General features: G+C 38.7%; 5 protein-coding genes and 1 long non-coding RNA gene across 10 annotated transcripts; 4 read left to right on the top strand and 2 right to left on the bottom strand.

Annotated features, from left to right (window-relative positions):
• Positions 1-2,445: 2,445 nt before the first annotated feature.
• fbxo11b (F-box protein 11b) lies at positions 2,446-19,866 on the top strand. Of its 4 annotated transcripts, none has more exons than XM_042507663.1 (22): positions 2,446-2,766; positions 3,902-4,065; positions 4,273-4,333; positions 4,627-4,768; positions 4,870-4,999; positions 7,718-7,801; positions 7,971-8,103; positions 8,223-8,329; positions 10,623-10,734; positions 13,446-13,552; positions 14,147-14,284; positions 14,371-14,588; positions 15,361-15,541; positions 15,657-15,779; positions 16,192-16,277; positions 16,447-16,523; positions 16,611-16,754; positions 16,891-17,001; positions 17,098-17,205; positions 17,298-17,406; positions 18,068-18,166; positions 18,401-19,866. In XM_042507663.1, exons 1-22 carry the CDS (start codon positions 2,679-2,681, stop codon positions 18,528-18,530), a joined length of 2,652 nt encoding a protein of 883 aa, XP_042363597.1. In that variant the 5' UTR covers positions 2,446-2,678; the 3' UTR covers positions 18,531-19,866. The 4 variants fall into 4 exon arrangements, with proteins under 4 accessions (XP_042363597.1, XP_042363596.1, XP_042363595.1 ...); XM_042507662.1 differs by having other exon boundaries at positions 4,624-4,768; XM_042507661.1 differs by having other exon boundaries at positions 4,273-4,354.
• An 801-nt stretch (positions 19,867-20,667) lies between these two features.
• Positions 20,668-33,732, bottom strand: msh2 (mutS homolog 2 (E. coli)). Its single transcript, XM_042507659.1, has 16 exons — positions 33,381-33,732; positions 33,037-33,185; positions 31,566-31,850; positions 30,659-30,805; positions 30,046-30,195; positions 29,067-29,200; positions 28,406-28,605; positions 27,489-27,598; positions 26,304-26,427; positions 24,667-24,817; positions 24,464-24,561; positions 23,880-24,125; positions 22,743-22,947; positions 22,413-22,660; positions 21,122-21,297; positions 20,668-20,947 (listed from the first exon to the last, which is right to left on the bottom strand). Exons 1-16 carry the CDS (start codon positions 33,586-33,588, stop codon positions 20,774-20,776), a joined length of 2,805 nt encoding a protein of 934 aa, XP_042363593.1. The 5' UTR covers positions 33,589-33,732; the 3' UTR covers positions 20,668-20,773.
• Positions 22,896-26,390, top strand: LOC121958620. Its single transcript, XR_006106860.1, has 3 exons — positions 22,896-22,968; positions 24,751-24,859; positions 26,308-26,390. It is a non-coding gene; the product is annotated as an uncharacterized LOC121958620 (long non-coding RNA).
• On the top strand, positions 31,790-42,110 carry gch2 (GTP cyclohydrolase 2). The gene is made up of 8 exons (XM_042507664.1): positions 31,790-31,961; positions 32,691-32,780; positions 37,920-38,348; positions 39,567-39,676; positions 39,828-39,883; positions 40,428-40,459; positions 40,580-40,664; positions 41,600-42,110. The coding sequence occupies exons 3-8, from the start codon at positions 38,054-38,056 to the stop codon at positions 41,727-41,729; spliced, it is 708 nt and encodes a 235-aa protein (XP_042363598.1). The 5' UTR covers positions 31,790-31,961; positions 32,691-32,780; positions 37,920-38,053; the 3' UTR covers positions 41,730-42,110.
• cript (cysteine-rich PDZ-binding protein) lies at positions 40,277-47,014 on the bottom strand. Of its 2 annotated transcripts, XM_042507667.1 has the most exons (6): positions 46,882-47,014; positions 46,645-46,710; positions 46,010-46,064; positions 45,604-45,707; positions 44,276-44,373; positions 40,277-40,347 (listed from the first exon to the last, which is right to left on the bottom strand). In XM_042507667.1, exons 1-5 carry the CDS (start codon positions 46,895-46,897, stop codon positions 44,309-44,311), a joined length of 306 nt encoding a protein of 101 aa, XP_042363601.1. In that variant the 5' UTR covers positions 46,898-47,014; the 3' UTR covers positions 40,277-40,347; positions 44,276-44,308. The 2 variants fall into 2 exon arrangements, with proteins under 2 accessions (XP_042363601.1, XP_042363600.1); XM_042507666.1 differs by lacking the exon at positions 40,277-40,347 and having other exon boundaries at positions 43,922-44,373.
• Positions 47,015-48,978: 1,964 nt separating this feature from the next.
• pigf (phosphatidylinositol glycan anchor biosynthesis, class F) lies at positions 48,979-53,354 on the top strand. Its single transcript, XM_042507665.1, is given in 6 exon segments — positions 48,979-49,344; positions 50,441-50,532; positions 51,194-51,310; positions 51,423-51,531; positions 53,017-53,082; positions 53,085-53,354. Coding segments are annotated over 6 exon segments (660 nt in total). The 5' UTR covers positions 48,979-49,116; the 3' UTR covers positions 53,133-53,354.
• Positions 53,355-60,948: the final 7,594 nt, after the last annotated feature.

Genomic DNA, 60,948 nt, shown 5'->3' with positions numbered 1-60,948 from the left:
TAAGAATATTTTCGCCGCTTTATCTCGCTGCAGACTGCCCTCTCAAAGTGAAGCCGTTAATGGTTTCAGTGCTTTAAGAAAGTGAGAACAGCTGTTACTAAAAAAGGAGTCAGTTTTACTAACATAAGATGGATGTTAAGGTAAACTGTATTGCCTCACTGTACAGCAGGGAGTTGCGCAGTTACATATATTTCTGTGCGTGCAGGTTATGGGCTGATTGATTTGCTTTAAAGATCTACTGATGTGACACTGACTGTGAAATAGTTGACGCTGTCTCTTGCTTTTGCTTTTTTAATTTTGTTTGAAGATGCAAATTATGTATGATGTGGTAGTTTAATATGTCTTGTTTTTACATTTTGCGTGGACCCCAGGAAGAATAGTCGTTACTGTGGCAACAACTGATCTTGAATAAAGTATAAAGTTGATTGATGCTCTTGCCAAAGCCACCAGACTCAATCGACAAAACCAGTGATTTTAGGTCGCTGAATCCAACCAGCAGAATGTTAAAATTGTTTTTTTCAAGAGTACAGATAAATGACTAATTGTTGCTTTTGTTGACTATTAAAAGGTTTGGTAAAGGGTCCTACATATAGATCAGACATAAAAACAATGTGACAACAGAAAATAATTAACTCCAGGTATAAACTTTGTAAAAATGTGACAAAGCAGTCTCTGTAATGCTGATTCCTTAACTACTGTGAGATCATAGTCTCATCGTTTGCAGACAAACAATGCCATCTGGTGGTCCACTTATGTGATATGATACTAATTGATCAAACATGTTCATTAAGCCTTTAATACGATGGGGAAAATGTCCAGAAAACATAGATACAACTATCACAATTACACAGTTAAATTTATGTTACACCATTAGTGTAATTTTTATGCACTTGTTTCAGTCATTTCCTTTTCTTTCTTCCTTGCCTTTTTTTTCTAATTTCCATCTTATTTTCTTTTCCTTTTCTCCCCCTTATTCTTCTAATTTTGGGTCATTTCTTCTTAAATTGTTCTTTGTCATCTTCCCATTTTTTAAAAAAAAAATATCAGCAAATCAAATTAACTCTGGTTTCAAAGGGTTAAAGGGTTATATGCCACCCAAAATCTTAGATTTGATACTCAAACATGCACCTCCTGGCATAAAAAGTGTCTGTAAAAAGATTATTTACATTCATGTGTGTTAAACTGATTAGATTTGTATCGCCACTTAAATTGTTATATGCTTTTTAGTGTTTAATTGTAGCAGGTTAATCTAATTCTAAATCATAAATTAATTAATTAAATGTGCCTTAAAATGATTTTTTAAAAATAGTGACAAAAGATCATTTTATTATCTTGTTAATTATTTTGTTCAAATGTGTAAGTGATTGTTTGATTTTCAAATGAAGTATAATTGTCAAAATAATTTTGAAAGGGCTTTTAAATTTTTACTTTACTCTGCCTGCCTTCAATCTACAGACTCACAATTCATATCCTGCTTTGTGAGGGTGAGGGGTTATTATTTCAGTTTGAGTTTATTTACGTTCATGCTCACAGTTAACGACTGAATATATGCCAAATTTTACACTAAAAAAGTAGAACAATATCTATATATTAATTATATGTAGGCTGATAAAAGGTAAAAGGAATATATAACATCATATATGAAAGCTACATATCTGAGTACACACGTGCACCTATATTCATGCACACCAGATATAAATAAATAAATAGAAAATAAAATAGTTACAAGGATGAACACACACGGAGGTTTACTGAAATTAGTTATCAAAATGTAAAATTTCCGTCAGTTGATAGTTTTGTGTTACATGTTTGTTTGTTTTTTTTACAGTAATATATAGTTCTAACCTCTATGTATCAATGACAACGGGGAGTGGGGCTATAAAATGTAGCCTAAATGTATCGCGTCTATACTTATTTGTTTGTTTGTATTTTTTTGCTTGTTTTGTTTTATGTTTGTTTGTTTATTCATTCACTGGTCAATACATTCAATTTGTAAATATAATGTGGCAAACTGTGAACAAAATTTACAAAAGAAAATATTGAGACAAGTAGGTACAAACAAGACAGACGAATAAAATAAAATAACCAACTAAATAAATACATTTAAAAAATAAAATAAAATAGACACAAGAATGAACACACACAGAGGGCCACCTTATTAGTTGTAAAATTTGCAGAAATTAATAGTTTTGTTTGTAGTTTTAGTTACCTGTTTTAAAATTTTATATTGGCGTACGGATCAATATAATTTATTGCTAATGCATCGATAAAGTCGCCGCTTGACCGATCCCGAACCCCAACAGAAAGGTTTGTCAACCCGTTTGAAACGAAGCTCCTGATTGGCCGATGTATGGAGAGCTCATAAAACGGCGAATCTGATTGGTCGAGCGAACACTGTGCTATTTTTTTTCTCGCGATTGTTTCCCGTGTGGGTTAATGGCTCCTCCTGCTACAGATTGAGACGGAGCTGGCACCGAGCAGCGATACGGGGGGAGCTGTAACACCACGGAGGGGGGAAAAAAAGCGATTACACCCCAAATACCAGCGGGTTTTTGATCGCAATTGTTTGGGTGTAGCTGGAAAAAAGGGCTGCGAGGGTGGTAGTTCGGGTCGAGGGCTAAATTTAGACGCGGGCGGTCGAGGATAGCAGGCTATTTTTCCAACAACCAACTCCCCAGATGAACTCCGTCAGAGCCACCAACAGGAGACCCAGGCGAGTGTCGAGGCCGCGCCCGGTGCAGCCCGAACGGAACAACGGGGATAGAGGTAAGCTAGTCGGCTAATGGTTTAACACAAAGCAGGCGGTAACCGTTCAAACGACGCTCGTTTTTTTCGCTGCTGGCCCGTTCTCCACTCCTAGACGCGGCGGGTCAAAGCAGGAAAACCCGAGGCTTCTCGCTCTTAGGCCAGGCCGCGCTTTGTTTGGCTTGAGTGATTGGGGCTAGCTAACACCGCTAGCTAGCTTACCAGGTTATGTGGAGGTTGGGGGTTGTCTTCGTAATGCGTATGTAGCTAAAACATTAATAGATCATATTCAGGTAACCACAGCTGAAAGCAAACGGATCGCAGAGTCCGACCACAATCTGCGTGTCTCCCCGGCCGCCGCATTCCCAGCTGTCACTAACGATTCCGAGGGTGTAAATCTGCGGCGTCTTTGGACTGCCATTTTTGGGGTGTAACGTTAACAAAAACATTAGCAGCGAATCGGGGCAATGCTAGCTAGCTGCCCTCAGCTTCAAGAGGCCACACAGGATCAGCTGTGATAGATGATACGGTGTGGTTTTGGATGAAATCACCGAGTCCATTTTCTGAGCTCGGGACTGTAGTTTGGAGCTACAGATTGAACCCACATCCCCTTCCTTGTTCTCGGAGCCTGCTAGCCGTGGCTCGATTTGTTTACACCGCGGATTTGCCAGCTACGCAGTTCAGTTTCTAGCCATTAGCCGCACGTCTGATCGACCTCATCTTCGGCCCTTAATTTGACAGCACCATAAAAGATGAGTGTGATTCTGCACATGCATGACCCAGGGACACAAATTCTGCCTGATATCAATGGGTAGACATGAAGGACTGGTAGTGTGGCTGCAGGGGGTGCATCTGCCGTTATCAATCACTAACCTTTGTCTGCCTTACCAACTATTACCATGTCTGTCAGCCTGCGCAGTGTGCATACAGCATGTGAGCTGAATGCACAGTATTGTGTCATTAGGAATATAAGAGTGGTCAAAGTGTTTGCTGCAATTGCTGAAGATTTTTTTGCGGTGTGTTTGAGCAAAACAGAGATATACACAATGCTTATTGTTAATTTCACGGCTTTGGTCTATACTGCAGCTTTGTGCATTGAAGTGCTTCTTGAGAAAGTGGTGTATGTATAGGAAATCTGTTTTTCTTTTTCATCCAGATGAGGAGGCTCCTGCAGCTGCTGCAGCAGAGATGGCTATTGAGGAGTCCGGTCCAGGAGCTCAGAACAGTCCCTACCAGCTTCGACGCAAGACCCTGCTTCCCAAGAGAACCGCTGCTGCCTCTGCCACCGCCTCTGCCTGCCCCAGCAAGGGCCCAATGGAGGTTAGACTGATACATTAAAGTGCATTTTTTAAGACTGCAGTGTGTAAGTCTACAGACTTCGGTGCGTGAACGAGAGGGAAATGCAGATTGATTGTGTCTTCCTTTGAAACAACAATGATTTTGTGACACAGCAGTCTATTTTCCAGTTGATTACTTAGTGCTTGAATCTTGGCATGAAGCTAATATCCTATTTCCTCTCTTTTACAGGGAGCTTCCACTTCATCAACAGAGGCCTTTGGCCATAGAGCCAAGCGGGCACGAGTGTCCGGTAAGAGCCACGACCTGCCAGGTGTGTGTTAAATCTCCGCAGCTGGGGCAAGGAGAGTGTTAGCTTTTTAGTCTTTTTAAAAGAAAATCTTTATTGATTTTGTGTGTGTGTATGTGTGTGTGTGTGTGTGTGTGTGTGTGTGTGTGTGTGTGCTGGCATATCGTGTTCCTTTGCAGTCCATTAAATGGCATGACTCCATAGTGAAATGTGCTTTTAGTGTCAAAATGTTTTCTTGAAGCTTACATTGTGAATGTGTGTGTGTGTGTGTGTGTGTGTGTGTGTGTTTTCAGCAGCCCCAGCAGAGCAATATCTGCAGCAGAAGCTTCCAGATGAGGTTGTTCTGAAGATCTTCTCCTACTTACTGGAACAGGACCTCTGTCAGGCTGCTTGTGTCTGCAAGAGATTCAGCCAGCTCGCCAATGACCCCATCCTATGGTCAGTACTGCTGACATGGAAACGTGTTTTTTTTCTGTTTCGAATATTAGTCATTAAAATTAGCAAGTGAAATTTGTTTTTTGTTGTGTTTATTATTACAGGAAGCGTCTATACATGGAGGTGTTTGAGTACACACGTCCCATGATGCACCCTGAGCCAGGGAGGTTTTACCAAGTCAGCCCCGAGGAGCATGAACACCCAAACCCCTGGAAGGAGAGCTTCCAACAGCTGGTAAGTCTGCCCTCATAGTCTTTATATATATATTTGTTATTATAGAAAAGAAAGTGTTCCCTGAAGAGCATCGTTTTTTTTTTGCACAGACTTGGTTTAAATAATTTCAGTCCCTTTCCATTTTCTCTTTTATATATTAAAAATAAACAACACGTAGCTTTGAAAATTCATAAATGGCCTTCTAATAAAATCTATGCCTCTTAGAAGAGCTATAATTTTGGACTTGGGGAAAAGAGTGCCTGTAAAGTTAAAACACTTTGCACACACACACACACACACACACACACACACACACACAAATCAATGTCTGTATGTGTATTCATATACATTTATATAATATCTCAATATGTACAGGGCCGAATGGAAGCATTGCTATCACAATAAAACATTGATAAGCACTTGTGGAAATGTCCTTGATTAATCAACTGTAAGCAGTTAAAAGAAAAAAAACAACAGTCAAAAAAATGTATCTTTAAAAGTGTTCTTACTTAAGTACTTGTATTCATCTGGGACCGCACTGATTGTGAAATTCTGTGCTGATACAGTCTTTAAAATAACAATTTGGTTTAAAGATATTATGTTTTAGTTGCTGTTGTTAATTCGTTTTTATTATTTAGTGCCAGGGAAACAAAGAAGTCTTCATTATGGAAAAAAAATGTTTTTAAGACATTGAGCACTTCATAACATGATCTATGAACGAGCACAATACAATCTTAAATGTCTATGAAGCAATTTCCTATCTAACCTTCTTTTATGTGAATTTTTATTTTGAAAATAACTGCTTCAAAAGCCTCTTTGCTATAAATAATATATCATAAATTCCTCTCTAATATCTCTTTTATGTTGCTGTGAAAACAGACAAATTTCTCCTTCAAACACCTGTATTTATTCAACTTCCTCAGCAAAAACTTTATTTCACAAGATTACATTCGAACAAATCATGTAGCATTATAATTTACCTTTGCCAGTACTCATTTTTACAAAAGCGAGTACTTGAGCGCCTCACAATGTAACTCGATGCAACCTCCAGCAGCAGTTAGTTCCCGCCAGCAGCTTTTCACGAATAACGTTAACTTGCTCTCCTGCCGATTTCAACAGCGAATTTGTGTTCACAAAGTAGCACTAACTGAGGAAAAATAGGGTGCATCTTGTGATGTGTCAGCAGTAAATTCACTGCAAACTTATGTACCAAAAGAGTCTCAGGGAAGATTTTTGGTCGTCCCCTAACATGTTATCTATTTTCCACTGTATGTCGTCAGTCTTGAGCCCTAAATTTTTAGCAATTCAAAACTGGTGTGACACAACAGAAAAACGTTGGCCGCTTCCATCGGTGAATGTCATTTTATTTGCAGATATTTGCAAATATCAGCTAAAACTGATGTGTGGACGATAAATTGGTGCATCCCTAGAATTTGTGTCTGTGTGTTTTGGTTTTTTTTTTATATATCTCAGTATGCACAGGCAGAAATGGAAGCATAGCTATCATTATATATTACGTGGATAAGCATGTAGGAAAATGCGTTCGATTAAGCAACTGTAAGCATTGAAGGAAAAAACAAGTCAGATAAATTTGACATTAAAAGTGCTTTGATCTCATATTATTATTTACTGGAAATGCCAACAAGTTCCAGTGTATTTGGACTGGGGAAATTTAGGTCAACGATTTACGACTAGGAGCTGTAAAAAAAAAAAATTCTGCATGTGTATTATTTTTCTGAAGTTCAGTCTCACAATGAATGCTTTCAGTTCATTCACAGATAGATCAGCGTAACATGATCACATTTTTTCTGTCTGTTCTATATTAATGGCATGTGTAAATCATTCTCTAATTCTGCCTGTCCAGGGCTTCTTTCAGACGAAAAGTCATCTAAGGTCCTCGGGCTGATGGGACGCAAACATGTTTGATTTATGTAACAGGAGAATTCAAAGTGAAAGTCACATAAATAGCAGTTTGTTTCGGAACAGGAGTCCTCCTCCTTACTTAAACCTATCCAGAAATTAAAGAATGCATTGTCTCGCTGTTGCATCTGTTGTGATCTATCTTTGCATACAGTTTCGTTCTGCTGGTGCTGGTGGTTCCTAATTTGGGTTTCAGGTGTTGCAAGACAGCAAAAGGAGCAGTAATCAGGAAAAACATATCTCCTAGACAAAAGCTAAATTATTTTTCCAATGATTATTGGAGAATTCTCCTCTTTGCAGTGTTTTCTGCTACCCTCATGTGAAGCACATACAGTTTGCACTCTGTTCTTTTAATTCAAAAACATCACACACCAAAGTTTAGTGATATCTAGTAGAGCTGCACAATAACTCAGAATATTATTGAAATTGCAATAAGGCCAAGAGCAATGTCCAGGTAGCAGGAACTGCAGTTTTTTGACATTGGAAAATGTGTTACAACATACCATTATAAATGAATCAATGTGAGGCTAAAGAAATGTCCTGGCCTACAAATCATTTTCAAGATGTGAGAGAACATGATTTGGTCCAGACTCCAAAATAAAATCATTTAATTGTCGTCTTTTTCCCCCCACTGAAAATGAATTGAAAAAAATACAATTTGCTATAAAATTGTGACTCACAATTGCAATATCTGTCAAAAAAACTGCAATAAGATTTTTTGCATATTGTACAGCCCTGATATCTAGGTTTAATTAGCACCATGTTAATATCATGGTCACAAGCAACATATTTTGACTTTTTGTGTTTTCTTTGTTGCAGTACAAAGGTGCTCATGTAAAACCAGGCTTTGCTGAGCATTTCTACAGTAACCCCGGCAGATACAAAGGCAGAGAGAATATGCTGGTAAGTCGTAGCTAAAAGAAAAAAAAGCTTGTGGATTTATTTCACTGGCCACTGACATTTATGCGAAGCACAGCTAATGTAAACACCTGCTTGCTTTTCCAAACTGCCTTGTGATAAATTGTGGGCGTGTATATTCTGCCTGTAAGTGTTTGTACCTTTTCTCCTGCAGTATTATGACACCATCGAGGATGCGCTGGGCGGAGTACAAGAGGCCCACTTTGACGGTCTAATCTTTGTCCACTCTGGCATCTATACAGACGAGTGGATTTATATAGAGTCCCCCATCACAATGATCGGTGCAGGTAAGCATATTTCTTGCACTGAAAAGTACTTAAGACATTTTCCTTAATGCCTGTGCCGCATGCAATCAATATCTCTCTTAGGATGAGACATACTTTGTGTTTATGTCCATATGTATCAGCTCCCGGTAAAGTAGCAGACAAGGTGGTGATAGAGAACACAAGAGACTCAACGTTTGTCTTCATGGAGGGCTCAGAGGACGCCTATGTGGGATACATGACCATCAAGGTAAACAGATCTCACTTTTTCCCTTTATTTGACCCTTTTTTTAATAACTGGGCTGTAGATGAAAAACCCTGTTTCACTGTCTCATCACAGACTGTTAAGTCACAGTGGGGAAGTCCAGTTTAGTCTCTAATTTATTATTTATTCATGGTTGAGGATGAAATTATTATTATTTCCCAAATGGAGACTCCTGGGTTGCTGTAAGTAAGAACCACAAATGAGGCAAATAACAATCGTGGGCCTTGTGATGATGCTCTTGGGCTCCTGATCATAAACCCAAATTGTGTGGCTAGCAAGAAAAAAAATGTCTCTGCAGTTTTAGTATTTCGAAAAAGACTCTTTGATCAACCTATAAAAGATGTTTTCCTGTACAGAATATTTAAAAGATAAAAGCCTGATATTTGTCAAGGTCTAACCTTATCGTACACCAGAAGACTTTAAATACTTACCCTCTCACATCTAAGGACAATGTGAGTTTTCAGTCACTCACTGTAAGATTTTGCAAAAACAGCATTTTGCAGGATCACTATTTGCAAGACTACAACTAGATTTCAACTTTTATATATCAATGTTTTATTGAAACAAGAGTGTTTTTTTTCCCAAAACTTGATTAATTTTTGTATAATTTCCCATCCTGCTCCTGGTTAAAAATATTACGCCAAACTCCCTTTAAGAAATATGACATTAACAGTTCTGTACGTGTCTGCAAAAAAGCACAATTCTAAAAAGACAAAATAAAAGGCCTCATATGTCGACTATATTCTTATCAATTTGGCATCAGTTTAATCCATAAATATAAACTATCAACTTGCTACCTGCCTCCTATTCAAATTCAATTTGTATGTTTGTTTGCCAAACTGTTAATAGTTGTTTTTTTTGTTTTGTGTCTATTCCCTGACCTAGTAGCAATGTATAATATAATTCAAATTTGATCAAAAATTTCAGTGTCTCTCAAATAAGCGCCGGTTGGTGGATCAAATACAGGCTGAATTAAATAACGGATCTAATTTATCCCACAACTCCTCCAGTTTCTCCTCCTTTTCCACAATAAAAGAGAACAGACGCCTTAACAAGTCAATGAATTTCAGTATTTGCATGAGCCAAGACTAAAAACTTCAAATAACACTTAATATATTTGATTTTGTTGGAATGTCAAGATGAGAAAAAAACTGACTTTAAGACAGCCCAGACTGACCTTACACCAAACAATCAAGATCAAGGAAGTGTGCAGCAACCGACTTCAAATTCTCATGATTTATAACTTTGGAAATTTTTGTGTGACAGTTAAATTGCTTGTTTGTGTCCAGCATAAGCTGCCTCGCCGTCACATTTTCTGTTTCAGATCGGATTTTTTAAAAATGCAAGCTAGAAGGATATATGTTTAGTATGAAACATGTTACGTTTTAGATGAGCTGAGGAAGCATGGTTCCCAGGGATCTTTTTAAAAAGTCTTAAAATGCACTGGATTCATACATCAATTCATTAAGTTAAAAACAAGGCCTTCATTGGCATTAAAATGTCTTAAACCCAAAGTCTTAAAAATGCTTTGAAATTTGAGGTGGGATTTATATTAATCTTTTCTTCTCACATTGCATTGAAAAAGTCCCAAATAATTTGCCAAAAATTTTTTTACAGAATGCAATTTGCATTAACATCACCGAAGAGTCATGTTTTATGTTACAATAAATATTTTAAAAAAATAAAATAAAATTCCCCTCAGCCGTAAGAAGTTAGCACGTTTTCCTCCCTCAATACTGACTACTGAAAAATGGACTTAAATTTATTTCCAGTTGGGATAAAAAAGTCTTAAAAAGGCTTAAATCCCACTTGACTTAAGATGTGGGAACCCTGTGAGGAGTGGACCTGAATGTAATCAGACTGATTTGTCAGAGTTTAATCAATGTCATACAATGCATATTACACAGGAGACATCACCAAATTAGGGTTGATGTTTGACTGTTGTGTGTAGGTTGTTGTTTCTTGTATGTTGAGTTAAAACAGCTGTAACAATATGCGAGTTATTAGATAAATTTATTGAAGAATGTAAAGGTTTCCTGTCTGTTGCAAATTTCTTCGGTTACACCAAAAACACTCTTTACGTGACAGGTATTGATTATTCTGTGTCTCTTCACTGTGGTGTAAGATATCGCTGTTTCCTGTCTTCAGCTACAAGTATTAGCGGCACTAATGCCTCCAGTAGGGAGAGTCCAGTGTGGATGTGGTGGGTGGACAGAAGCTTGATGTGTTGTCAGTAAGCGCAGCCACTGTCTGACCTCTGCTGCTCTTCTCTCCTCAGTTTAATCCAGATGATAAGTCAGCGCAGCACCACAACGCCCACCACTGTCTGGAGATCACGGTCAACTGCAGCCCTAACATCGACCACTGCATCATCCGCTCCACATGCACAGGTAACACACACACACACACACACACACACACACACACACACACACACACACACACACACACACACACCCCGACCATTTGTTACTATGGGAGGACACAATGACATTAATACAGTTCAACCTTAAAAACACAGTCTGCTGATTCAACTTAAGCTTCACAAAAGTAGTGTCACTAATTTTGCATTATTTCTTACTGATCAGTGAAGGCATTGTGTCCCAGGATGAGAGGCTAAATTTGTCATTTGGGTCTTGGACTAAAAAAAACCCCAAAACCCTGGAGCAGTATATTTTTTTGGCAACTACTTTTTGTTCTTTCTCATGAAACATTTTGGCATCTTGGGCAGCAATATAAAATCTGGAGAGAAAAGAATCTGTGCCAGTGTTGCACGGCATAACTCAACACCTCGTGTATTGACGCTTAGTTTCCGTCAGCGTTGGTCTTGTGACTTTGTGTCTTTATATTTATCGTCTGATTAAGACCATGTAGCATGAAATCACGGCACATTTAGCACCAATAGACCGTATGTCTTGGGAGTGATTCATAGTGTGTGGAATCTACTCTGAACATTTTTAAATATCAGCTTAATTTTTTTTTTAAATTTTGACTTTAGGTTAATGTCAATTCCATATTTTTTTCGTTTTTACTGGCCTCTATTTCTTTTACCTCCACTTAAGACCTTAATTAGCACTGAAGAGTTGGTGCAGGAAGGAGGGCCGTGCCATTTTTTGTCCACAAGGAGGAGCTCAAAAGGCCTTAATGCTGCCCTGTTGAACAGCAATAATTTAAGTGTTTTTAAAAATACTGATCTTTTGCTTGATCCAGCTTCTTGTGTGTAATGTTTTGCTTGCTTTCATCTCTTCATGTCAGTGGCGATTTAAAAGGGAACACCACCTGTTACAATCTTGTTTCAAGGGAAGCAACATAGAGGAAGAAACGAGGTTGAATTAACCAAACTTTAAGTTATTTTTTAGACAATCAAAAGCAAGCAAAGTGGTTAGAGGGCGACTTTGCTCTGGGCTGAGAGAGAGAGCAACCCAGGTAATCAGACCAGGTGCAACACATCAGCAATTAGGACGGTTGGCAGGGCTGCACCTGTGGTTCACCTGCAACCTAACTGAAAAAGTAGATAGAGGAGATGTCCCAGGATGTAACACACCTAATTTAAATGTCGATATGTTATTTTCATGGCCTAGGAAAGTTAAATCAGTATTTGTGAACATGAGCTACTCTCTCTCTGAGCCAGAAACCGGAGAGATGGGTCTCAAACTGGTAATCCCATTAAAGATAAAGTCTGCAGCTGCTCCTTAGACGATGAATAGGAGCGTGTTTTTTGATCCACAGAATGTTTGTTTTCTTTTTTTTATACCCAAATGACCCGTTTTCTGATGCAACGGCAGTTCTGACACAAAAAGCTTGCCCATATACTCAGTAGGGGTAGGCAATGTGGACCTAAAATAATACCACAATATTTTAGAGTATTTTTGCAAAGACAATATTCTTGATGTTATGACAAAATACTGACAAATATATTATCAATTTCAAGAACAAACAATTATGACAAAATAAGTGCTAAGGTATAGTTATATTTTATCCTGATGAATAAACGTGTGGGACAAAATATATGTCGTGTCTTTAGTTTGTTAAAAAAAACAAAATAACTGTTCAGTATAATATTTAATTAGTACAATTAAATTTAAAAAGTCACAAATTACATATCTAAACATTTGCCAAATACAAAATAAGTACCCTATATTTTATAATTACATATAAAATCAACTAATACACAATTTACTTTTCTTTTGGAAAAATCCCAAGAGATTGAATTGATGATTAAATTGTAAAAACTAGCCGTTCATGAAACATTCAGGGCTGTAGCGCTGGACACCTAGACCTAACAACGCCACTGACTCCACTCTACTGTAGTTAGTTTAGTATTTGGAAGTCAACTCCTCCACTGCGGAGCAATTTTATTTTATTTATTTAATTTATTTAAAAGGGACCATGCACAGTTTAAAACATAAATGTTACCATTTGATGCACCGTACCTGATTATAGTTTAGAGCTAATTCGCATCTGCAGTCAGAACAAAAACACAGCACAATGACATGACAATACAAAGTTGTGCAAGAAAAAAAAGACACACAAGACTAATAATACACACAATAGCCCATTAGGTAAAGTGATACGAAAAAGAAGAGGCAAAAAGCACATCACTTACAACACACGATAAAAAGCTACAGACAACAGCACATCACAAGTGAATTTCGTGTTCAGCAATGCTTGTTGCAATGTGTGTGACTTTATTCTGTCAATGAATTGAACATTTTCCATTATTATTATATACATTTCTAATCATACTAAAAATTATACTGGTATTATCAGGAACAATATGATTGGTGCACTTCTGATACTCAGAACTTTCCTGTGGCTGTTTTCGGTGTCACATAGAACATCTTCCCCAATTCATTGTCTGTGGAGCTTAATACTTGAGGACGTCACAAATTTGAGTTTTAGCAGTTAATTTTTTGACTTGGAAGATACTTTTTGATGTTACTAATATTTTCAGATTGTCTCTGACCAAAGGAATAACGTGTGCATTTTGAAAATGGTTGTAGTTCTGCTTTAAAACATTTGCGTATTACTTGACTGATGGGGATCATTCCTTGTGGCATTGCTGGAGTGTAACACTTGTGTCTTTTTTTTCTGTGTTAAGTGGGTTCAGCTGTGTGTGTGAGTGGCCAGGGAGCATGTCCAACCATCAAACACTGCAACATCAGTGACTGTGAGAACGTAGGACTGTACATCACAGACCACGCACAGGTAAGACATTATTTTTCCCTCTTAACCCTTTGAAACCTGGATCGCCATCAGTTTTTTTTGTGCTGCGTTCAGACGCCTTCCCCTGAAACCTGGGAAATTTGGTTTGATTTCATTCAAAAAACATTCAGATAAAAGACATTGACCAACTTAATAAATGTCTCACGAATTTCAAGAAATGGCTAAAAGGTGACTGAAAATTAGTTGGAAAGAGGGAGGTGGCTCAGACAAATATAAGACAAAAATTAGGGGAAAATGTCTGTAAAACTATGGTCATAATTACAAAAAATTATATTTAAAATTATGTCTCAAAAAAATAGAATTAATAAACATTTTTTATATCTAATTTTGGGGTGCCTGGTAGCTCAGTGGTTAGAGCGGCGCCCCATATACAGAGGTTGTATCCTCGCTGCAGCTGCTTGCTTTTTTTTTTTTTTTTTTTTTTTTAACCAATTTCTTTCTAATTTTTGGGCCATGTCAAGGAAACACGAAATCAATCCAGTTGGCCGTGGTTTCTTAGGACTAATAGAATGGTTTGCCTTGATTATACGGATATTAACAAAGGTGTCTGATTCTGTGTTTTCTCGTCTGTTTCAGGGCATTTATGAAGACAATGAAATCAGCAACAATGCGCTAGCAGGTATTTGGGTGAAAAACCACGGTAATCCCATCATTAGACGTAACCACATCCATCACGGAAGAGATGTTGGAGTGTTCACCTTCGATCACGGCATGGTAAATACACAGCCACTATGTGGCGTCACATATTCCACCTGAAGAAACACTGCAGACCATCTAATTTGTCTCCTCTGTGTGTTCAGGGTTACTTTGAGAACTGTAACATCCATAGAAACCGCATAGCAGGCTTCGAGGTGAAGGCCTACGCCAACCCCACGGTGGTGCGCTGTGAGATTCATCACGGCCAAACGGGGGGCATCTACGTCCACGAAAAGGGGCGAGGACAGTTTATAGAAAACAAAATCTATGCCAATAACTTCGCCGGTGTGTGGATCACGTCCAACAGTGACCCGACGATACGGTGAGGACACACACATCACACGGGAACAGCATGTATAGCTAAACTATAGTGTGATCAGAGTTCACGCAGATCTTTAAAAAGTCTTTTAAGATATTAAATTAATTTATCAAATAATAATGTCTTATTGGTATTAAAATGTATTAAATCAATCTTTCAATCTCTTCAAAGTATTAAGACATTGGGAGAAAGATATTATGAATCTTTATTTTCTGACATTGCATTGTAAAATCGCAAAATAATTGGTGATATCTATTTTTTTTCATGATGACAGATCATGATAGAATAATATTCATTTACTACTTCTAATCAAATGTAATAAGTTTAATAACATAATGTCTTCATTGTTTTCAGGTGTCCTACTCCATAGTTCTTAATATTTTCAGCATTTAAAGCAGATCATGCAACTTTTTAACTTAACCAAGAAAATATGGTTTTGTGTTGAAGTAAAAATTTGGACAAAATTGTCCCTAAGAATTCATTAATTTTGGTTCATGGTGGTTCTTTTTTTGTCTGTCATCAATTTTGGTTGTAGAATTGGTCTTAAATTTTACTTCAAGTGGCATTATAAAGGCTTCAGTCTAACTCTCTTCTAGCTTTAGGAACCAAAAATAAAATAAGATTTTATTTAAGACTGAAAAATATGTTCAGATGAACACTGCTGATATTTATACAGAAAATGATGCAGCTGTGTAGAAAAATGTCATGTCTCTTTCTCAATGTGCATGTTTTTCCAACATTGTGACCATTTTTTTCCCCACCTTTTTATATTCAGGGGAAATGCTATATTCAACGGTAACCAAGGAGGGGTGTACATATTTGGAGATGGACGGGGTTTGATAGAGAGTAACGATATCTACGGTAACGCCTTGGCGGGAATCCAGATCCGAACCAACAGCTGCCCCATCGTACGGCACAACAAGATCCACGATGGACAGCACGGGGGCATCTATGTGGTAAATACACTCTCTGCGTTTTTCTAGCAAGTACTGAGTATTTTTCTGCTGAATAAAAGCTGAAACACTCCTGGTGTCAGAGATTTTTGACAGCTAATCCTGCTTTGTGTCTCAGCACGAGAAAGGCCAGGGGGTGATCGAGGAGAACGAGGTTTACAGCAACACGCTGGCTGGAGTCTGGGTGACCACAGGCAGCACGCCTGTCCTCCGCAAGAACCGCATCCACAGTGGCAAACAGGTGAGATTAACATGGTTAAACATATAAAGCCTTCAGAAACCTGATATAAAGTCCTCAACTGGCCTTTATTGTCATCGTACAATGTACCAGGAAATTAGGAGCACTACTCCTGATCATTGCAACAACCTACATCCAACATCATAGGTGCCAAAATAATAAAGAAAAACTATAAATATACTGTAATTTTGCACTTGAATCAGTGTAATTTTTTTGCACTAGTATAAATGTCATTTAGTGTTTCCCGTACATTGATTTATTTGATTTAGACATTTTGATTTGTCATAGTAGGAAAAGGTCCGGTGTAGTTTAGGCAGGCAAATGTATTTATAAAGCTTATTTCATACTTAAAGGCAATCCAAATTGCTATACAGATTATGTTGTCATCTATCCCTTCTTTTTTTATTTTTTTTAGGTTGGTGTGTATTTCTACGACAACGGGCACGGTGTGTTGGAAGACAATGACATCTACAATCACATGTACTCTGGTGTACAAATAAGGTAAAAAATATTGATCACTTTCAACAGTCTATTAATGAAATATACAAAATATGAGACACTTTTAAATTAAACCAGATGCTTCCACGTATAGGCTTGGACAAGATTTTTCTAGTTTCCATTTTCCACTCAATTGTGACTAATAAAAATAATTCTTGTTGAATTTTGACAGGACGGGGAGCAACCCAAAGATCAGGCGCAACAAGATATGGGGAGGCCAGAATGGAGGGATTTTAGTCTACAACTCAGGTCTGTGTTTCTGCTGACGCTCTGTTTGTCTCATATGTTGTGAATGTGTACTTCTATTTCTAAATGCTGCTGTTTATAACACAACAGGTCTGGGCTTCATCGAGGACAATGAGATCTTTGACAATGCCATGGCCGGGGTGTGGATCAAGACGGACAGCAATCCCACACTGAGACGAAATAAGATTCATGACGGCAGAGATGGAGGCATCTGCATCTTCAACGGAGGCAGAGGTACTTCGGCACGATCTTATGATTCAGAGAAACGCATCATGTAGCTTCTGGAGTGTCTTTTTTGGTCGTCGCTGTTTAGATTTACATATTGTCCCTGTAAATCTGCATTATGAACCATGAATTTTTTTCTCTGTAGGTCTGCTGGAAGAGAATGACATCTTCAGGAACGCTCAGGCCGGCGTGCTCATCAGCACCAACAGCCACCCGATACTTCGCAAGAACCGCATTTTTGACGGCTTCGCTGCAGGTCGGCTTTTTTCAAAATTAGCTCTTAATTAGCATAAGTAACATCTCAATTTCCTTTAGGTGCTGATGGTACTTTTCTTTCTTTTTTTCTGTCCAGGTATTGAAATCACCAACCACGCCACAGCCACGCTCGAGGGCAACCAGATCTTCAACAATCGCTTTGGAGGCCTGTTTCTGGCCTCTGGAGTCAACGTCACCATGAAAGGTAACGTTTACCAGCATTAAAGCTTTTCCCAGTCTGGTTACAGCCTGTTTGAATCAGCTTTCTCATCACATTTTCTGTCCGTCCCCCGTCAGACAATAAGATTCTGAATAACCAGGACGCCATTGAGAAGGCGGTGAGCCGAGGACAGTGCCTCTACAAGATCTCCAGCTACACCAGTTACCCCATGCACGACTTCTACAGGTAAACTGAGTTGGATAAAAAGTTCAGTCTGATGTTGGTACATTGAAGTCGAGCTGAAGTGATTTAAGCCGGCACTGCACAAAACGACTTTTCAAGCGATTTCACTGATGCAGATGAATTTCTTTTTTTTATCTTTATTTTGAGTATTGCATTCAATTATGACATTGCCAGTTTTTTTGCTGTTGATTACAAAAAAATGTATTAGTACGCTTTTGATACGATCAAAACTGTTTTTAAACCAGCATTACAGAAAGACTGTTGTTGTTTTTTCCTTTTTAAACTGGGAAATATATTTAGAAGAGTAAATAAATAATACAAAGTAAGATAAAATCTCTCTATATTTATATACATATATTTGTATATTTATACATGCATTCCTACATGTTTATAAATATACATACGCGTATGCGTACATACATTCACCCACATGTGCATATATACATATACACATACTTCCGTATACTGAGGAAAATAAATGAGTAAGTTAAAAAAAAAACCAACTAAAATATTAAAAGTAAATAAGAAGCCTTAAGTAACTGTTGTAGGTACGTGTTTTTTTTCCCTTCAACTTGGTCGTACAATTTTATTCTGAGTGGAATTAAAATGTCAAAAAGTCATTTTCCGTCATTGTGTTATGTAAATAAATCTGTTTTGTCTCTAGATGTCACACCTGTAACACAACAGATAGAAACGCCATCTGTGTAAACTGCATCAAAAAGTGCCACCAAGGGCACGATGTAGAGTTTATACGGCACGATCGGTAAGACATTTTTGGTTCCTTCTTTTTATTTTTACGTTGACCAATTGTTTTATTTATCTGGGCAGAAAAATGTGTGTGTGTGTGTATATATATATGTATGTATGTTTGGTTTTTTTTTTTTTTGAAAGGGAATGACTAGATTTGAATTATTTAGTGTTCTTAAAGGGCAGTTTCATCATTTTCTCACTTATTTGAAGAGACTGGTTCACGATCCCTGATGTCTTTCCTCTTTAGGTTTTTCTGTGATTGCGGAGCGGGAACGTTGTCCAACCCGTGCACGCTGGCCGGAGAGCCCACGCACGACACAGACACTCTGTATGACTCGGCGCCGCCCATCGAGTCCAACACGCTGCAACATAACTGAAGGCGTCCGGTCAAGTTACACTCTCTCACACAAGCATATAAACACATTGCACATACAGCCATACACCCCCCCACACATACACACACAAACACATACACATTTACAGCCACACACAGTTACACACACACACATCCACTTGCAGCCATAAGGACCCAGAGAGACTCTGTGATTGCGGCGCTCTCAGATGGGATCGGCGTGAAAGAGGCTGCAGAGGAAGCAGCTTCCTGCCCGCTGCGGTCCGACGCGCTGCAGCGGAGGCAGGCTCCACTAGAGGGAGCGGCGGAGCTGAGACTGACAGAACGGCCACAAGAGATTCCTCACTGGAGTATTTCTTATTGCAGTCTGCAGACAAAGAAGAAGAGAAGGGCTATGCAGAGGGGCTGTCGATGGCGCCACTTTGGCAGAAGATCTCTCCCACCCACCCCCGGTGTTAATCCTCGGCTCCCGGCCCACTTTTTCTTCTTCCTCACAAGAACTGCTGTCAAAGAGACTTCCTGCTTCCTCGCAGCTGCCATCCCCATTGGCTGCCCAGGCAGTTGTAACTAGGCAACGAATGGGCGGATGTTGCTCTGTTGTGTGTGGATAAAAGAGCAAGATTGTGTGTGTGATGGAGCACTTGGGCTTTTTTTAAAAAAAAAAAAAAATGTTCTGATCAATGGATTTTATTTCGATGCTTTCTCATGTAGTTTTGTATTTTCAAGCAAAAAGCTGACTGTATTTGAATGTCTTTTATTTTATTATATATTATTATAATTATTATTATTTTTTCTTTGGTTAGCATCCCTCCTCCCACCCCGACTCCCTGTCAAAGTGCAGACACTCGGACGTCCCAGTGGTGAAAGTTCTTTCTGTGAAAGAGAATCTCGTTTAAACACTAAAAACCCTCTCCGGTATATTAGCTTAAATGGCAGGTGGAGGGGCTCCACGCTTGTATAAAGGTGTGTATGTGAGTGTGTAAATGTGTGTTGTGTACAGTGGAAGTTGTGCGTGTGTGTATATGTTTCTAAGTTGATGCAGTCAGTGTTTTGTGGAGAGGGTTTCAATGGGAGGCGTCAGAGCTCCTTTGAACTGGAACCGAAGAGTCGATCTGCAGTCCCCGCCCCGCCCCCGTCCTCCCCCTCCTTCTCTCCCCCGTGTATCGTGGTGACTGTGGCTCCTCATGCAGCCTGAATCGTATGCATGTACCATAACATCTAGACTTAATATATTGTGAAGTATTCAATAACCATTATGTAGATGCTAGTTGGAATTCAAAAAGGGGTATACTTTCTTAGAAAGACAAAAAAAGAAAACAGGAAACTGGCCATTTCTAAGAAAATAAAACTTTATTAGATCACAGGTGTCTGTCTTTAAATTCACGTCCTGCAAAATTACCAATAAATGTTTGGTTTTATACAACGAAATGCTGCCGAGGAACCCCGGGAGTAGGGGTGGGAATGAGAAGATTTTGTTGATGCCAATGTCATTATTCTGCTTATTGTCAGATTTAAAAAAACAAAAATGATTTACTTGTTGATTCCTGATCACTTTTCTGTGTAAAATGAAAAACGTTTTTTGTGAACAGCGTAGAAACAGAAATAAGATTTGCATGTGGAAAAGCTCCATTGTTATTGAAACATAAAATATTCACATAGGATATTAACCGTCGGTAACACATACGCTGCTCGGTTGGGAAGTGGTGGCACTTATGCGTAGAGTGACAAATTCATTCATTTTGAGTAGAAAGTCATTTCAGCGTATTGCTTCTGTTTCCACTGTTACTTGAAATTATTTAACGAGAAGCATTGTTGTCATCTTTCTACAGAAATGAGGCCACGATTTGGACCGTTTCTTTCTCACTGCCATGACTCTTTTGTTGCTAGTTTCCACCAGCGCTGCTTGAGTTTGTCATTATTGTTTTGCAGTGTTACAAAAATGTGCCGGTATTGATAAAAAGAACTGAAAAGCTTAGACACAAATGTTTGCGATGGATTGGACAGTTTGGAAATGGTTCTCGATTTCCATCTCTATCCACAGAGCATTACACATTGCTCACATTTTAAGAGAATAAGCTGTGAAAATCTTACCTACATGTATCATTTTAAAGTGTGTTTGTGACTGCGTGTTTTTAAAGAAATCTGACTTTGAAAACCTCACAAGCTCATCCACAAACAAATCTTTATTGAAAAACTATACGATATAAGCACTCTAGTGTTAACGATGGTGCAGAAACTTTGACCTTTGTGTTTGTTCTTGTGGAAAAATCAAGCTGTTTTTACAGGAACACGTGAAAGGATCTCTGCGACATACGCGTTGTTTTTGGCGACAAGCTCCCGCTTCATCTTCCTGAGCGTCGCCTTCACCTCTTCCTCACTCATGGTGGCAGCAGGGAGCGACTTTGCCTTCTCCAGGAACTCCTCGATCAGGTTTTCCCCCTCCTGAAAGAGAGGCAGCGCATTATTTGAACTTGAACTATTGCAGTTTTTTGGTAAAAATTTGTATTTTTTAAAATGTTAACACCACAGGACCCTGAAAAAAAACCCTTTTCAACCTCGTGATTTAAAGTACAGAGAGAACCAAGTTGTGATGAGAGCAGGATAACTGAGCCCTACTTGTTTGTCTGTCCGTCGTCTCTTCGCCTCAGGCTCTTCCTCCTGCTCCGACTTCTCGCCTGCAGGTTCCTGGAACTCCTCCAGCTCCTCCGCCTTCTCCTTCGCCATGGCAACCACCGATGGAGGGAAGCAAGCCAACTCGGCCACGTGGATCCCAAAACTCTGGTCGCAGACACCTGAAGGCAAAGTTAGGGTCTAGGTCAGTTTACCTGCCACTCCTCCATACTTCACAGTCACTGTCTTACATCCATATTAGAAATGAAATTTAAACGAACCAAACTGCATTAAAGAAGATGCTTATTTTCGGGTTCATACTTGTTCTGCTAGAAATCCAACATTAAGTCACACATGCATGATAGCAGAACATAGCTTATTTACTGTCTAGTTAAAAAATATCAAAAGAACTTCAATATCTAATCTTACAAAAAATGTTTCAGTTCAAGCAGTTTTCAGTCTATCTACATCTGGTTTCACAAACTTTAACCTAGCCTTGATTGTGTTTTTTAATTAACCAGATTTAACAGACTTTTTATTGCCACATAAATTGAATTTTAAGACCAATTTCAAAATAAAAATTAAAAAGGAACAATTTTAGTTTGCTCACATGTAAAACATGAAATATCTTTGGTCCAGCGAAAAAGTTTAAGAAGAATAAAAAGATTATTTGTGTCAAATTTTTAAAGTGAAACACATTGAAGACAATGAATATAATATATAATCAAAAAAATTACCAACCAGAGAGGGAAAAACGTCCTGCACTTCTGACCGATTTTCTTAGCGATTTTGTGTTTTTCACTTTGCATGTGAGATTCAACTACTTTCCATTCGATTCCCATCGTGCTAATTTTAAGAAAAAAAAGATTTGACTGTGAAATGCCAGAAAAAAACGATTAATAAAATCCTACTTCCCATTTGTGTGCATTTTGAAGACTTTTGAAAGATGAATTTAAGTCATTTTAATACCAATTAGGGCTTTATGTTTAGATTTATAAAAATAATGCCTTTAAGACTCAAAGGATCTGCAGGAACCCTGAGCTTTTGCATAATGTGACCTAAAAAAGTGATATAAGTTTTGCCACCTCCTGCAAACATATAAACTTTTTTGGGATAAATGGGAGTTTTTTTCTCTGAAACTGATGTTCCCATTACATGTATTTATATTTGCAATTTCAATTTGTATAATTTGATGGTTAATGGAAACCTGCCCAGCGTAACAAAATCTATATCTGACAGAAAATGAGGAATAATAGGTCCCCCTTTATGTGTGTGTGTCTGTGTTTTGTGCGCTGACCCGGTTTGACTCTGTACAGCATGGTGAGCGTGTTTTGGGAGGTCAGAGCTGTGACGTGCAGGTTGTGGACGGCGGGCTGCTGCGCTGCCAGCGCCGTCAGCTCGTGGAAGTGGGTGGCAAACACACAGAAGCAGCTGATTTTGGAGGCGATGTGCTCGCTGATGGCCCAGGCCAGACCGAAGCCGTCATATGTGGACGTCCCTCTGCCGAGCTCGTCGATTATGATGAGCGAGTTCTCTGTGGCCGAGCTGGAGGGACAGAATGAGTGATGAGAGGAGGCTTGCGTGACATCTTTGTAGACATACAACGAGCTAATGCGTCTTTTCTTACCGCAGGATGGCAGCTGTCTCCAGCATCTCGGACATAAAGGTGGACACACCTTTCACCTGGCTGTCTCCTGCTCCCACCCTGGCCAGGACGCTGTCAATCACACTAAGCTCCGCCTTCTCACATGGCACAAAGCAGCCGATCTGAGCCATCAGAGCGATCACGCCCACCTGACGGATGAAAGTTGACTTGCCGCCCATGTTTGGTCCTACGGAGGAGGAGGAGTGAGGTGGGTTTTGTCTCGTGTCCTCATTCACAGACAGCAGCAACTGTTTACTTCCAGAAACGGAACTACAATTTTTCACACTCCTGTTTGTTTTTGCAGTATTTAAAGAAGCGTGTAGATATTGCAAATTGTGACATTTACAGATTAAAATCTGACAGCTGCGACTGTCACAAACAAGAAAACACAGCTTTTCTAAATCGTTTTGTATTTACTTAATCTTATACTTATACTTTAATCGATGGGAAGCAGACATGCAGTGTGGGAAAAGGAAGACTGAAAACTCCAGGATGTCTTTCTTCTAAATAGTGTGAAAACATTAAAATATCGTGAGAGGGGTCAATCGTAGTGATTAAACTACAGATAATTTCCACCCGAATCTGCAACTTCGCTTGGCTTTAGGCACATTTTCAGCTCAATGTTAAGCTGTCTGAGACAACAGATGAACATAGTGGCACATTGAGCCACTAAAAAGCAGTATTCTTAAATTCTTAAAAAGTCCCATATCCACTCCAGGGTCCTACAGCTTGAGTCTAGTGGAATTTAAGACTTTTTTTCTCAAGGTTAGGGAGGAATTTATTGTATTTTTCAGATATTTTTTGTAACATAAAACATAACTCTTTGCTGGTGTTAATGCAAGAGGCATTCAGTAAATTATTATAAATTAATATTTATTTTATTATATTTATTTTTTTTCAAAGTTACCTATTATTTTGATCTTTTGCAATGCAATGCCAAAAAAAGGATTCATAAAAATTCATCTCCAAAGTCCAAGCATTTTTAAGACATTCAAAAGATTGATTTAAGACATTTTAATGCCAATCAAGATTTTTTTTTTTAAATGCCTTTTAATATTTTTTTAAGGATCTGCAGGAACCCTGCCACTCCTTTTTGCATAGCTTATTTTTCTCTTTCACCTGTTATGATATAGAAGTTCTTTTCTCCCTGCACGAAGGTGATGTCGTTGGGTATGAAGGCAGTGTCCGCGTCCGTCTCCATGCAGGGGTGTCTGGCCTGCTTCAGCTCCAAACGCCTGCAGCCGTCCGTCAGCAGCCGGGGACGAACATACGGCACGGGAGCCGAGACGGATGCCACAGCAAAACTGGCCACTGCGTCCAGCTGCGCTATCACATCGCTCAGAGTCTGGAGAGGATCCACGTAACCTGGTGGATCCAAAAATTTGACAGTTTAAGTGAATTATCAAATATACAAGAGACAGCAGCATGTGCTCCAAAATCTTAAATGTCTGACTTAAGAATGCCATCTGACCCCAATCTCATCGATTAACTCGATTAATTTAAAACGATTCAAGCACTATATGCTTACAGCTTCCTGACCTTTGTGGAAAATGAGAAAAATCAATTACTAAATGTTACAAAAGACAAACTAAATGCATTTAGCAGATAATCATTTCCACGTAAATCACTTCTAACTACTTGATTTTTCTCTGTCGGTCAAATCTGATGAGATGCAGTCGGCAGCATGTGATGACGTTCCTCACCTGAAGCGATGTTTATGATCTCTTTGACGATGGCATTCTGGGCCTCCTCGTACTCCTCCCTGTTCTTGGTGTACTCCTCGTTCAGGCAGCTCAGGTTACTGCAGACATGTGAAAGAGCACATGCAGGACAGCAGACCGTCAGTTGACAGAAAGAGCGCCGTTATCCGAGTCGGAGGCTGGGTGTGCGACACAGTGGACCCGACCTGTTTGTGAAGCGCACTCCGTTCTTCTGAACGTCCAGCGTGGTGAATTTCTTGTTGTTCCTCAGACTCTTCTCCTCCTTGCAGGTGACACGCAGGTAAAAGCCCAGCATGGCGTTTGACTCCAGCTTCACCGTCTTACCAGCGTCCAGACCTGAAACAAAAAGTTACAGCAATGACTTCGAACAACGTCCAGGTATAAAACTAGATATACGGCCGTGTGGTTTCGTGCCTCCGCGCGCCAGTCGACACGTACGGTTTACACCCGTGTCTGAGAAAACATGTAAACACACACATCTTCTCTGCAGCACAAAAGATTTTCACAACCAGCAATGTTTTAAGGTGGATTCCTGAGTTATGGCCAAAAACACAGTCTTGACCTTGACCTTTTTTTTGTATTATTTTTTGGGCTTTTTATGCCTTTATTCCATATGACAGGTTAAGCAAAAAAGGGAGAGAGAGAGGGGGTGGCATGCAGCAAAGGGCCAAAGCCGGAATCGAACCCGTGGCCGCTGTAGCATATGGGGCACCCGCTCCATCTACTGAGCCACCGGGTGCCACGACCTTGACCTTTGACCACCAGATTCTTGTCAGTTCATTCTTGACTCCAAGTGGACGTTTTTGTGCCAACTTGAGAAATCTCCCTCCCATCTTCAGGTATAGCACTCATGAAAATAAGACAGATGCAAGGTCACAGTGACCTTGACCTTTGAACTTCAAATTATAATCAGTAGCACTGGACCAAAATATTTAGATATTCGTTAATTGGGTAGGTATTCGGTTTTCAATATAGGCATTCGGGTATCTTCAGTGTTTGTTTTCTTGCTGCTGCGCCTGTCACACACACACACTATCAGATACACACTGTCAGACACACAGTGACAGGGATGAGGACACACAGTGACAGGGATGAGGACACTTACCCTTTCAGACTCACAGTGAAATTTAACAGACTAATTAGTAATTAATAAGTATCACAGATATTGTATTCACGAGAACCAGAGTCGTGTAAGGACAGACATCTGACCACCAAATCGAATCAGTTGATCCTCGTGTCCAAGTGGACGTTTGTACCAAATTTGAGGAATCCCCTCGCAGTGTTCCTGAAATAAGATGCTCAAGAGAATGGGACGGACACGTAATCGTAAGGCCTCTGGCCACAGCGTGGAGGCAAAAAAAGGAAACACTAAATGATTTCAGTTTGACTTTTGAATTCTATCATGTATGAAGTTAATAATGTCACCGTTTTTCCAAATAAAGATGTGCAATCAGTCAAAATTTCTAAACTGACTTTCAGATGAACTATAACGTGATGACATGAACATCTTGTAGTCATTTTTCCAAAGGCTGTTCTCTCAAATTAGAAGAAATTTTAACTCTAAACTGCAAAATGAAAGAATCATTATATTCAAGTTTTTTTTGACATTGTCTGATTTTTAATCCCAATCTTTCCACTGGAGCGATCTGTAGAATTTACTGTCGTTGTAGCACATGATGACAGCGTGGTGTAACTGACTTGATCTGGCGTTTTCATCTCACGAAAATCTTAAAATCGAATCAGCAGATGCGTGCATGCAGTCACTTTCAGTGAACTAACAGATTTGTCTCGGTGTTTGTTGTGTGTTTGTGTGTGTGATCACCTAGTTCCCTGGCAGCGCAGTTCAGCACCGCCTGCATGCTCTTCTCCAGCGTGTCCATCTTCTCTCTCAGCTCACTCAAAACCGGATCAAACGACGCCTTCACCAGGAACTCGTGATGGTCGATCTACAGGTGACCCACAACACGAAGAGGAGACAGGTAAACAATGCGTACAAATGATCGGATTTAAAAAGTAATGGGCCTCATTCACCAACTATTATTGAGAAGAAATTTCTTCCTAAAACCCTCTTATGCAGTTTTCAAGAAGTTTCTGACATTCGCAATTTATTATCTTGATTGTTTTACAAAAAGCATTATAGCCTTTTAAAATAAACACAACACTAAAACTTCACATCAGTTTGTTAATGTGACCCAAACCATGTAATGATTACTGATTGATAATGCTAGTAAATATTCAGGGTTCCCATGCATTTTTACACATGAATTTTCAAAACTTTTCAGTAGAAAATATCATTTAAAATAAATATCCTGTATTTCTACACCACCTGCACTAGTCTGGATTAGTTAGATTGAGGGTGTGGAGAACAGCGTAGTTACTGTGTGGACTCTGTATGAGAAAGTAATAGAATACTCATAATAATCGGGTGGACTTGACCATTAGCCCCCTAACTAAAGTTATTACTTATTGATAGTTACTGATCTATTATGATGGTTAGATATGAAAAGTAGTAGTAGTAGTAGTAGTAGTAGTAGTAGTAGTAGTAGTAGTAGTAGTCAAACTCATTGTTTCCCAAATAACTCACAAAAGGCTCACAAAGCCCCCTTTTGAGCAAAAGTAACTGTATACCTATTAAAAAAATTACAGAGGTCCGCACACTGTATTAAAAGCTCTTAGTTATTTTATTTTTGCAACATTTTGACTCAACAGAGATATTTGTCGGGCATTTTCATATCCAAATCAAATCCATAGGAAAATGCCTGACAAAGATTTCTGTTAGATTGAAATGTTGCGCAAATAAAAATCATTATTGGGAGCTTTTCACTGCGGATCTCCTGTTTGATTCATCATCAGAAGAAAACACGTGTACACAAATCTGCCGCTTCAGAACATGTCTGAAATCAGACGAAGATTTATTTTAGAACAGTTTTAAGAAAGGAGGATATTGGTGAATGAGGCCCAATATTCTTACACTGTAGATGAGTAAAGAAAACGCAGTAACAAAGACCTGGTTCATGTCCAGAGTGGTTTCAATCATCTCCTGGTACTTTAGGAAGTCCGACTGAAGATCTCTGAGAGGAGAGAGGAACACCGCCTCCAGCAGAACCTGGTAGCTACCTGCGACACACACACAAGAGATCAAAACAGGTATGCACGGGCGATAAATAAATGTGATGTGATTGTATTGATGCAGGCTACCATATTAATGCATATTAATGCCAAATGCTCATAATAATAAGAATCAGAGACAGCATCACAACTATTTTCCAAATACAGGATTATTTTGCATCATGTTGACAGAAGGTTGTGACCCAAACAATATCCAGTTAGTTCAGCCGTCCTGTTTAGTATCAACTCTTCTGTTGTGTTTGTGTGGCCGTAAACATAAAAGAATGGCTTTTGTTTTTTTTTTTTGCAAAGGCCAATTTGAGCTTGAAATTGAATATATAAGCTCTTAACAGTTCACTCTGATAGATAAATCTGAATTAAAACAAAACACTATTTGCAAATTCACACAACACATTTACAAAATCAGTGAAAACGAAACCAGTAACAAGAATTATAAACTAAATAACTACAAGTATATTTTGAGTTGGGATCCGTTACTGCCTCCCTTACTCAGGAGAGACTCAGCAGCCACATTTTTTCTATTAACTTCTGAGTAGTCATTACACCAGGAGCTTATTGTCACCACGATTAGAGGGATTAAAGTCACAAAAATCTCAACTATAATCAAGTATCTTCAGGCACTTTGCAAGAGGATTAAGAAGCTGTCAAATCTGCAGTAACTATATAATAATCATTCCTGCAAGGCGAAACATTCCCGCACAACAGATCTAGCATCTTGTTGAATAAACACCCATAAACCGGCACCACAGTGTGGAGTTTATGCAAACACTGTGATAACTTCAGCTTTGTGTGTACCTGAGTATTTCTCCAGGGCGGTGATGAGGGCAGGGATCTGGCTCACAGCCTGGTAGACGCGGTAGCAGTCCTGCAGCGTCGCAGAGTGACGGTGGAACTTCTTTGCCAGACGGTGAAGATCAGGAAACCGCCGCAGCAAGTCCTCCTGACAGGTCTGTCTCAGCTCTGAGTCGCACACGAAGCTCTCCACCAGGTCTAACCTATAAACACACACACACACAAACAAGCCAAGATTATCCATGAAATTAGTTCCAGGGTCCTGGATTAAAAATCTGCTAACATCTGTCTCTTGTATTTAACTGGAAATGCTACAATTAGCATCCATCCCCAAGACAAATTACTCCACAGTAATCATGGGTATTTAACAGCTCCAGCTCCAACATCATCCCAAATTTGTGGGCACTTAGAGACTGAAGTCAGACATACATATATATATATATATATATAAATATATAAAAGTAACTATCGAAACATTTTCACTGGCCTCCATGCTGCTTTCTACTGTTTGCTGACCTGTTTTATGGCAACACAAAAGAAAAGAAAAAAAAAGATATTTGTCTACTAAAGGAGTCGATCGCCTGTTTTTAGCAGGTTATATGTAGTAATGTTGATGGGAAAATATTCCTCAGGACATCTCTGGACGGTTTGTTTCCATTATTACCTTTCCTCTATTTTGGTTTTGTCCATGAGTGGTTGTTTGATCCACTGGTTGACCAGCCGCTGACCCTGCGGCGTACGACACTTATTTAGCAAACCGGCCAATGAATGAGCTCCGCTGGTATCGTCGGGCGATCCCTGGAGGAGACAATTCAAATAAAAACATTTAACATGTTGTCATGATAACTATCCTGGCTTATGTGACACGTTACTTCTCAGACACTGTCCTGATAGTGTTTATTCTCCGACACCAATTCTAATTATTTCAATTGTGTTTCTTAGAGGTCAAATGTTTGTCAGGGGGGCCGCTCACAGTGTGTCAACAGCCATGAGCCTCGGCCTGCCGCCATGAGAAGACACTGGTAAGTGCTGAGTGAGACTCAGTTGCATCCCACTTTATTCTCCTGCGACCGGACATTAACCAGAAGGCTTAGTAGAGAAAAAGCTCTCTGTCCAGGTCCGGCCAGCCTCGCCTTAATGCCAGCTCTCCTCCCTCATCGTCCGGTGCTTTTGGTTTTGTTTCTCCCCTCTGGTCTGACTGGCGGTTCGACATATGCTGTTGGTGGTGATCCTCTCGCTGTTTGTTACATTCAGTCCAAAACCCACACAACTTTTCCCGATGTCAATAAGTGCGTCTTTATCGTAGAAAAGTCGTATCTCATCGTAAGGGGCCATGGTGTCGATAAAATAGAAAAATATAGAAAAAAAGCAGCAAGGATTTGAAGAGCTACTATCTGCTGCATCTACATGCGCTGCTCTCATTGTTGTTTAGTTTGGAGATTGATAGATAAGAGATTTTTAAATGCCAATTAAATAACATTTTGGAGCAGGAAAAAGCAGATACATTAATCTGCCGACATCACCCCCTGCTAACAGCACTACAGCCCTGGACCAGCTGTGAAATGGCCCTTTAGTTTATTCACACTGCAACGGTTAATTGGGGGGAAAATGTGAGCTCCTATGACCTGGTCTCTGTCACTGACCTGGAACAGGTTTAGAGCCCTCACGGCAGCGTTGTCCAGCCTCATGTACTGACCCAGGTCCAGAGCGGTCAGACTGAAGGAGTTAAAGTTGGACTCGTCAGAGAGCAGTTCAAGAAAACGCACCACCGCAGCCAAGCATGACATGGCCACCTGTGAACGGAAATCACACACAGACAAACATTATTCTGATGTTGATTATAAACGCAGCAGAAGGGCATAAAAAGGGTAACTTCCAGTCCAGTTTTTTTATAGATATTATCACACAACCTCTGTGTTTGGTGAAGTATTGTAGAAAATTTGTGGTGGAATGTGATAAGTGACAGACGTGGCAGATTCGCACAGGATTAAAAGAACAAAAAAGGAGCATTTTAGCAGCTTAGGGCAGCCTGTGAAATGGTTTTCAATGCCTCCTCAACGCCTCAAGCAACTAACGCCAGGTTCACTGGACTCAGAGGCGCCCCGATGCGTCAAATGTACTGCAGCCGTCCATCAGCAGCCGCCTGACCGTTCATACCAGGTGTGCATTTCTCCGCATCGGTAAGCAAGCGATTCTGCTTCTCTGCTGTTAACACTTCTCTGAGGTGTCGGGGCGGCGGCTCTTTGTTTTATTCACCTGCTTGTCCAGCTCAGGCAGAGTGTTGCTCGCCACAGTTTCTCCTCTCTTGGCCCTCAGCAGCCTGTTGAGATCCTGGACCATGTCCTTGCTACTGAACTCTGCTCTCTTCCTGTCAGAGACCAGCACGCCGCCACGCTCTACCACCTGCACAAACACAAAATAACAAAATCAATTTATTCACACTAAGTTACCGAATCAAAAAAAAAAAAACAACCAATAACGAAGATCTATACGGAATATCTAACTCTCTGAAACCCGGATCAGCTTCTGTGTTATGTTCAGTTACCTTTCACGAGCATTTAAACCTCTGAAAACAGAGCAAATGGGTTTCTTTTGAAAAGATGGCTAAAAAGACAACAAGCAACTTTGCAAAAGATGTCCTACGAATGGCAGGAAATTAAGAAAAGTTGACAAGAAAATGAACTGAAAATTAGTTTTAAAAAAATCAATAAATAAAAACAGTGAGACAAAGAGAAAGGGAAATTATTATTAGAAATGTATTATTTCATATAATTACATTTTAAGCACTTTTTTCAAGCCTTTTATTTGTTTTTGTTTGTTTAGGGTTGTTTTTTTTTTTTTTACCTTTTTTCTTGTTCTTTGGGTGTGTGTTAATTTTCCAGAAATTACTTTTAACTTATTCCTAATTCCTTGCTACTTTGGGGTAATTTCCTGTCAAGTTGTTCATTGCCTTCCTCCCATGTCTTTGAAAGAGACTGAATCAATCTGCTCAGGTTTTAAAGGGTTAACTGTATTTTTTTTGAGAGCATTAAACTTAGAATAAGTTGAATGATTTTCCAAGAAGACATTGAGTGATTTAGTGCTTCTTTGTGTTGTTTTGGGGATTATTGATCATAAAGTGATAAACTTGTTTCTTTCAGATGGAGAACAGGTGCTGACGTACCTCCCGTAGTTTACTGCCGTCAGCGTTGCTTTCGCCCTGAGCCAGGAGACACTCTTTGGGGCTGATTTGGACAAGAAGGGACTCCAGGTTGGAGAATATCTCATTGTCCGGGAATTCGCACACTCCCATCGTCCTCTGGGCTGCGTCCACATAGCCAACACCGACCACCCGCTGACCGTCTGCTCCCATGGCAAACCGCACGGCTACCACTCCTGCACAACCCACGGCTCCGGTCCCACCGCCAAACAGGATCTCCTCAAACTGAGTCAAGTTTCCTGGAGAGGCCTGAGACAGGAGGAGGGAGTCAGATGGACAACAGTCAAAAGACGATCCTTTCTTTTATTGGTTCATCTAGACGTGCAAAAACAGCAGAAACCCCTCTGCCCACCTATGAATGTAAGTCAAACATTTACTCTCTTTTATCTGTTTTTTTATCTCTAACACCCGCTGAGGGAAATTTCTGTCTCTTTAGCTGCCAAAAGCTTCACTATGTTCACCAGCTGAAAACAGCTGCTGCTGCGATCAATAATGACACCATGAGAGTGACCCAAAACTGGCATGATAATACCAGTATAATTATTAATATAAGAAAAATTCATAGCGTGATAATGGCAATATTTCAATTGTTGACATGATGACCGCAGACCTTACATATGGCAACAGCTAGTTTCCTCTCAGTCTATTTGAATTAAAAGATGCTCAGAGTTTATTGTGGGATTTTTTCCCAGTGAAAACAGAATTAAACTGTGTAATGTGTTTTTCTAGATCCATACATAAATAAAATCAGTGTAGCACAAAAGAATGATTTACAGTAAGCTACAGAGCATCCACAAACACATAATTCATAATGGAGGACTGGTACAGTGAAAATAGGACAACATGTTTTGTTAGAGTCATTTCTGGCGAGCCTTTATAATTTCCCCTTTTTTTGAGTCACTTGAATGCATCACCTGACGTGCATCTCGGGGTCAGCTCATTAAAGGCAGGTGTGCTAACTTAATCCGTCTTCAGTCGCCGTGAGTTTAGTTAAACCTTAGTTTTACTGTTTAATTGATTGTTTTGAACTTTGTTTAAGGCTTATTTGGGGGAACGTTTTTCTTTTTTTATTTCGTTTGAACCCGACAGTTAGATAAATCAGTTCAGCCTCACCTAGCATATCTCCTCACATCCTGCAAACTAATGGATACACGAAGCACCCTGGATCCTCAAAAAACTGTGAGTACAACCCAAAACAGCGAGTTAGTCGTGTCTGTTTCAACTTCATTTACAGGCCGCAACATGTCTCATCACGACGCTGAAGTTAGCCTCCGATTCAGCAAAGGATGTTAGACGTTTCAAGAAAAGCCTCAGCGCCTTCATCACAGTAGGAGGTGCGAATAAACGAGAAACGGTTGTCAAATTTTGCAAATTTAATCCCCCTGAATCGGAAGCGACGAATCGGAAGCTGACTTCAGTGTCAACACATTATTACCTTGTACTCGAGCTTCCAGTCGTGCTCTTTGCTGCTCTTGCTGTGATTTTTGTACACTTCCACTCTGTACTGCCTCACCAACAGCAAGTCTCTCACAAAAGCCTCAAAGTTCAGCTTGCTCAGGACCACACTCTCCAACTTGCGACTGCCTGTAGACCAACACACACATTAATATCAAAAACATGTTTGCTTTTCCTGCAAAGCAGCATGCAAATCCTAGCACTACTGCGGCTATCAGATGCATTTAGCTTAGCTCGCTGCTCATCTAATCCGTTAAATGCGTCAACAGCCTGCCACCAGTTTGCAAGCTTGAGTGTTTGCAGAGCTACAGAGGCTAACGTCACCTGAGCCCAAATATTTGATGACCCCATTCGTCTTGAAAACTTCCTTCGCCGCGAATATGGCGTCTTTTCCGTGAACGGTGTAGTAGTCGTTACGATCAAATATCCTGAAAGTAGTGTCCGGTTTCTCCGGCATGGAGAAGATGAAGTTTAGGAAGCCATGCTCGGCTGCACTGTCCATGGACAGGTTCTGTTTCGGCTGCACCGCCATGCTGGAATCTCCCGCCACCGCTCAGGCCAAACAGGAAACTACGTCACTCTTGGTCTTCTTTTTGTGATTATTGGCGGTTCGCACTTCAACGTAAAAGCTTAATACCGCCGCCCACTGTAGCGAAGTGTGTTGATTTATGGCATTAAAGCAGAATAAGGTCATCATATTATGAGGAAGAAAAAGTCAGAATATTACGAGAATAAAGTCATAGTTTTACGAGAAAAAAGTTGAAACTTAATGACAGTAAATTTGTGATATTACAAGAGTAAAATCAGTATTTTACAAGAAAAAGGTCTTCATTTTATGAGATTAAAGTTGTTGAATACAGTCGCAATATTATATGATAAACAATCCTAGTATTGTGAGAAAATAATCGTAATTTTATGACAAAAAGTTGTAATGTTACAAGAAAAATATATTACAATAATAAAGAAGTCTTTGTTTACGAGAAAGAGGATTTTATATTTTGTCTTGCAAAACTAAGATTTAATATTATTCTCATAATATTAAGACTTTTTTTCTCATAATGTAACAACTTTATTCTAAAGTCTAAAAAAAAATATTTTTCTTCAGCGTGGCCCTAAAACTCAATCAAATTGGTTATTAAAAAAACCAAACAAATGAGCCAAACCTAACTGTCTTTAAGTGAAAATGTTTTAAACATTTCACTGCTCCTAAAAGCAGCAGTCAACATGTGTTTGCTGCAGCCTTGATATTAGTTCTCCATTGAAGCATGTGTGCTAACTGTATGATAATACTGCCATTGTGAGGGGAGGACAAATGCTTGTATAGCAGCCTGTAATGTACTGAAAGTCAAGCTAGGGGCTGTTTAAAATCAGTCTGAGGCATTTGTGTGATCTCCATGGGGGACTGGGGGTCACTGCCTTGCTTTGATTTTACCCATTCTCTAACTGGGAATGATGGTGGGTTGTTGGCAGCTGCAGAAGAAGCAGATATTGTGTACGTGATGTATAATTGCAGGAAATTAGTTTTAAATTGCATTTTTTCTGAGGGAGTACCCGAGAGTGAGAGTGAGAGTGAGAGGACTGACTGAAAGTTACGCCCTTGGTCTGAGGGCCACGATTGGCCCTGGACTTTGGACATGCATTAAATCAAATCATCTTAATATTAAGTGTTAAAAACAGATCAATAATTAACGGTATGTCAAATATGTAAAATGTGCTCAACATCTTCCTGAGTTTGAAAGACTTTTTTCCTCAAGGACACAATGTTGTTATTGTGACGTGTCCCTCTGGCTGAGGCCAAACCACCTTTTCTTACCTTTTATCCTCTATACCTTTGTATTTATTTACTTAAAAACAGCTTTTTGGGGATTTACAACCCATGATAGCATACTGTAAAAACCTGCAGCCTTGACATAACAGGTGACTGGTTATAAACACACTATCAAATATTCCCATAAAACAATATACAAATTAAAATATGAAATAGTCAATTGCTGTTGGCTTTTTTTAACGTGATGATAGGCATAAAATTACACATTATTTTTTTTCTTGTTTTCAGTGTATGTGGTAGCTACAACATGATATTTTCACATTACATTTATAGTGAAATGCTATTATTTATCTACTTTAAAAAAAAAAAAAAAGCTGGTGTATGTAGGGAAAGTTGAGGGAAAGTCCGAATAGTCACAAAGGCTCAGATTTCTCTGTTCTGCTGATTTAAGGGTTAAACAAAACATGCCTGCTTGTGAGAATATGTAAGAATCAGCTGCCTATTTCCAGGATTTGTAAAAAACACACGCAGCTATGAAGTTTCCAAGAAACTGCATTTCTAATGTTATCAGCTGCAGGCCGTGTAATGTTATTATCCTGTTTCTAGAGCAAGAGATCACACTTTTTCCATTGTCCACTACCGAAATGTGGCGTCCACGTCTGTGCGTTTGATTTATTGAGAATGGGGTAACTTTACAAAGAAACTGTGACATAAAAAAATGGGGTTTGGATATGCTTGTGTTACCACAAATGATCGTGTGTATCATATCATCTCACCAGGATGTTGGCAAATTTAACGGAGGATGTTCTTTCCCAGCCTTCTGATCCCAAATAATAGACTACATCACGATCTGAGTTCACCGAATTTCCCCTCCAGAGGACCAATAAAGGCGTCCGAGCATTTAAATTCCAGTGCAGTATTTTTCTAATTTCTTAGTTCTCTTATCTCACAGACCTCAAAAGCCTGGCAGCAAACTCATTTTTTCATTCATTTTTCTGCATGTAAGGGAAAGCTCCAACCCAAATTTGTCTCCTGATCCTAAATTTTCCTAAGTGAGTTAGGATTAATTCAGTTCAAAGACTTCAGGCACAACAGAAACCCTTTGAAAACTGAGCTGACTGGATTTCTTTCAAAAACATGTTTGGTTTTTTTTTTTTACAAGAAAGTTACCTGAAATTTAGCAAACAAAAAAAGTAAAAAAAAAAAAAACATAACAAACACACAACAAAATATTAAATGATTACACTACATCCTCCCGACCTTCCTGTAGTATTCTGCCATGCTTTCTATATAATTCAGTACATTTCTGGAGACTTTTACTGTAAAATATGGCTCTTAAAATATTTTCAAATGACAGAAATCACTTTTCCAAATTAAAGATTTGTTGCTTTTCATCTGGAATATCTCTTGGTTTGGAATTTTAAATTTTGTGTCTCCTCGTGGTAGTTTTGTGTCTCTTACACGTAATTCGCGTCATTTTTTTGGTCGTTTTGTGTCTTTGTAGTTAAACTGTGTCTCTTTGCAGTTCCTTTGCATCTCTTTGGCGTTTTTAGTCTCTTTAATACCGCATGCCTGCATTAGGCTTTAAATGTATTGTCTGTGGCTTAACGACACATTTCTTATGGACATATGGCTTCACAGCTGTGAAATTGCATTTATGGAAGTTGAACAGGAGACATAATTGACCTGTAAATGCACAGAAATCATGTCTGAGCTCCCCGTGAAGTCATGAGCCTGCTGTGAGCGAGACGTCCGTGTGCTTTAAGAAAGATAATCAGAATGAATTAATGGAGATGGATATGAAACACAATGTGTACCTTAATGTAGTGTCTATGTGTTCGGTTTATCGAGAATAGGATGACTTTACCGAGAAACTGTGTGAAAATGTTTAAAACGTTTTTCACAGGGTATCATCTTTTCGCCTGTATTTCGGCAAGTAAACAATCTATGTTTTTCCCAGCTATCTGGTTCCAAATAGGCCAGGACATCTCACCAAATCTTGACAAATTTCCCCTCTGAGGGTTGTTATGGCGTACCATATCGTATCGTATGAATGAACGAATTTGATTTCAGGTCAGCAATGTATCCTACTTTCCAGCGCACTATTCTTCTTATTCTTCTCACCTGGCAGACCTTAAATCTGGCAGCAAATGCAGCATTCATTCACTCATGAACAAAGTGAGCAGGCGTTTTCTTCTCTTCATGTAAGGGAACATTTCCACCCAAATTCTGTCTCCTGATCCTAAATTGTCCTTAGTCAGATAGGATCCATTGAATTTGAATACTCACGGCCACAACATTAAAAATGTCATGCAGTTTATTCTTTGATCGTTTCTTTGACAAACTTAAGATCTCATGTAGTCCTTCACTTCTAAATTCTGACAAATGGAAAAATGTTGAATCTTAATTATATTGCATTCAACTGGCAAAATCAGTTTGCTTCCTCTGGATTCGGAGGAGGTCATCCATATTTTTCAGCAGTTTCCCCTCTTAATCTTATCTGTCAACAGTTTTAATTTGAAATACTTTCTACTAAACAAAAAGTCCTGTGAGGTCGCACTCTGAATATTGAGAAGACAGTAAATCATCTTTTGTGGTCAGTTGCAGCCCCAACATGAAACTAAACAGTCTCTATTATACCTGCATGGTCTTACATACATTATGAAAATGACTAGAACAGCAGTAAAATACAAGTACGAACAGAACTTACATGTGTTTTTTCCCTCTTTAATACCGCATGCCTGCATTAGGCTTTAAATGTATTGTCTGTGGCTTAACGACACATTTCTTATGGACATATGGCTTCACACAGCTGTGAAATTGCATTAATGGAAGTTAAACAGGAGACATTATTGACCTGTAAATGCACAGAAATCATGTCTGAGCTCCCCGTGAAGTCATGAGCCTGCTGTGAGCGAGACGTCCGTGTGCTTTCTAATGAAGAAAGTTAATCAGAACTAATGCATGGGGACGGATATGATGCACTATGTGTCAAATGATGAGCAAAACTCGGCTGCACGCTCTGCTCGGGTTGGGAGGGAGGAGGGTTGCTCTGGTTGATGCTGCTGACATTTAATCTGCTGACGAAACTGAAGGTTTGACCAATGATGCGCACGCGGCGCTGGAGTTTCGGCTTTATAAACTCGGTGAGCACCGGGAGCAGGGTTACCAGACCTGCAGAGGATCTCGTCTGTGCACCTCTTCCTCCAGAGTCAGAAAACGCTCCGACATGAACGGCCACTGCAACGCAAAGGTCAACGACACCGCGGAGGATTTCCACCTCACCAAGGGCTTCAGCGACCTCATCATAGACAGCAAAAGCAAGTCCGCAGTGCGTCGCAAGCACGAGACGTCCCGCAAAGAGGATGAGGACAACTCCCGCTTACCTGCGCTCGAGGCTGCCTACACGAGCATCCTGCGGGAGCTCGGAGAGGACACGGACCGGCAGGGGCTGTTACGCACGCCGCTGCGCGCCGCCAAAGCCATGCAGTTCCTCACCAAGGGCTACCACGAGACCATCGACGGTGAGTCTACCTAATCACACCTGTGGGATTTTCTCGGGAGGAAGTACTGTAACTTAATTCCTTGTTTTCTTATCTTAGTGTCAATAAATAATTAAATAATTAAATAATAAAATAATTCTTTAATAGTGTTTAGTTTAGGAGTGTATTTACTTTTTTGTTTTTTTGCAGCAGGTAGTTCCGGCTTCACAAATGTGAAGCCTTTATAGTGTAGGAGCCAATCATGCAATTACTTGTGTAAATGATTTTGTTTACATGCTTATTTATTTGATTATTTTGGTGAAGTAGTCAGGTCGTATGGGTAGGTGATATAAATCACAGGTGAACAGGAAGTGATGTGACGTAGGTGGTGGGAACACACGTTCTTACCGATTACCGATTAGGGTAATCACAAGTGTGAAGGCATTAAACAAGCTGGATTTATTTTAATTTTTATGTCATCTTCACGGCAGGTAATTTATGCTTTATTATTTTAAAATAAATGGGAACGTCACCCAAAGAGCAATTATTCTGGACATTTGTTTTATTGGATGCAAGTGACTTAAAGTTTGATCATTGGGACCTTAGTCACTACAGGTGGTTTTTCAAGCATGGGCGTAGTTTTTGTTTTCCAGCATTAAGGGGGACACACATGAAGGGGGAGGATCAGAAAAACCTGAGTGCCAAACACTGAATTTACTGCATTAAAACTTGTGCTTTTTCTGCAACAATTTGTGGATGAAATGTCTTTTAATTTAATCAAAGTAAAAGTCCTTTGCCACTTTAATGTTTTGTAGACTGAATCTAGGGATGCTCTATATTGGAGTCTTTGCTGATATCTGATATGCTGATATATAACAACTTATTTGGCCTACAACTGATATTGATATAAATGTATCCACTTTTTCCTAATATTACTGATCGTCAAGTGGAATTAACATCATATTATGCAAACTCTGTTCATGATGGTGCAGCAGCAGTTCAGCATTTATAATATTCATTGTGCAAAATAAGAAAATATTTAGTAAAGAATACTAAGAAACCTACTTACCCCCCCCAAACTACGCCTATGTTCCCATGCTCCTCTTTGAGAAATACTGTGAATATATTTAGATAACTGGTGGGACAAAACAGGACATTTAAAAATGTCATTTTAATGGAAATTTTCTACAATGTCCTTAAAGCTTTGAAGTGCATTACATAAGTGGATTTTTTTGTAAGTGTGTCTGTTTGTGCCCTCAGACATCCTAAATAACGCCATATTTGATGAAGACCATGATGAGATGGTGATTGTGAAGAACATTGACATGTTTTCGCTGTGTGAACATCACCTGGTGCCCTTTTTTGGCAAGGTAAAGCTTTGTGTGTGTGAGGGGGTAATTTCAAGGCGTGCACGTGGATTGTTTGAGCTGAAACCAATAAATAATCATTATATTGCAAGGCCAGCTTTGAGCTGCTAATATTGACCATTCTTTGCTCTCGTTGGCCGTCCTCTCTCTCCAGGTTCACATCGGGTATATTCCCAACAAAAAAGTGGTGGGACTGAGCAAGCTGGCAAGGTAACACACACATTATACTCTCCTGCTGCCACTGTGGCTGTATGTTTCTGGTGTTAGTGCTGGGTGGCTGCGTTCTTCTGTTATTCCAGCGCATTGACCTGGAGGATTAAGTCTAAGCCCAGCGGCCATCATCTAGTCCCCTCATCAAGCACACTCACAGACACAGGTCTGAACTCTATCCGCTCTCGAGCCATGAGAAAATCCCGTCGGACCTGTGGGAATCACCAGTTATTATCACAGCCTCTCTGTCTGGCTCTTCTTCCTTTCCTAAAATATCACACCATCTCTGAACACACAAACCCAAAATAACAGTAACAGAGTCACCGAGTTTTTTGGACAAGCTTAACGTTGTTGAATCTTTCACGAAATATTCAGAGAGTTCTGTAGGGTGAATCATTCACAGATGAAGGGTCTGTACAGTTGGATGGCCGGAGCGGAGGTCAGGGGGGGCAGGGACTGATTCTCTGTGAAAAATCAAAAAAATAATCATTATTGTCCGTGATCTTTAATCAGTCCTCTTTGCTTGTCCTCTGGTTTCTTAAAGGATTGTGGAGATTTTCAGCCGGAGGCTTCAAGGTACGCAAATGATGAAATATTCATAGGATTAGCATGTCATCTCAGCACTTTTCCTCTTATTTACCCCAAATTTTGAATGCAGTTTGGTATAAACATGTCCCATTGTTTTGTCTCTTTCAGTTCAAGAGCGTCTGACCAAGCAGATTGCAATGGGAATATTAGAGGCTCTGCAGCCAAAAGGTGTAGCTGTGGTTATTGAAGCAGCGTAAGTACACTTGATCACCGTCAGCATCATCTGTCTGATTTTAAAGGAGCGGCGTGTAAGTGTACGGGCATTTAGCGGCATTTAGCAGCGAGGACTGCAGATTGCAACCAGCTAAAACTTCACCAGGTTAAATTCTTTCAGGTTTTCACCCGGAGCCGAATTTGCGCAGAGGTCTCTTTCTCTTCAAAACTAACACACCTGGTGATTAAAACTTTTAAAAACACAGAAAAAAACAATTTCATGTAACAAATCTGTGTTTCACCGATGCTGTTTAGCATGTGCTAGGCCATTAGCCTAGCAGCTGCAAATGTGTGCTTAGCTTTTTTTTTGTCTAATCACTTAACATCAAGGCGTTTAAGAAGGTTTTACCGGGAGACGAATTATCCATAAAGGTCTGTCCCTCTCCTAAAAAAAAAAGGGAACCTGTCATTTAAACTGGTAAAACGCGGAATAAAGCAGTTTTAGTATTAAAAATCTGTGGTTTTCCAACACTCTAACTGTGAAAAAGCTGCTAACTGTGGTAGCTGACGCAAAACCGCGAATGCCCGTCTTAAGTCAGTGTTTGGTTTGTCTGTTCTGGGCTACTTCAAACATGGCGGTGCAACATGGCGATCTGCATGGACGAGGACACGCTAGATATAAACAGCTTATTCTAAAGTGACCAAAACAACGATTCTTGTTTCAGGTGACTATACACTAAAGAAATCTTACTTATTTAATCATATTCAACTTCTGCTGATATATCCCCCTAAATCCTAAACACAGGACTTTAAAGCTGATCTACTAACTCACAGGTAAAAAATATAAAAAGGTCACATTTCTTTTAAGTGAGATGATGGTGGAGTTCCCCTTTAAAACACATTATTTAGGTCAAAGACTTATCCTAATCAAATGCTGCTGCTGTAAATACGTTGTGTGTATGTGTTTGTTTGCAGGCACATGTGCATGGTCATGCGTGGTGTCCAGAAGATGAACAGTCGCACAGTGACGAGCACTATGCTGGGAATTTACCTGGAGGATCCCAAAACCCGGGAGGAGTTCCTGACTCTTTCACAGAATGACTAACACACGTCGGTCGCTCCTCAGGCTTCGGTACACAGTAGCACATGAAAGCTCCAGAGTAACATTTGATCCGCGTCTGACTTGTAACAAAACGTACAAACCAACAGCAGGAAACATGAAGCTGCTGTTTGACGCAGGATCCGAGCCAACTCTAGAGCTCAAACCTCAGTACACTGAAGCCTGATAGATTTCAGTCCTGCTGCAGAAATCCATCACTGTGAACTTTATAGGAAATAGAAGCCTCATATTCTTGGTGCCTTCGGTAGATATTTTTCGGTTTTATACTGCAATATTATTGTTATAAAGTAAACCTAATGATGTTTTAACATGCTAGTGCTTTTAATGATAAGTTTTTCCCTTTTTTTTCTTTCATGGGAATTTCATTGGTGCTTTTACAAAGTGGTACTCTTTACTTTATTATTTAGAATCCACTGACCTTAAGAAACTCATTTATGGATACATTTATAAAGTCTTTGTAATATGTATATTTCTCAAATACAAATGATTATGTCTGTAGTCCAAAGAGTATAATGAAATATGTATTGAATAATTGTTTTGGTTTCACAAATGATTACTGTAGTATGTATTTACAGTTTTTTTTTTTTGCTTAAATAAAATGATAGAAACATTATGAACGTTTTCAGACTTACTTTGTGGGTTTCAATTACGGACAACAGCCGAGGCAAACTTTCAATGTGGTTTTTGTTTCATGAAATAAAGTAGAACAGACACTGACAGTGTCTCTATTTCATATGACATATTCATTCTAATACATTTTTAGTGAGTAGTGTTTTCACACTGGAAAAAAATAAGAATATTAAATACAGCTTTTAATGTTAGCAGTTCTGTGGAGCTAAGCTGTACACAGAGGTGCAAACGTTAGTATGACAACATGCTTCAAATAATAAAGCTGGTACTTTGTAGGTATAACGTTTACACGGTTTAAACCTTGTAATGTTTAAAACAATGTTCTGGAGCCCAGTAGCTCAGCTGGTAGAGCGGGCACCCCATGTACAGAGGCTGCAGAGGCCGTAGGTTCAATACCAGCCTCGGCCCTTTGCTGCATGTCATCCTACCTCTCTCTCCCTTGTCAAAATGTCGTAAAATCCAAGAAATATTCTAAAATCAGAGAAATGTCCTTAAGTCTGACAGATGCCCTTAAGTCTAAGAAATGCTTTAAAATCCTGGAAACATCCTAAAACCCTAGAAATGTCCTGAAATCAGAAATCCCAAAATCCTAGGCATGTCCTAAATCCTAGAAATATTCTAAAATTTGAGAAATATCCCAAAATCCTAGAAATGTCCTAAAATCAGAGACACGTCCTAAAATCCTAGAAATGTCCTAAAATCAGAGACACGTCCTAAAATCCTCGATCCGAGATTTCAGAGAAATGCTTGTTGATGCAAGACAAATTTCTGTGAAAACAGACAATAAAGTATCATCTTAATTTAGAAAAATTTCCTAAAATCCTAGAAATATGTGTTTGGGCAAGTTGAGCATCCTTGCTTTAGTGACAATAACCGCTCAAAGTGAGGATTTTGGGGGGCTAAAGATGCTTATGTTTGGCAAGGTTGACTGTGTAACGGCTATAAACAGATATTAAAGTGATGTCCCTGAATGCATCACAACACAGAATAACAGGAGCAAAAGAGCAGTGATGTCATAAATAAACCAGAGGATCCACAATTATAGAGCAAGTTATGGTTATATTCACTTGTAACCAAGGTAGCCTTTTTATTTATTTTTTTACATCAGATCATTTTATCTACTGGTAACTCTGCTAAACTGGTGTGAACGTCTGATCATGCTACATCCCCTCGTTACCTGCTGCATATCACATGTGTTAGCTGGAGGCTGAGGCCGCGTTTGTGCTGTGCTACAAGAGCGTAAATTAATAAGAGTCATAAAAACAAGTGTGCGCACATGTGGCTGAAGGCCTCAGGGAGAGCACGGCCTTTAAATATCAAAAGGGGGAACCTGTCGTCAGACAACCTGTGAACTATAACCTTTATCTCTGACAGCAATGGAGGAGGGGTCACGCTTGACAGCGCAGCATGCAGGTTTCCAAATATGATTATGTAAGAGTAAACCAATTATTGCAGGCATACAGGACAAATATGGCTATGTTGTGCGTAAGAGGCTAAAATTGTACCTTTTATGGCTCCAGGCAGAGGTAGAAAATAATCCGCTCAAATGTCATTCATACTGAATGGTTTAATTCACTCAAAAATGCAACACTTGATATATTACATACAGAAATCAACTTTTTAAAAAGCAAAGTATTGAATTTAAAATATACAAAAAATCTAGAACAGGTGATGACTGGTGGGGTATTTAGATACAACAGTGCTTCTCTGTGTACGGCCACTGTAATAGTTCTAGTGGCATTATATGCTATTCAGTAATAAGAGGACAAAGCCAGCTCCAAATCTCTCTTTTCCACAAAGGTGAGAAGAAAATCAACAAAAGAGGACAGGACATTTTTAAAACATACTGAAATTATGGCAAACAAACACCAGTCTCATCCTCATATCAGTCCACACCTCACCCGTTTAACTGTTGTCTGACTGTCATGCTGTTATCACACAGACGTCTGTTTGTAGTTCTTGGTGTCCAAAACCTTCTTTCCACACATTGCACAGATTCCTGATGACACAAAAAGAGAAAAAAAATCAACAAAATATCAGAATTCATGTAGAGAAAGGCACAATATCAGGAGCAGGTGCTGCACTTTTTGTGTTATGTATTATGTAACAACCATACAAACATGTTTACTGGCTTATGCTTCTTAACTAACTAAATGCATGCTATAGTTGTCGTTTTTTGTATCTTTGCAGGCAGATACTGGTTTCTTTTGCACAGTGCAAAAAAGCTGCTGCATCATATTTTGGAAAGTTGCATAAGACTGTATTCATTTTTGTCAATGTTTAACCTACAATAACTGATTTTTTTTGTTTGTTTCTCTGTGGAAGGGGAAATAACATTCGTGTTAGCAGTGTCCACCTGATGAGTCAAATATTCACCCTGTGTTTTTTGCATAGATGCATAATAATAAGTAGATACTGGACACCAAGATGGTGCCTATTCATTACAATGAAGTTGCAAGTCTGGCACATGCGCCCAAAAAATACCTTTCTAGCTTTGGTATTAACTTTTGCTGCACTGCACTGCATCTGCACAACAGTGTTTCTCCCGCTGGCCCCACATGCAAGTAAATAGTAAAAAGGCAAAAAAAAAAAAAGCTCTTCATCAGTCTCCAAGTGGACAAAATTTGAGGAAATTTCCTCCCGCTGTTCTTAAGATATAACATTCTCACGAATGGCACTTTTGGACAGACAACCCAAAAATGTAATGCCACAGCTACTGCCAGCACAGATGCATTAAAGGCATGTTTTCTCACAAACCTCTGGTTGGTATCGAACCATGCAAATACAGTAGCTTCAGTAACAGTATTTGTTTCCAAAAATAATGTCCAACCTCATCTGGATAATCCAGACTCTCTTTGTTAACAGCTTTCAGAGGAACTACTTTCTGCTGAAGAAATTAGTACCTGATCACAGTGATGTGTGTGGATTTTACAGGCTGACTGAGGAACTAAAATCTCAGGCATAACTTAGCTTTTTTTTTTCCAATTTTGGTGACCCAACTATTAAATGTGATCTGTTTGTTACAAGAGATGATACCAACATGTTCAGACTCTGAATTAGTACTCTAAGTGAAGAAACTGTGTGCAGTCTTTTCTATAGAAAGGATGCTCCCTTTTCAGGCTTGTTCCTCCTTCAGTGACTTTGATCAGAAAACATATTTTCCCGCATTGTTTTTGTTTCACATGTTCAAAAATCTCAAACGCAATACTGTGGGAGAGTGAGTTTATACCTTTCTTGTAGGCACAGCCCTGACAGTAGTGTGATCCAGACTGATGGACTGAGCTCTTGCAGATTCTGCACGTAGCGAAGCCCGTCTTGCTGTATGGGTCAAACCTGAGAGAAAGATGCATTAAAGATGCATAAATAGAGACGTACCAAAACGTGTTATAGCTACGCTAGAAACAAAGGTCACTAAATGTTAATGTGCAACAATCAAAAGGGAACAAATTTACCTGCTTAAGACGAATGTGCAACAATCAGAGGGAAAACATTTACAAGCTAAATATTAATGTGCAACCACCACAGGCAAAACATTTACGAGCTAACTGTTACTGTGCAACATTCAGATTGAACCGATAAAAACTACTTTTGAGAGATGATGACGATTCAAAGTCTGGCTTTAGTGAGCTACTCACCTGGCTTTCTTAGACGTCAGGATCTTGTTTTCGTTTAGCTTACGGCCACCACCCTCTGGACAAGAGAAGGAGCTCAATTAAAAGTCATCTTTAATTATCATCATCATCATTAAAAGTCAGATTTCTGAACTGTCGGACATAACTATCTAGCAAATGAATACACATTTATACAGATAATTGATATAAAACTAAAAGAGATGTATGATATTGGATTTATTTTGCCAATATTAAATATATGAATACTCATTTGGCTGATAACCTATACTAATATCCACTTTTTTCCTAACCTAGTTTTAGTGATCATCTCCCTGTAGTGGAAATTAACATCATATTACGCAAAAAAGACATCTAATATTTTTGTATGATAAAATTGACTTGATAGTCAGAAAAAAAAGTATTTTGCCTTTTGCCTTTGTTGTTTTTGTCTTTCTTATGTTTTGTTTGCTTTTGCTTTGTGTGCTATTTCCGTGTAAATACATAACTGAATTGGTAAATATGCTTGAGCCATGTGTGGCATAACTGAAAAAAAACGAATTTAACACAGAAAAAGTATCAGATTGTGTATTTTAAATGAGCACAGAAGCAACTGTTACCAACAAAACCACATTTCCACGTAAATCGTGTCTTCAGTTTACCTGTTGTGTTACGAGCTCCATCCTTCCAGGTGTCAGGTGTGATGACTTTCCCAAGCTTCTTCTCGCCTGAAATAACAACACGAGATTTATTAAGAAAAAAAAACATTTAAAAAAATGAAGTCGTAGGTCAGTTAGCTTTCCTGTAGCATTAGCTTCCCAAGACTCCCCAACCTTCACTAACGGCACAAATATAGGTTAGATTTTAAGATAGAAAGCATCTAACAGGGTGATACTTACACTTTTCACAAACCATCTTTCCCCTGTATTTGTTTTAAACCGATGCTTTTTAAAGGTTGGTCAAAACATAGATTTAAAAAAAAGTTAGCTAAATCGTAGCTTGCTCGGTTAATATTTGTAAACTTCCGGTAACTTCTTCCGCTTACCCGTATTTGCAATACATTGATTGGTCATAGCTGTGACGTTCTCAAATTTCATTGGCTAATACTGACGTCCGTCAGAGAAGGTCCCGGTAAAGCTTCACAGGCCTTCTCTGATTGGTCAAAGGACGACTTCCACATCTGTACATCTGTAAGGTTACCTACAAAATAATACTTCCTGCTTGCTGGTAATTTGTCTTCAAAATAAGAGTCCGCTTAAAGTAGCAGTTACTCGTTAGGAAAAAAAGGTTGTGAATATATCAGAAGTATTACACACGGTGCTGAAATGTCATAAAGTAATAATCTTGATCACAGTACTTGAATATTTTTTGGGGCGTATCTGTGCTTTACTGGAGTTTTATATTTCTGTCAATTTTCACTTTTATCCCACTTCTAAATAATTGTATACTTTTTCTTCATTACATTTCTCCGGAAATTTTTGTTACTTGCTACCAAATAGAGAAGAAAGGGTAATGCATGTTTCATTTCTAAGGTGATGGATGTTACGAAGAAGTAAACATCATAATTCTCAAAATTCTGACTGCTTGCTTTTTTTCACCAGCATTTACTTGTAGTTTTATTTTCAATACTTACATTTAATATCGTAAACTAACTTTCAATACTTAAGTAAAGTACATATCAGTTACTTTTAGACTTTTACTGGAGTAATGTTCTAATAAGTGACCTCAACAAAAGTCATTTTCTGGTAAGATATCTGTACTTGAACTCAAGTTTGGCTTTCAGGTACCTCTTACACCACTGATTATACACAGTACCCCCAGTTGCGTTGCGTGTGTTCAGACATACCTTTATAGGCCATTGAGCTGGTAAAGTTGTGAAAAAGCACTTTATTAGTAATAACATAAGAGGGGGTGGATGTTGATTTTAACTACAAACAGTTTCTAACTTATTTGCACACAATTAAAAACTGCATAAAATCCAGATGAAAAAAACATAGAAAATGTGTCAACTAACAAACAAACAAAACAAAAAATAAACAAACAAGAATAAAACAAACTAAACTAAGTAATATGTAGAATAATGCAACATGTTGGATAAATTTAAACTGGATATTGAGTATTATTGGGATTTCCAGATGGACATAATTTTTTTTAGGAGAAAGATCCAACTACAAGAAACACACATTTTATTAATGGGAAAATATCCCAAGCATGAAACAGAAACAATGTTACCATTGTAGTTAGCTTTATTTTGATTTCAGAGATTGCAAATATTAAGAACTATAATAAAAATCTCTGTAATTCTCAGACTATCTCTCACAAACAGTAAATCAAAGGCAAAGAAAGCCTTAATATTGAGTATGCCTAATACAATTACATGGTGTCAGATGCACCAACATCTTCCAGTTCAAATCACAAAAAAACACCTGTTTAAAACTGCTTTTAATGTCCATTTTAATTAAAACTGCTTTTAATGTCCATTAATTTCATTAGTAGTAGTTAATGAAAATAAACTAAATTCACGTGTTATGTTTCATATCTTTTTTTTTAAATAACTTTATTAAACGTTTGACAGTACATAACAATACGACACTTATGAATATGCCATTTAGCCAACAGAATAATAAGATTAATTATATAATATTGTTTGTTTTTGGAGGGTGTAAAGGAAGTGAAGCCAAACAGTATATTTTCAAAACAAAGGGTAAAGTTATTTTCAATAAAGGAGGAAATAAAGTGACAAACATCTATCCAGAAACTGTTTGAAAAAGGGCAAGACCAAAACAAGTGAAAGATATCTTCAGGGCATTCTGAATAGAAAGAATAATTAGTGTCAACACAATTCTTAAACCGCTCTAAAAAGAATATTTTACATGGATAAATTTTGTGAATTGTTATGTTTCATATCAGTTTATACTAACCTGAGCTGGCATTTGCAAGGACTACAGTTTGACTTTTATTGTGAAGTCTGAGCGGAAGTCGGTGTCACTCCATGTTTACGGAAGACAGGTCAAGAATTTCACCCATGGATTTAACCTACTCTGTATATCTGTAGCCACATTAACATTTTAAAGTATTTAATTTGTGTTTTGTCTTTTTTTAGTCTCTTATTGTAGATAGTAACATTCACCGTCATGTGGGACCATGAAATCAGAGCCATGGCGTCCACTCACGCCATCATCGCCTCCTCGGTGTTCATGGCGACCGTCCTACCTGCGGCGCTCGTGCCGGGTTTCTCGGTGTACGGCACTCACCTGCTGTGGCTCTACTCGGTGTCCGGGGCGGTCACTGCCGTCAGTGTGGCCGTCTTTTGGCTGCTCGGCATCACACCGCCCACCAAGAAGCACACAGTGGGATACAAGGTGCTGATTTCACTGACAGTGACACTGCTGTTTATTTCATGCAAAACTTAAATATCTAACCCAACGTTAAAGTCATGCATTTAAAACCTTATGCAAAAAAATCAGCAGATGTGTAAAATGTTAAAGACTAGGGTTAGACCGATATTGTTTTTTTAAGGGCTGATACCAATACTGATTATTAGTAGACCAATAACCAATATTTGGAACTGATTTGTATCTACAATAAAAATGAAAATATTTCTGTTAATGTTTGGAATTAACAAACTCCAACACAAATCTTTGTTGTTTAATCAAAATTTAAACTTGCAACGTCATTTACAGCAAGTTCACAGAAACTTTTTTTTAAGTCAAGAAGAAATTTTAACTAAAAAAAAAGAAAAATAGCTCCTTAAAGCATGCAAAAAATTAGGGGAAATACAACATTTTAAATATATATTATATTTATATTTAATTTCAAGCACTTTCTAAGGTAATTTTCTTATTTGTTTTGTTGGGTTTTTTTTGGGTTTTTTTTACTTTTTTCACTTGTTTTTGGTCATTTCCTTGTAACTTATTTCCTTTTTTGTTGCTATTTTTTGGGCCTTTTCTTGTTAAGTTCCTCGTTGCCTTCTCCCCATGTTTTTGAAAGAAATAAAAACAATTTGCTCAGGTTTTTAAAGGGTTATTATGTTAATGTCTGGTTGAGGTTCAAACAGATTTAACTACCTTCATACAGATGAGTGCTTTAGTTCAGTGGTTCTTAATTTAGTGGTCAAGCCCCTTCTAGTCAATTCGTCTTCATTACTTAATTTATTAACAGGTTTTTTGGATCTCAGCAAAGTTTTTGTTGGCACGGGACATAAAAAGGCAGCAACAAACATAAAGCAACATAAAAAGACACAATAAAATTGGATTTAGAAGAGTAAGCTTAAGTAGAAGATAAAATGAATCATAACAGAATAAAACATTGAACCATTTCTCGAGGAACTTCCGAGCCTAAGAAACCTTTATATCTGGGCAGCAATGGTTTTTAGCTTGTACACCTGAACTTTAAAATGTTCTGAACTTTTTATGCGATTTATTCATTATAACTTTCTTCTCCCGTTTCTTTCTGCAGCTGTCGCGGTTGTTTCGCTCCTGTCTGTACTTCTTCCTGTCGTGCCTGTTCTTCCACACCGTGGTCGTTCTCTACGGAGCTCCTCTGATTGAGTGAGTAGCCGCTGATGTTTGTGCTGTACCTGTATTTTTGTATGTGCACCAAAGAGATGTAGGTAAGTAACACCTTGTGTTGTAATACCCAAAAAAAAAAAAAAAACAAAACTTTTATTGTGTTGTACGAACAAAAAAAACAATTGAATGAATTATGTTATGTAAAATACATATAAATAACAAATAAATTCTTTTTATAAAAAGATTCTTTTTAAAAAAATTGGTGAGTTTACGAACAAAAAAACAAAATAAACGACCAAATAAATTATTATGTTATGTAAAGGTATTCGATCAAAATATACAATAATAAATAAATCAAACATACACTAATGGTATAAAAAGATTTTACCATTAAATAATATTACATAAATTGGCTTATTTATCCTTTTTTTCCATTTGAGTTCCTCCAGTCTAACCAGATACATCAGCTCAAAGTTAAAAATAAATTTGTTTTTTGCATACAGTGAGATTGTTTTTCTGACATGCTACACGTGCAGATTTAATGTTTGCTCTGTATGTTTTATAGATTACATTAGTTGTACACTCCGTAATTATTCACCACTAAGAATCCCTGTCTTTTCTTTGCTTTTGGTGCAGGTTCTGTATCATTTAAACCCCAAAAGCAAAACTGTGAGCCTCAAATGTCTCGTTCGTGTTTCAGATCTGCCTTAGAGACGTTCTCCCTCGCTGTGCTGCTGACCTCTCTAACCACGCTGAGGTGTCTCTGTGTCCTCGGCCCCAACGTCCAGGCCTGGATACGAGTGTTCAGCCGCCATGGGTGAGCCCAAAATCTGCTTTTCCTATTTCCCCTTCTCCCTGACCTTTGTCATGTGTTTCTTGTGTCTCTAAATTGAATATTTTAACCGTTGTTGCTCTGTCTCCGTCTCCAGGGCTATGTCTGTGTGGGACACCTGTCTGCAGATTACAGTGGCCTGCACAGTGGTAGGAGCCTGGGTGGGAGCCTTTCCCATCCCTCTGGACTGGGACAGGCCGTGGCAGGTGAGCACACACTGAAAATCCTCTCACAACACTGTAAGATCTTTATCTTAACACTGAGCCTTGTGCAGGAACGTTTTGTAATCTAAACATAAACGTATCTTTTGTTGTTTCTGTGAGGTTTGCTCGTACAACAGTTCCACAAAACTCTCTTAACTCCACAAACTCGTCTTAAATGTCAAGTTTAGGTGCATGATTGTGAAATTTTATTATTAGCATAATTAATGCACCCCAAATGGCAATTTAAGGCTTCCTGTTCTGCTTCGTTTGTGGGCAAGTTTCACTCACAAAAATGTTACTGAAGCTGAAGCTGAGCTGAAGTGCATGAATGGCACAGTTTTTCTTCAATCACCAACATCTTCTTCACATCATGTATAAGGCCCAATTTATCAGCGGTGCAAGCACAGATGTTTGTAAGAGACGTCCAACTCGTGGGTCAGATCCTTCAAAGGAGCCAGAAGATAAATCGGAGGAATCGTGAGATAATTAAAAGGAGAAGAAGGCATAATTTCTTTTTTTTTTTTTTTTTTTTACTTGTGATTCACTGGACTATTATGCCTCTTCAGGCTTCAAAAATATTCAAATAAATCAAGCTGACAAGGAATAATTAAAGCATGTTCCTAATACTGAGTTTCACTTTTTTTTTTTTAAGAATAGGAGTATTTTCTGTCATTTTTGCGCTTTTAATCTTGTTTGATCTCCTCTGGCGTACAGCACAGTTCCTCCACGGTTTCGAAGCAAATCGTTTCCATTTATCATTGAGCAGTAATAAATACAACCTCCACAAGTCTGAAATTATAATTCAGAGCAGTAGCTGTGCAATCCTTTTCCTTATTTAATTAATTCAATTTTTTTTTTAAATGAGAAAAAGGAAAAGGATTAAAGTTATCTGTGCACAGGGAGCTGTCTGCAAAATGACTGGAGGAAAATGCAGTTCAGAGATAGATTGGAAATGGGAGCATAACTCTGATTGACTCCACTGTACTGTTAGGTTTTTTTATTCATTTCAGTTTTTTTGAACAATGTTTTTATTGAAGTTTCAACTGCACATCAAAAAATACACATCACTATAACTATATACATCCCCTCACACTTTCACACACTCCCACAGACAAATAAAATAAAATGAACAATGACAATAAGAATAACAGCTTACAAATCAAACAAAATACATAAATAATTATTTATAATAAATAAATAATAAGATAAGAAAGAATAATAAAAAAAAAATAGAATAGTCAATAATATATCGACCATCAAAGTAATAAAATAAAATGAGATAAAATGAAATAAAAAATAAAAGGCTGGATCAATACTTTCATGTTATTCATATAACATCTCTGAATTAAATCTGAAATTTTCTTTATTCATTTAAAAAGTTTAAACATTAAAAGTAGAGACATTGTTGGGGACAAAGGATGAATTTATCTAATAGTTCAGCTCACACCATGTGGTCATAAACCATCAGACTCTCTCTGCCTCTTGTAGGTTTGGCCTGTTTCCTGCAGTCTCGGTGCCACAATCGGCTTCCTGACCGGACTCGTTGCTGCTCCCGCGTGTGGATCCACTATCATCGCAAACAGCTCACGTACAAGTGCAAGTGATGGACGGATGTGTACGATTGTGTATTTGTGACCCAGAGGGCATTTGTCTTATTCCTTTAACTTTGTACTGATTATTTATTGGGAACATTCTCTCCTGTGCCGCCTGTAGGAAAAATGATTTTGTAATAAAACAGTATGAGCAACATTATTTTGTACGCATGAAGGCTGAATACGTTCCTGAAGATTTTTGACATCAATAAAGTTATACTTCTTTCTCTAAAATTTTGATCACAGGTTGAGAAGTTTATACAATAATTCACTGGTGGAATGTAACTCAGTACATTTGCTCAAGTACTGTACTGTAGTACAAAGCTGAGGTACTTTACTTGAGATTTTTCCTCTCACGCCACTTCCACCTTCAACTCTTACTACATTATTTACAGTTTTGATTACTAGTTACTTTGTTAATTAAGAATTTTGTGCACAAAACATGAAAATGTACAAGTAAAGCTTGTTTGTGTGTGTGATTTTGTTTTTAATTTTTTTTAATTACCTTTTTTTCCATGCTAATTTCTCTTTAGTCTTTTCTTAAATTGCTCATTGTCTTTGGTTTTGGCCCATTGTTTTGTAAGAAATCAAGCAAGTGTACTGTTGGTTGCACAAAAACAAGCATTATGACTATTGGCTCTGGTTTATTGTGACAACATTTCTCACCACTTTCTTTCTTAATTATTACAAAACAATCATTGGATGAGTCTGAGAATTAACCAGCACAATAATCCATAATTAAAACATTAGTTGCGGACTGATATGAAATAGTTTAAAACAACATCCCCCTAAACAATTACAACATTAAAAACCTGCTTTTTCTTCAATTCATAGATTTAATAACATAATTTATTAAACAAAAGTTAGCTCCGACTAAGCAACCTGCGTATAGGTTGGACAGGAGTGCTGATAGTATAACAGCGCAGGGACTTTTAACTGCGCATGTATCACTCCGCCGCGCAGGTGTTCTTAACTGTTAACGAGTTTATTTTGTGGGCCGTCGTAAAGTTTACGCCGGAAAGAGCATCATATTTCCACAAATAAACTGAGTTAAGTAAAGCGTGGTCGCCAGGAAAGGAAGAAGGGAAGGAAAGAAACCCAGAAACTTCGCTGCAAACCTTCAGGTGACTTAATGATACCAGAAGACGTCGAAACGTATCGATAAAGCTACTAACTTACAGAGCCACTGTGAACCGAGGCCGGATCCAGGTAAGGGCTCCACCTGCCCCGTTAGCGTTAGCATCATTAGCCCCGAAGAAAATATCACCAAAGCAATGAAACACAATTTGCCCACATTTCTAGGATTTTAGGACATTAATCAGATTAAGAGCATTTTAAGGACTGGCTATTTCTCTGATTTGGGGACATTTTTAAGGTTTAAGGATATTTCTCGGATTCAGGACGGTTTTTGGACGTTTTCAGGATTAAGGACATTTCTTGGCCATAAGGACATTTATAGGATTTTAAACATTTCTGGGATTTTAGGACATTTCTCGGATTTTAGGACATCTCTAGGATATTTGTAGAATAGGGGCTTTTAGGACCTTTTCAGGATTGTAGAGCATTTTTAGGATTTTAGGGCATTTCTAGGGTTTTAGGATTGTTTTCAGGATTTTAGGACATTTCTAGGACCAAAGAACATTTACAGGATTTTAAAACATTTTCAGGATTTTTGGACAGTCATGGGATTTTAGGATATTTCAATGATTTGGTGACATTTCTTGGATTTCAGGACATTTCTTGGATTTTAGGGCATTCTTGGGTTTTAGGAAAATTTAGCAGCATTTAATGACATTTTTCAAGATTTTAGGGCATTTCCAGGATTTTAGGACATTTTCTGTAACTTTTGAGCATTTCTCTGATATTAGGACATTTCTAGGATTTTAGACATTTTCAGGTTTTTAGGACATTTCTAGGATTTGAGAGCATTTAAATGTACACAATATCACATGAGATAAAGTGATACAAAGGATAAATGAGACAAGAATAAAAATGACAGCTCAGATAAAATCAGGATGCACTTTCTGATTAAATTACATTCAAGGTTAAAAGGAGACACAGCCTTGAAACAGACCAGCAAAAGAAAAAGATTTATTTTTCTGCAGGGCCCTGTCTGTAATTTTGTCAGACTCTGTGGGAGAAACTAACACTTTTACTGGAAGTTTATTGATGATGTACATTTGCTGGTATGGATTACACTGCAGATCATGGTTTGCAGCAATGCTGGAATTTTACTCATAATAGAGTATTTTCACAGTGTGGTGGTAGTACTTTTACAGAAGTAAAGGCTCTGAGTACTTCCTTCATCACACTGCAGGCATTTCCTTAATGATTTTTTTGAATGATTGTGTCTATAAATGCTAAGATCTATAGGTGGTGCTGTTGGATCACACACTTTACTCTGTGTGTGTGTGTGTGTGTGTGTGTGTGTGTGTGTGTGTGTGTGTGTGTGATTGATTGTGTGTGCGTGCGTGCGTGCGTGCGTCTGTGTGTATATGTGTCTGTGTGTGTGTTATGAGGGCGCACAGAGTTTAAATGAAGACGAGAAATCAAGCCTCGCTCTCATTTGCAAAGTAATACAAAGTAATCAGTATTACGGTTGGATGGTCATTTTTGAAAGTCGTGAGGCAAAGTTTGAAAGTTAAAGTGTAAACTCACTGCAAAGAGTACTCCCATCCTTACACACACACACACACACACACACACACACACACACAGAGGCGCCGTTCTGCACCTGCAAGCTGACTCCTGATGAATACTGTTCCTTTTTAAACAGCCATTAATCTTGTTCCAACTCTATTTCAATACCCTCCTCCCTCTCCAGCTCTCATTCCAGCTTTCTCACATCCTCAGGCGACCATATTGATTCACTTTCATTTTGGGGACATTAATTTCCCTGATTTTATGCCGCCCACATCTCTGGTTCTCCCATTGCAGCCCAGTAACCACAATGAAACTTACATTGTTGGCGTTGGGGTGTCATATTGTAAAGCACATGTGACTGACACTGGGAATTAATTTTGTACTTTTAGTATAGATAAGGTGACTAAATACATAAATAAGCATCAAAATAGAGCTTGCTTATCAAAACAAAAATGCCTTTGGAGTATTCCCCGCACGCCCCACAGAGGTCCTAGCTTGGCCCCTAATATCCTAAAATCCTAGAAATGCCCTAAAATCCTTGAAATGTCCTAAAATTCTTGAAATGATCAAAAATCCTAGAAACATCTTAAAATCTGAGAAATGTCCTGAAATTCTAGAAACATCGTAAAATCCGGGAAACATCCTTAGATCTGAGAAATGTCCTGAAAATTGTAGAAATCTCCTAAAATCTTATGAGTGTCCCAAAATCCTAGAAACGTCTAAAAAACCTAAACATCCTAAAATCCTGGAAATGTCCTAATGTCCTAAAATCCTTAAAATGTCCTAAAATCCTTAAAATGTCCTAAAAGCAAAGCAAGTTGAGTTGACTTAAGTGATTACAAGGAAAAAAAAATCAGTCATCTTTGCAGTGTGAGTGGGTTTGGTGGACAGTTTCAGCTCGGAGCCAGGGGCAGAGCCGTCCGTTTACCCTGTGTTTGAACTCTTACATAAGCTAGTTGCCAGGGAAAGTGCTGGGAAAAATAGCCTGAAGGAAAAAAGGCCACAAAAGAAGAGAGATTCGGAGCCTTTTAAGCAGCCAACATGACACCAATAAGCACACCTATTTCTGCGCCTCGATCTCTCCATACGTAGATTTGACCTCCTGCTGTTACCTCCATTACGTTGTGCTGTTCTTCTATTTTCCACCTCCTGATGTGTTATTACCTGTAGAGAGCAGAGAAAGTGGCGAGCAGGGCCTTCAGAGAGCAAAGGGTGTGATCTAACCGATTTCATCTAAGATGATGCGTACATGTCGTGGCACTGGGCATGTCACAGCTGGTGTTTTTTTGTCTCTTGAGATTTTTATTCTCTGACTCGATGTACGTCAAGGACAGGAATCTGGATGGAGCTGCTTTGTTCGTGCTCTCAGTTCCACTTCGGTCCTCTTGTCTGCGACACGAGGAGAAGGCCATTTATAAAAGCTGCTGATTCACAAATTACTCCCGTTGTTCAATCTCAGGGAACTTTATTTATTCATTGTTTGTTCTCGGGCTGTGCTATTGTGGCGGGGTGTTTTTAGGAGAGGTAATTTGTCACTCCCAGCACCTCTAGTCTCCCCAGCTGCTCATGCAAGGCTTTTGTCGTAGGTGTGAGCTGTTACATTTCTGTATTCTGAATTAAGATGCATCCTCTGCTCTCCGTCAGCCAAAATTAAACCTGGCTTAATATTTTTTATATTCAAAAACTGTGCTTAAAAAAAAAATGCTGAGAACACAGAGAATTAACACCCAGCTCTGCAGATTTTTTTCTTTCTTCAGCCATTATCTTGGTTTTACAGGCTGCAGATTGAATTTAAGGTTCAGTCTCACAGCTCTTATTAACTCTGTTTCCAGCTGGAGCGGGCAGCTGTTTGCAGCAAGCAAGTTCTGATTAATCCTCCGAACACAACCGAACAACAGACTGACAATGGGAGCATGGAGAAGAAAGTCGAACATCTAACAAGGTACGAAGCCAGATACTTCACTCAGGAGTTGGTGGATGCCAAACGGCAGTGAGAGGCAGAAACGTGACACCAACTGAATGCTAATGTTGCTCCATTTCTGCTTAATTTGAAAACAGTTTGCTAACACAGAGCAAATCGATAAGACAGGGCGGGTGTGGCAACTGTGCATCTGTTACTTTGTTTATTGATGTCTTTCTGTCCCCTAGTGGCCACAAATTAATTAATGCAGATTTAAAATGATGTCAATTAACTATTTTTTTCATAACAATATCAGTTGGAGGGTTGACCACTTTGATTTAACATCTCTCATTAACCTCTGAATGGTTTTCCATTAAATTTGATTAACATATTTGTGGTCCCCAGAGATTAAATTCAAGTAATTTTAGTAACCCTCTGACTTTTCAACAAGTAACATCATCAGGTAAATTTCAATTTATCCATTATTTTGGTTTATGACTAATTATAGAATCCAATCACCAAAAAAAAACATTATTTTGAAACTATATATCTCATTCTGTGTGGTTGAGTTTAGGAACAAAAATCAGTCGTTTATGGTGAGAAAAATCGTGTTTTTTGCGTAACACAACCAGGTTTGATGACACTAAAGCTGCTGGAAAAGCAGGAAGTGTTTGGTAAAAAACACACAGATTAAATCAGCAAATCAATTTAAAAAAGGCATATTTTCACACAACACAACCCCACCCAAAGACTGAACATTAAACCAAAATCCAAATTTTCCATAAAGTAAAAAAGAAAAATATATATATTACAGTAATAAGAGAAAAAAACATCTTAACTCACATGTTGATGTCAGTTTCTAAGTCTCTACATCACATTTTCATTTATACTTTCATGCTCCTTGAGGATATTGTTTTCAATCTTCTTTCACATTTTTCATGACATTCTTCCATCTCTGCCTCTCATCCCGACGAGCAGACTCTCCATTCCCTCAGCCTCATTTTCTGTCCAATCACCACTGCTGTCTGGCTCCTCTAATACCTTACAGTCTCCTAAAGTTGTAATAAAAGCTGTGGACAGAATACAAACTACAAACCAGTAACGTTCACGATATGACTGTGAAATTTCATCCAGAGTTGTTGGATTAAGTGGCATGTCTACTGTGCATGTACTAGTGTGATCTGGTTTTCCCTACATGATTTATCATTGCTGTTTTTTGTTTTTAGTTTGGCTCATAAATCCAAAAATAATTACGCTTAAAGCTAGTATAAATCTCCTGGTTCTGATTTTCCTCAGATGATACAAATCAGACATGTGACACTAATAAAAGTGCCGAAAGCAAAACATAAATGTCACAGATTTTTACCAGGATTGCTGCATTTTTCTACAAAAAAATGCATGCCATGAGCCCGGGCTGCAAAGCATGCAGACGGCCCCACCACCTCTCCTACATAGAAACAGGATGCACAGACTTTATAGTTGTTCAACTTCTTTTTGTTGTTTAGCTTTTTTTGTTGTCATTATACATCTCTTTTTGGTTTTGTGCCCCACAGTGGTCATTTTGAGTCTTGTTTTAGTGTAACCCTTTGGTCCGTTTGTGGTTGTTTTGAACTTTTTCAACATTTTAGTCTATTTGTGTCTCTTTTTTAGCTGTTTTGCATCTATTTGTAGTTTTTTTAGTGTCTTTGTAATTTGTTATGTCTCCTTATTTTTATTTTGAGTAGTTTTATAGTTGTTCATGTCATTCTGTGTCCCTTTTTGGCATTTTTGACCTTTCATAGTCTTTGTGTCTCTTTGCAGCTGTTTTTCATATCTTTTGCTTTCATGTAGTCATTTTATGTCTCTGTGTCATCATTTTGAGTCAGTTGTAGTTGTTTCTCTTTGTAGTCATTGTGCGTCTCTTTGTATTTGTTTACGTGTACTCATTTTGTGTCCCTTTGCGGTTGTTTTGTAGTCTTTGTTAGTCTAATTTTGTCTCCTGCAGCTGTTTTGCATCTCTTTGTTGACATGTTAAGTCTCTCAGTCATTGTTTACACCTCTTTGTAGTCATGTTGTGTCTCTTTGTAGTTGTTTACATCTCTATGCAATAATTTTCAGTCTCTGTAGTAATTTTGAGTCTTTTAGTAGTTGTTTACATCTGTGCAGTCATTTTTAGTCTCTTTATAGCTGTTTTCATCTCTTAAGTTATTTTGTGTCTCTTTGTGTTTGTTTTGCCTATTTTCATAGTCTTAATGAGTCTCTTATCATCTGTTTTTGCAGTCATTTTATGTCTCTTTGGTCATTACAAGCCCCTTCCAGGTTGGTATGCGTCTCTTCAAGTGACACTTTTCAGTCTAAGGCCAGAGGGGCCCCAGACACTTTGGGTCCTGGGTCCAGTAATCCATCCATGGCCATAAGGATAATTTAAAGCTGGAATAGCTTTTAACATGCTGGCTGTTCAGTGATCTATTACAAGAATGGATTATAGTGGGAAAGTATGACAGGACAGACGAGGGCCTCGTAGAACAAGACATTATCGTTTTCCTCTTGTGATCATCTTGTGCTATTGGAAAACATGTGAATCGCTTTAAAGAAGGATTTTCAATTTTTCTCCTGATAAGTGACACCCATCCTCCACTCAACAACCTCCTCCTCACACCTTCCCCCTCCTCACACCTTTTTATCTTCTTGTGTTTTGTCTCTCCTTTTGCCCCACTTTCCCGTGTGCATGACTCCCCCTCCTCTTGCGTGTGCTTCATTAACAGTTGGAGAGCCGTGCTTTGAGAGGTAAACATGTTATTGCAGACCTCTTGGGTCTCTCCTGTCAGGTCTAAGAGCGACAACAAAAGGATCCATTGTTACCGAGGGATGCTCAAGTGGGCTGTCATGACGTAAGCGGGATGGGGGAGAAATTAAGGGGATGCTGAAGGAGTCCTTGATGAAAAGCAGGCCTGAAGTGTATTATGAAAACAGTATCTTAGATGCGTCTCATGACAAGTTAATGTTTGCACATAATGATGATGTTTTTCTAAGAGAAGGCTCAGTGGGAAGAAGGTGACCGAATAACTGGAAAAGTAGATGTAAAAGGAACAACTGATCAGGGGATCCCTTGTGAAAACTCATTAACAGGACAAAGACAGCTTTTGTGAACTCAGTTTGTACTTTAAATCCCAGATCATAAGACTGCAGCTGCTGATTCTGTGGCTGTCATTTGGCTAAGGTTCTGTTAATTTTATTAAATAAAATTCAGACATTGTCAAGTCCTACATGAGGTCATAGACTGCACCGATTCCCCTGTTCTACCCA

This window comes from Plectropomus leopardus, chromosome 19 (assembly GCF_008729295.1).
Source record: "Plectropomus leopardus isolate mb chromosome 19, YSFRI_Pleo_2.0, whole genome shotgun sequence".
NCBI classification, from domain to species: domain Eukaryota; kingdom Metazoa; phylum Chordata; class Actinopteri; order Perciformes; family Serranidae; genus Plectropomus; species Plectropomus leopardus.
Note: the sequence above shows the minus strand (reverse complement) of the source record. Positions and strands in the feature narration are given on the sequence as shown.

What these genes read in the sequence shown, in the direction of transcription:
- cript (XM_042507667.1), bottom strand. An exon ending in CTGACGTCTAAGAAAGCCAG is followed by an intron (nt 45,708 to 46,009) that starts GTGAGTAGCTCA and finishes TCTTTCTCTCAG; the next exon opens with GTTTGACCCATACAGCAAGA. An exon ending in GGGCTGTGCCTACAAGAAAG is followed by an intron (nt 44,374 to 45,603) that starts GTATAAACTCAC and finishes TTGTGTCATCAG; the next exon opens with GAATCTGTGCAATGTGTGGA.
- msh2 (XM_042507659.1), bottom strand. Translation starts at nt 33,588, where the DNA reads ATGGCGGTGCAGCCGAAACAGAACCTGTCCATGGACAGTGCAGCCGAG. An exon ending in CGCCCTGGAGAAATACTCAG is followed by an intron (nt 27,599 to 28,405) that starts GTACACACAAAG and finishes TGTGTGTCGCAG; the next exon opens with GTAGCTACCAGGTTCTGCTG. An exon ending in GGAGTGCGCTTCACAAACAG is followed by an intron (nt 24,562 to 24,666) that starts GTCGGGTCCACT and finishes ACATGTCTGCAG; the next exon opens with TAACCTGAGCTGCCTGAACG.
- gch2 (XM_042507664.1), top strand. Translation starts at nt 38,054, where the DNA reads ATGAACGGCCACTGCAACGCAAAGGTCAACGACACCGCGGAGGATTTC. An exon ending in CTACCACGAGACCATCGACG is followed by an intron (nt 38,349 to 39,566) that starts GTGAGTCTACCT and finishes TTGTGCCCTCAG; the next exon opens with ACATCCTAAATAACGCCATA. An exon ending in TTTCAGCCGGAGGCTTCAAG is followed by an intron (nt 40,460 to 40,579) that starts GTACGCAAATGA and finishes TGTCTCTTTCAG; the next exon opens with TTCAAGAGCGTCTGACCAAG.
- fbxo11b (XM_042507660.1), top strand. Translation starts at nt 2,679, where the DNA reads ATGAACTCCGTCAGAGCCACCAACAGGAGACCCAGGCGAGTGTCGAGG. An exon ending in GCCAATGACCCCATCCTATG is followed by an intron (nt 4,769 to 4,869) that starts GTCAGTACTGCT and finishes TTATTATTACAG; the next exon opens with GAAGCGTCTATACATGGAGG. An exon ending in TACTCTGGTGTACAAATAAG is followed by an intron (nt 16,278 to 16,446) that starts GTAAAAAATATT and finishes GAATTTTGACAG; the next exon opens with GACGGGGAGCAACCCAAAGA.